At 45.4% G+C, this 60,948-nt stretch overlaps 7 protein-coding genes, 1 long non-coding RNA gene, 3 other non-coding genes and 1 pseudogene across 12 annotated transcripts; 7 read left to right on the plus strand and 5 right to left on the minus strand.

Annotated features, from left to right (window-relative positions):
* Positions 1 to 10,265: 10,265 nt before the first annotated feature.
* LOC113839551 (uncharacterized) lies at positions 10,266 to 12,685 on the minus strand. Its single transcript, NM_001367827.1, has one exon. It carries the CDS (start codon positions 12,240 to 12,242, stop codon positions 10,557 to 10,559), a length of 1,686 nt encoding a protein of 561 aa, NP_001354756.1. The 5' UTR covers positions 12,243 to 12,685; the 3' UTR covers positions 10,266 to 10,556.
* LOC100275683 (uncharacterized) lies at positions 10,270 to 12,722 on the plus strand. The gene is made up of 2 exons (NM_001149711.3): positions 10,270 to 11,048; positions 11,205 to 12,722. Exon 2 carries the CDS (start codon positions 11,274 to 11,276, stop codon positions 12,324 to 12,326), a length of 1,053 nt encoding a protein of 350 aa, NP_001143183.1. The 5' UTR covers positions 10,270 to 11,048; positions 11,205 to 11,273; the 3' UTR covers positions 12,327 to 12,722.
* A 719-nt stretch (positions 12,723 to 13,441) lies between these two features.
* On the minus strand, positions 13,442 to 15,184 carry LOC100283310 (60S ribosomal protein L11-1). Its single transcript, NM_001156212.2, has 4 exons — positions 15,123 to 15,184; positions 14,866 to 15,016; positions 14,580 to 14,775; positions 13,442 to 13,911 (listed from the first exon to the last, which is right to left on the minus strand). The coding sequence occupies exons 1-4, from the start codon at positions 15,123 to 15,125 to the stop codon at positions 13,713 to 13,715; spliced, it is 549 nt and encodes a 182-aa protein (NP_001149684.1). The 5' UTR covers positions 15,126 to 15,184; the 3' UTR covers positions 13,442 to 13,712.
* A 6,263-nt stretch (positions 15,185 to 21,447) lies between these two features.
* MIR399h (microRNA MIR399h) lies at positions 21,448 to 21,541 on the plus strand. The gene has a single exon (NR_121169.1). It is a non-coding gene; the product is annotated as a microRNA MIR399h (primary transcript).
* Positions 21,542 to 27,849: 6,308 nt separating this feature from the next.
* LOC103627015 (glutathione S-transferase T2-like) lies at positions 27,850 to 28,924 on the plus strand. The gene is made up of 2 exons (XM_023300084.1): positions 27,850 to 28,224; positions 28,319 to 28,924. The coding sequence occupies exons 1-2, from the start codon at positions 27,850 to 27,852 to the stop codon at positions 28,871 to 28,873; spliced, it is 930 nt and encodes a 309-aa protein (XP_023155852.1). The 3' UTR covers positions 28,874 to 28,924.
* Positions 28,925 to 30,393: 1,469 nt separating this feature from the next.
* Positions 30,394 to 30,484, plus strand: MIR399i (microRNA MIR399i). Its single transcript, NR_121170.1, has one exon. It is a non-coding gene; the product is annotated as a microRNA MIR399i (primary transcript).
* An 838-nt stretch (positions 30,485 to 31,322) lies between these two features.
* LOC103628538 (60S ribosomal protein L10-like) lies at positions 31,323 to 33,185 on the plus strand (annotated as a pseudogene).
* Positions 33,186 to 40,027: 6,842 nt separating this feature from the next.
* Positions 40,028 to 40,582, plus strand: LOC109939948 (uncharacterized). Its single transcript, XR_002262371.1, has 3 exons — positions 40,028 to 40,181; positions 40,264 to 40,417; positions 40,509 to 40,582. It is a non-coding gene; the product is annotated as an uncharacterized lncRNA (long non-coding RNA).
* Positions 40,583 to 41,483: 901 nt separating this feature from the next.
* On the plus strand, positions 41,484 to 41,551 carry LOC111589377 (small nucleolar RNA Z105). Its single transcript, XR_004849805.1, has one exon. It is a non-coding gene; the product is annotated as a small nucleolar RNA Z105 (small nucleolar RNA).
* Positions 41,552 to 44,379: 2,828 nt separating this feature from the next.
* LOC100216873 (actin protein 2/3 complex subunit 3) lies at positions 44,380 to 47,643 on the minus strand. Of its 2 annotated transcripts, none has more exons than XM_008683070.2 (4): positions 47,089 to 47,643; positions 45,396 to 45,504; positions 45,043 to 45,312; positions 44,380 to 44,929 (listed from the first exon to the last, which is right to left on the minus strand). In XM_008683070.2, exons 1-4 carry the CDS (start codon positions 47,089 to 47,091, stop codon positions 44,874 to 44,876), a joined length of 438 nt encoding a protein of 145 aa, XP_008681292.1. In that variant the 5' UTR covers positions 47,092 to 47,643; the 3' UTR covers positions 44,380 to 44,873. The 2 variants fall into 2 exon arrangements, with proteins under 2 accessions (XP_008681292.1, NP_001136734.1); NM_001143262.1 differs by having other exon boundaries at positions 44,387 to 44,845; positions 47,089 to 47,615.
* A 75-nt stretch (positions 47,644 to 47,718) lies between these two features.
* Positions 47,719 to 49,043, minus strand: LOC103628539 (L-ascorbate oxidase homolog). The gene is made up of 3 exons (XM_020538122.1): positions 48,969 to 49,043; positions 48,342 to 48,508; positions 47,719 to 48,106 (listed from the first exon to the last, which is right to left on the minus strand). Exons 1-3 carry the CDS (start codon positions 49,041 to 49,043, stop codon positions 47,722 to 47,724), a joined length of 627 nt encoding a protein of 208 aa, XP_020393711.1. The 3' UTR covers positions 47,719 to 47,721.
* A 3,974-nt stretch (positions 49,044 to 53,017) lies between these two features.
* On the minus strand, positions 53,018 to 54,467 carry LOC103627018 (serine/threonine-protein phosphatase PP1-like). Its single transcript, XM_020538493.3, has 2 exons — positions 54,149 to 54,467; positions 53,018 to 53,131 (listed from the first exon to the last, which is right to left on the minus strand). Exons 1-2 carry the CDS (start codon positions 54,327 to 54,329, stop codon positions 53,067 to 53,069), a joined length of 246 nt encoding a protein of 81 aa, XP_020394082.1. The 5' UTR covers positions 54,330 to 54,467; the 3' UTR covers positions 53,018 to 53,066.
* Positions 54,468 to 60,948: the final 6,481 nt, after the last annotated feature.

Below are 60,948 nucleotides of genomic sequence, written 5' to 3' on the forward strand. Positions count from 1 at the left end.
TGCGCCACCGGACAGTCCGGTGCGCCAGACCAGGGAGGCTCCCAGGCAGCCTTTAGCTCTTCATTTTGAACCCAACTTTGGTCTTTTTATTAGCTTGTTGTGAACCTTTGACACCTGTACAACTTATACACTAGAGCAAACTAGTTAGTCCAAAGATTCGTGTTGGGCAATTCAACCACCAAAATTATATAGGAACTAGGTGTAAGCCTAATTCCCTTTCAGCCGCCCTCGGGCGTCTTGTCGCAGCCGAAGCACCAGGTCGCCCACCTAGAGGTCTCGGGACCGGACCCCTCGGGCGTGGTAGCGTCGTAGGGACTGCTGGTACCGCGCCGAGTGTAGTAAGGCCTTGTCCCGAGCCTCCTCCAGCTGGTCCAGCGAGTCTTCTCGGCTAGCTTGGTTGCTTTGGTCGCTGTAGACCCTCGTCCTCGGGGAGCCGTATTCCAGGTCTGTGGGCAAGACGGCTTCGGCCCCGTAGACTAGGAAGAACGGCGTGAAGCCCGTGGCTCGGCTCGGCGTTGTCCTCAGGCTCCAGACCACCGAGGGGAGTTCCTTCATCCATCGCTTGCTGAACTTGTTGAGGTCGTTGTAGATCCGAGGCTTGAGCCCTTGTAGAATCATGCCGTTGGCACGCTCCACTTACCCATTTGACATGGGGTGAGCTACGGCGGCCCAGTCCACCCGGATGTGGTGATCCTCGCAGAAGTCCAGGAACTTTCTGCCGGTGAATTGGGTGTCGTTGTCGGTGATGATGGAGTTCGGGACCCCAAAACGATGGATGATGTTGGTGAAGAACGCCACCGCCTGCTCGGACCTGATGCTGTTCAGGGTTCGGACCTCGATCCACTTGGAGAATTTGTCGATGGCGACCAACCGGTGCGTGTAGCCCCCGGGTGCCTTCTGCAAAGGGCCGACGAGATCCAGACCCCACACAGCAAAAGGCCAGGTGATGGGTATCGTCTGTAGAGCCTGAGCGGGCAGGTGGGTCTGCCTTGCGTAGAATTGACACCCTTCGCAGGTGCGGACAATTCTGGTAGCATCGGCCACTACCATGGGCCAGTACAAGCCTTGTCGGAAAGCATTCCCGACAAGGGCTCGAGGTGCTGCGTGATGGCCGCAAGCCCCCGAGTGTATCTCTCGCAGGAGTTCCTGACCTTCGGTGATGGAGATGCATCGCTGGAGGATGCTAGAGGGGCTGCGGTGGTAGAGCTCCTTCTCATCACCCAGCAAGACGAACGACTTGGCGCGCTGCACCACCCGTCGAGCCTCGGCTCGGTCGAGGGGTAGCTCTCCTTGGTGGAGATATTGCAGGTACGGGGTCTGCCAGTTTTGATCAGGCGTGACCCCGCTTTGCTTCCCCTCGACGTGCAGCATCTCGCCCTCAGGGGCCGAGGGTACCTCGGGCTGAACCGAGGGCGCATCGGGCCGAGCCGAGGGTGCCTCGGGCTGTGCCGAGGGTACCTCGGGCTGGGCCGAGGGTACCTCGGGCTCGGGTGTGTCGTCGATCTTGACGGAGGGTTGATGCAGATCCCGGGAGAAGACGTCTGGGGGAACCGTTGTTCGCCCCGAGGCTATTTTAGCCAGCTCGTCCGCAGTCTCGTTGTAGCGCCGAGCGATGTGGTTGAGCTCGAGCCCGTAGAACTTGTCTTCCAGGCGCCGAACCTCATCGCAGTAGGCCTTCATCTTCGGGTCGCGGCAGTGGGAGTTCTTCATGACTTGGTCGATGACGAGCTGCGAGTCACCGCGAGCGTCGAGGCGTCGGACCCCTAGCTCAATGGCGATCCGCAATCCATTGACGAGAGCTTCGTATTCAGCCACATTGTTGGACGCCGGGAAATGGAGGCGTAGCACATAGCGTATGTGCTTCCCGAGGGGCGAGATGAAGAGTAGGCCTACGCCGGCTCCCGTCTTCATCAACGACCCGTCGAAAAACATGGTCCAGAGCTCCGGTTGGATCGGAGTCGTCGGTAGCTGGGTGTCGACCCATTCGGCCACGAAGTCCGCCAAGACCTGGGACTTGATGGCCTTCCGAGGAGCGAACGAGATCGCCTCGCCCATGATTTCCACTGCCCACTTTGCAATCCTACTCGAGGCCTCCCGGCACTGGATGATCTCCCCCAGGGGGAAGGATGACACCACAGTTATCGGATGAGACTCAAAGTAGTGTCGCAACTTCCGCCGTGTCAGGATCACCGCATATAGCAGCTTCTGAACTTGTGGGTAGCGGATCTTGGTTTCGGACAGTACCTCGCTGACGAAGTAAACTGGTCTCTGAATGGGCAATGCATGCCCCTCTTCTTGCCTCTCGACCACAATCGCGGTGCTAACCACCTGAGTGGTCGCGGCGACGTAGACCAAGAGGGCTTCTCCGGCAGCTGGGGGCACCAAGATAGGCGCCTTTGTGAGGAGCGCCTTCAGGTTCCCGAGGGCTTCCTCGGTCTCAGGGGTCCAAGTGAAGCACTCGGCCTTCCTCAAGAGGCGGTACAGAGGTAGACCTCTTTCGCCGAGACGTGAGATGAAGCGGCTCAGAGCCGCGAGACATCCCATGACCCTCTGTACGCCTTTCAAGTCTTTGATGGGCCCCATGCTGGTGATGGCTGTGATCTTCTCCGGGTTGGCTTCGATGCCTCGCTCGGAGAAGATGAACCCCAGAGCATGCCTCGGGGCACCCCGAAGACATACTTCTCGGGATTGAGTTTGACGCCTTTCGCCTTGAGACATCGGAATGTCACTTCAAGGTCGGAAAGGGGGTCAGAGGCTTTCCTCGTCTTGACTACGATGTCATCGACATAGGCCTCGACCGTGTGGCCGATGTGTTCGCCGAACACATGGTTCATGCACCGCTAGTACGTCGCACCCGCATTCCTCAAACCGAACGGCATGGTGACATAACAGTACATGCCGAAGGGGGTGATGAAAGAAGTCGCGAGCTGGTCGGACTCTTTCATCCTGATTTGGTGATACCCTGAGTAGGCATCGAGGAAAGACAGGGTTTCGCACCCAGCAGTGGAATCCACAATTTGATCGATGGGAGGCAGAGGGTAGGGAACCTTCGGACATGCCTTGTTTAGACCAGTGTAGTCTACACACATCCGCCATTTCCCCCCTTTCTTTCTCACAAGCACAGGGTTGGCAAGCCATTCGGGATGGAATACCTCTTTGATGAACCCTGCCGCCATTAGCTTGTGGATCTCCTCGCCTATGGCTCTGCGCTTCTCCTCGTTGAATTGGCGCAGAGGCTGCTTGACGGGTCGGGCTCCGGCTCGGATGTCCAGCGAGTGCTCGGCGACATCCCTCGGTATGTCGGGCATGTCTGAGGGACTCCACGCGAAGACGTCGGCGTTCGCGCGGAGAAAGTCGACGAGCACTGCTTCCTATTTGGGCTCGAGCCCGGAGCCGATCCGGATCTGCCTGGAGGCGTCGCCGCTGAGGTCGAGGGGGACAGACTTAACCGTCTCCGCTGGCTCGAAGTTGCCGGCATGACGTTTCACGTCTGGGACCTCCTTAGAGAGGCTCTCTAGGTCGTCGATGAGGGCCTCGTACTCGGCGAGGGCCTCGGCGTACTCCACGCACTCCACGTCGCATTCGAACGCGTGTTTGTACGTGGGGCCGACGGTGATGACCCCGTTGGGGCCCGACATCTTGAGATTCAGGTAGGTGTAGTTGGGGACGACCATGAACTTCGTGTAGCATGGTCTTCCCAGCACCGCGTGGTAGGTTCCTCGGAACCCGACCACCTCGAACGTCAGGGTCTCCCTTCGGAAGTTGGAGGGTGTTCCGAAGCAGACGGGAAGGTCGAGTTGTTCGAGGGGCTGGACGCGCTTCCCGGGAATGATCCCATGGAAGGGCGCAGCGCCTGCCCGGATGGAGGACAGATCGACACGCAGGAGCCCGAGGGTCTCGGCGTAGATGATGTTGAGGCTGCTGCCTCCGTCCATGAGGACCTTGGTGAGCCTGACGTCGCCGATGACGGGGTCGACGACGAGCGGGTATTTCCCCGGGCTTGGCACATGGTCGGGGTGGTCGACTTGGTCGAAGGTGATGGGCTTGTCGGACCAGTCTAGGTAGACTGGCGCCGCCACCTTCACCAAGCAGACCTCCCGGCGCTCTTGCTTGCGGTGCCGAGCCGAGGCATTCGCCGCTTGCCCACCGTAGATCATGAAGCAGTTGCGGACCTCGGGGAACTCTCCTGCCTGGTGATCTCCCTTCTTGTCATCATCGCGGGCCATGCCACCCTCCGCGGGTGGCCCGACCCTGTGGAAGTGGCGCCGAAGCATGACGCACTCCTCAAGGGTGTGCTTGACGGGCCCCTGGTGATAGGGGCACGACTCCTTGAGCATCTTGTCGAAGAGGTTGGCACCTCCGGGGGGTTTCCGAGGGTTCTTGTACTCGGCGGCGACGACAAGGTCCGCGTCGGCGGCGTCGCGTTTCGCTTGCGACTTCTTCTTGCCCTTCTTCTTGGCGCCGCGCTGAGTTGACGCCTCGGGGGCATCCTCCGATGGGCGGCCCTGGGGCTGCTTGTCCTTTCGGAAGATAGCCTCGACCGCCTCCTGGCCGGAGGCGAACTTGGTGACGATGTCCATCAGCTCGCTCGCCCTGGTGGGGGTCTTGCGACCCAGCTTGCTCACCAGGTCGCGGCAGGTGGTGCCAGCGAGGAACGCGCCGATGACATCCGAGTCAGTGATGTTGGGCAGCTCGGTGCGCTGCTTCGAGAATCGCCGGATGTAGTCCCGGAGGGACTCTCCCGGCTGCTGTCGGCAGCTTCGAAGGTCCCAGGAATTCCCGGGGCGCATGTACGTGCCCTGGAAATTGCCGGCGAAAGCTTGGACTAGGTCGTCCCAGTTGGAGATCTGCCCCGGAAGCAGGTGCTCCAACCAGGCGCGAGCGGTGTCGGAGAGGAACAAGGGGAGGTTGCGGATGATGAGGTTGTCATCGTCCGTTCCACCTAGTTGGCAGGCCAGACGGTAGTCCACGAGCCACAGTTCCGGTCTCGTCTCCCCCGAGTACTTTGTGATAGTAGTCGGGGGTCGGAACCAGGTCGGGAACGGCGCCCGTCGGATGGCCCGGCTGAAGGCCTGTGGACCGGGTGGTTCGGACGAGGGACTCCGATCCTCCCCGCTGTCGTAGCGTCCCCCACGCCTGGGGTGGTAGCCTCGGCGCACCCTCTCGTTGAGGTGGGCCCGACGATCGCGGTGATGGTGCTCGTTGCCGAGGCGACCTGGGGCCGCAGGCGCGGTGTTGCGCGTGCGCCCGGTGTAGACCGAGGCTTCCCGCATGAATCAGGAAGTCGCGGCATGAGGTTCCGAGGGGTACCCCTGCCTTCGGGAGGCAGAGCTCTCGGCCCGTCGGACCGCGGCGCCTTCCAGGAGATTCTTGAGCTCTCCCTGGATTCGCCGCCCCTCGGTGGTTGACGGCTCCGGCATCGCGCGGAGGAGCATTGCTGCTGCAGCCAGGTTCTGGCCGACCCCACTAGATGCGGGTGGTGGCCTGACCCTGACGTCGTCGGCGATGCGGTGCTGGAAGCCCTGGGGTAGATGACGTATTTCTCCGGCCGGGGGTTGGCCCGCCCATGCCTGCCCGACGTCCCGGAGGATCGGCTCAAGCGCTCCTGCTCCCTCGTCGAGCCTGGCCTGCACCCCGCGGATTTGCTCGAGCTGTGGGTCATGGCCCCCCGCCTGAACGGGGACCACAACTAGCTCTCGTGGGATGTCAACGCGAGGCACCGGCCTAGGGAGATCACCGTCCTCCGGCATGCCGAGATGGTTGCCTTCAGAGGGACCCCCTAGATCGACGTGGAAGCATTCGCGACTTTGGCCGCAGTCCTCGTCGCCGAGGCTACGGCTACCGTCGGAACAGTCGGAGAGGCAGTAGTCACATGCGGTCATGAAGTCCCGCATGGCACTGGGGTTGCCAAGTCCAGAGAAATCCCAACAGAAGCTGGGCTCGTCGCCTTCCTCGGACCCGGAGGGCCCGTAGGTCGAGACGTCCGTCAGCCGGTCCCAAGGTGACCGCATACGAAACCCCAGAGGGTTTGGACTCGCCTCTACGAGAGCGCCCGCCAAAGCAAAGTCGCTAGGCGGGTTGAGGCTGAATCCAAATGACGTGGGATGAGAATCGGTCGGTACCTCTTGGTCGACGGGCGGTGATGAAGTCACGTCGGGGACTGAATGCACTGTCGTCTCAGGTACGAGGGTGACGTCCAGCAAGCTTTTTGCGAGCGTGCCGGCGTCGTCCGCTTGCTCGAGATTGGCGTGTCGCGAGGAGACGACGCTCATCTTCGTCTCAAGCACGAAGTCGATACCCGGTGCGCCCCCCGTTGGGGTGCCGGCGTTGTCGACTCGCTCGACAGCCGACGAGGCGCTGCCTCCTGCTTGGCTTTGGTTCCCCCGCCTTCCCCTCCGTCGGCGGGGAAGAGGGCGGGATGAGCTCGAAGGTTGTTCTTCCACCACGCGGGGAAGACATCGTCGATTCCGCCGCCAGCGGGCAGACTGTCGGCCGCCATTGCCGCTGTCGCCCGGCGGTGGAATGAGTATCATGTCGTAGCTGCCGTCGAGGGACATGAACTCAAGACTTCCGAAATGGAGCACCGTCCCGGGTTGGAGAGGTTGCTAGAGGCTGCCCACCTGGAGCTTGACGGGAAGCTGTTCGTCAACACGCAGCAGGCCCCTACCTGGCGCGCCAACTGTCGGCGTTTCGAGACGGGGGGGTCCCTAAGCCGACGAGTGAATGTCGCCGCGTGCCCCAGCCCAGATGGGTCGAGCGCGAAGGGGGGAAAGCGAGGTGGCCGGAGATGGGCGTGAGAGAGGTGGAAATCCCGCGACCTTCGTGTTCGTCCCGCGCCCTGGTCGGGTGCGCTTGCAGTAGGGGGTTACAAGCGTCCACGCGGGAGAGGGAGCGAGCGGCTTCAAGCGAGCGCCTGTCTCGTCCTCGTCCCCGCGCGGCCAACCCTCTCTAAGAGGGCCCTGGTCCTTCATTTTATAGGCGTAAGGAGAGGATCCAGGTGTACAATGGGGGGTGTAGCAGAGTGCTACGTGTCTAGCGGAGGAGAGCTAGCGCCCTAAGTACATGCCATTGTGGCAGCCGGAGAGATTTTGGCACCCAGCTGGTGTGATGTCGTGGCCGTCGGAGGAGCGATGGAGCCTGGCGGAGGGACAGCTGTCGGAGCGGTTGAGTCCTTGCTGACGTCCTCTTGCTTCCGTAAGGGGGCTGAGAGCCGCCGTCGTCACAGAGTATGCGGGGCGCCATCATTGTCTATCTGGCGGAGCGAGTCAGATGGGACGCCGGTCTTGTTCCCTGCGGCCCGAGTCAGCTCGGGGTAGGGTGATGATGGCGCCTCCTGTTGACGTGGCTGGTCTGCGCCCTAGGTTGGGCGATGTGGAAGCTCCTCCGAAGCCGAGGTCGAGTCCGAGCCCCTGGGTCGGGCGAGGCGGAGGCTGTTAGCTGAGGCCAGGGCGGAGTCCGAGCCCTAGGGTCGGACGGAGCGGAGTTCGTCGTCTTCCGGGACTTAGCCCGAGTCCGAGCCCTGGGTCGGGCGGAGCGGAGTTCGTCGTCTTCTGGGGCTGAGCCCGAGTCCGAGCCCTGGGTCGGGCGGAGCGGAGTTCGCCGTCTTCCGGGACTTAGCCCGTGTCCGAGCCTTGGGTCGGGCGGAGCGGAGTTCGTCGTCTTCCGGGACTTAGTCCGAGTCCGAGCCCTGGGTCGGGCGAAGCGGAGCTTCCTATGGTGCCTTCGGTAGGGCCTGACTGCCTGTCAGTCTCACTCTGTCAAGTGGCACCGCAGTCGGAGTGGCGCAGACGGCGCTGTCCTTCTGTCAGGCCGGTCAGTGGAGCGGCGAAGTGACGGTGGTCACTTCGGCTCTGCCGGCTGGGGGGCGCGCGTCAGGATAAAGGTGTCAGGCCACCTTTGCATTAAATGCTCCTGCGATTTGGTCGGTCGGTGTGGCGATTTGGTCAGGGTTGCTTCTTAGCGAAGGCAGGGCCTCGGGCGAGCCGGAAATATGTTCGCCGCTGGAGGGGGGCCTCGGGCGAGACGGAAATCCTCCGGGGTCGGCTGCCCTTGTCCGAGGCCAGGCTCGGTCGAGGCGTGATCGAGTCCCTGACTTAATCGCACCCATCAGGCCTTTGCAGCTTTATGCTGATGGGGGTTACCAGCTGAGAATTAGGAGCCTTGAGGGTACCCCTAATTATGGTCCCCGACAGCAGTCATCCAGTATAGCCTTTGATTCCCGCGCGGAACCTCACTGTCTAGTTTTGAGGACCAAACTCAGCGAAACCATTCGTCTTAGGCGTAGGGTGGTTTTGAGACTCAACCATTGGTGTGTGTCCCAACTATCAATCACCGTGGCTTGTCCCCTAACGTCTCTCGATCAAGGCTCATCGCTCGTCCTTCGCCGCTCCCAACCCATCAGCACGAGCCAGCATGATCTTCACATTCGGCGTCGACCATCATCCATGTACTGCACACACGCACACCACAAGCCAACAAACATGCTTGTACAATACAAGTTTGTACTCTGTGTTGTCCAAAGCTTACATCAAAGTAGTATCTATGTTGACAATCAATCATCATCAAACCGAACACAAGGGACAAGTTAATATTGTGTTCTCACAACTTGGCTAGTTGCAGACGGTTGGGGAGGCCGGGAGGACGTTGGAGAGCTGAAAAATAGAACGGTGTCGATGGAGGAGATGATCGGCGCCAGAGGGAGAAGACTAACGATCGGCGCCTGGTTGGAGAGCTGAAGGAGAGGATCGGAGCCCGCCTAGTTAGCCTTATCATACAATGTCGTCGTCCAGCTTTTGCTGAATAGGAGGGAGGAGCTCCGTAAGGCAGCGGCAATATCTAACCTATAGATGGCCAATAAGCATGAGGCCCGTGAGCCCGGCATGAAGCCCGCTTTTTGGGCCAGGTCCGAGCCCGGCACGGTACGAATAAACTGGCGGACTTGGACAGGAAACTAGGCACGGTGGGCTAGCCCGGCACGGCCCGTTTATCTCTAAGCCCGTTAAGCCCGTTTTTTTACACTAAAACGTGCTTACCGGCCCGTTTAGCCCGCTTTTCGGCTCGTTTTTTCGTGCTAAACGGGCCGAAGGCCCGATGCGGGCCGGACTTAGACAGAAAATTAAGCCCGCGGACTCAGCAGGCCCGGCCCGGTTTTTGGCCGGGCTTCACCGGAGCCGGGCCGGGCCGGGCGGCCCGTTTGGCCATCTCCGGAGCTGAGGCATGCAAGTATGCAGAAGGCATGGTTGATCGAGGTATCAAGTTGAGTCCATCGACACGTACTGTCCAAGCTGAAGCAGTGCGTGCACAAGGGAGTGTAGGGAAAGGAGACATCTATCATCAGCTGCTTAGAAAATGTGAGGCACATTGGTTTGTTAAGCTCTCCTGTATCGGTAACCTGATCAAAATGACTGGTGTGATCTCTTAGTATTGGCACTAAGGTTGAACTTAAACCTTTTTATCACTTTGGAACATTTCATTTCGAACAGCGGTCGGAGGTGTAAACTCAACTGTCATCCTTTAAGCATGGGCGATTTCGAACCCTTGATAGGCGCCCGTCTAAGTCTTATTTGATGGGCGCATGTCTAGGTTTTATTTGGATACTCTTGTATTCACTTCAATCCACCCTTATATATGGATTGAGGTGAATACGAGAATATCCAAAACAAGACCAATGGAGTTTTAGAATTCGCCATGAAGGAGCTACATTTCTAGTGTGTAGACAGGGCTCAATTCCTCGCCCTTGGGTTTAGCGTTAGTTAGATTGTTGGTGTTTGGTGCCTGCAGTCTTTGCAAAAGTTCCTTTTAATGTTTTTCCCTTTCTTTTTGTATATGTGATCTGTCTGCGTTGTGGGGTTGGGTGATGTTGTTTGGGGTTTATCCTCTTTTCTTCTTAATGCATTGACAGACAAATCTCCTGCTGAGTATTGGAGTTTTCCCCCTCAAGATCTGAGGTTTTCTTTGTCTCTGTATCTCCCATGCTGTAACAATAGACTTCCAGGAAGAATTGGATGCTGCACTCTGGATTTCATGTTAGCCGGAGACCTTTTAAAAAAAACAGAATTAAATTGAAGACAAAAGGCAATTTAATACATATTTGTTATTCATAATAGATACACACAAGCTATGTCTCCTAAAAGCGTGTCGGCAAGTTAAGCGAAATCTATGCCATGTTCTAGACCTTCTAAAAAGAAAAGAAAACCATTTGGTTGGGCGGAAAATAGAGATACACATTTGTTCTCGAGATACCAGCAAAGAAAAGCTTTGTCATAGAATAGAAACAACATTATCCCCTGTATTTATCAGTATTAATAATACAGCATGTCGTGAAAGGTAGAGAAGATAGAGAGAAAAGAATATCAGCAGAAACTGTAAAAAGCAGTCCGATTTCAGTAGCTCAGTTGACGCCCTGCAGTTTCAGTGTTGGTTCTGTACATAGCATGGGCGGCAATACTGCGATATCAGCAGTGCCGTGCCGCAATGAAATGCTGAATCTTATGAACAAAGATGTCGCGCAGAATTCAGAAATTACCCTTGCCTTTCGTAATAGGTACAAGCATCAATCAAGTGTCCGAAAGCATCCCATTCGTCTGAAGCAGGGGAGGGATGCTCTGCTCGCTCCAGAACACCTGGTCGGGATCCACCTCGGCCTTCACCATGGCCAGCCTCCTGAAGTTGCCCCTGAAGTACATCTCCCCCCACGCCCTGGCCGCCTCGTAGCTCGTCTCCCCCTCCAAGTTCTGCCCCAGGTCCAGGTCCCTGAAGTTGACGTACGCCGCCCGGGGCCTGGCGCTCGCGTACGGCGTCATGAACCGGTGCACGCCACGCACCCACGCCAGGTGCGCGTCCTCGTACGACACGTTGGCGTCGCCGCCCCACTTGACGAAGTACTGCACGTTGTACAGGTACCCTCGCCGGTGCGCGTACGGCGTGTCCGACTCCGGCGTCTCGCTCATCGCCCCGCCCTGCGGGTCCACGTCGACGGACCCGCCCCTGTCCTCCACGACCCTGGCGAGGAGCCCGCCCAGCCCGGCCGCGGGGATCGGGGACGTCAGGTAGTCCAGCTTCACCTTGTAGTAGTCCTTGGGCTGCAGGCTCCGGTCCAGGAGCACCTCGGCCGCCTGTTCGCCCGTGTACCCGTAGAAGTAGAGCGTCGACTGGATCCAGCTCATCTCTCTGCAGTCGCCCGCCCTCACGTCGAGCTCTGGCAGGTGGGCGCTCATCTCGGCGACCATCCCGCTGCAGTTCCCGAGGAACAGTGACTTGAAGGTCACCGATGGATGCCTCTCGCCGGCGTCGTCGACCTCCGGCTCCATGGCCACCTTCACGAACAGGTCCTCGGGAAGCGCGTGCGCCACGCGCTGCCATTTTGTCAGGAGGCGGACAGCCGCCTGGGTCTGCCGCTGGTCCCCGCGGCGCACGAGGCGGCGCACGGTGAAGGCGGAAACGACGGGCGGCACGGGAACCAGCCGCACCGTCCAGGAGACCACGACGCCGAAGCTCCCGCCGCCGCCGCCGCGGATCGCCCAGAAGAGGCCCTCGCCCATGGCGGCGCGGTCCAGGAGCCTCCCCTCGGCGTCCACCACCTCGGCGTCGACCACGTTGTCCGCGCCGAGGCCGTGCTTGCGCATCATGGGCCCGAACCCGCCGCCGCTGAGGTGGCCGCCGACGCAGACCGTGGGGCAGATCCCCGCGGGGAACCCGAGCGCCCCGCCGCTCTCGCGCGTCACGGCGTAGTAGAGCTCCCCGAGCGTGGCGCCCGGGCCGGCCCGCGCCACGCGGCGCCCGGCGTCCACGCGGACGTCGCGGAGCGCGGCGACGTCGACCACGGCGAAGGGCCGGGCGCCCGCCACGGATCGGTAGGAGAGGCCCTCGTAGTCGTGGCCGCCGCTGCGGGCCCGGACCGTGAGGCCGTGGCGCCTGCAGCAGGTGACGCAGGCCCGCGCCTCGGCGACGGTCGCCGGGGTCAGCAGCAGCGCCGGGCGCGGCGTCCGCGGGGACGCGAAGCGGAGGTTCTGGATCGTGGCGTTCAGAAGGGAAGGGTACGAAGCGGCCGACGGGGCGTGGACGAGCCTGGACGTGTCGGTGGTGGCCGGCGAGAGGCGCGCGACGCAGCGGACGAAGCTCCCGTGGAGGGCGCCGCCGCCGCCTTGCTCCTGCGGGGAACAAGTCTGGGCGAGGAGCAGCAGGAAGAGGAAAGGGAGGTGCCAGGATCTTGGTCGCACAGCCGCCTTCGTCTTGCTCATCATCTCTTGCACTTACACGGTTACACCTACTCTCTTGCCTTGCCTCGGGTGTGCTTTTGTGGATTAGTTAGTAACTTGAGACGCTGATGGCCTTTGAAAAATATGAAAACAGAGTGATAAAATAATATACTGGACACTAATTTTACAAAAATTCACTGGAACCCAGGCATAAGATAATTCGCGGCAGCAGCAGGTGGGAAAGAGAGCGGTCGCCGTTGCACCGTCGTTTTCAGGTGCCGCCAGCTTTCAACGTTAGCTCACCGTCACTGGTGGCGTTTCCTGTATGCGTAGGGAAGGGGTATCGAGGTGAGTGGCATTGTTGAGATGAAGACGATGGCAGCTGACGGGCGCTCTGCAGCCATGTATGATATGTATTGGCATGTTCTAGGCCAGAAAGGGGCAATCAAAGATACTTGATGTATGTGTTGTATGTGTTTTATATATGTATGTGTCTAGATTTATTATCGATCATTTAAATAGACAAAAAAAATCAACACCGAAAACAATTAATATAGTAGGACGGAGGGAGTATATGATAACAATAACACACAGCAGGAGCCAAACGCATTACGGATGAACTGACTTTTCGCTGTTCAGGAATGCCTCCCCTAGATTGAAAAAATATCGGCGTTTAATTTTTAAGAAAGAAATCACAAATCCTACCTTGCTTATCTAAGACAATCTTCAACCATGCTACCTAAAATAAGAGATGCATTCAGCAATCTCCAACGCCAGATGCAAAAGAGAACCCTTAGGCCCGGCTGTTTCACTCGCGCGCGCCTAGGACAGTTGGTTTGCCAAGGTTTGAGCCGTGGGTGGGGATGACTCAGTTTTAGGTGCCGAAGGGTCGACTAGATGTGTATTTAGTTTGCATCCATTGAAAGCATTTCCCAAGCGCTAGTGCTACAAAGCCAGGCAATTTGTGTATGTGTATTGTATTGGTTATTCCGTTGGAGATAGTCTAAGTCTAATGTTCCCATGCGATGCGACAGTAGATAGGAAAAGGATAGCTGAATTGTCAATCTGCCGTAGAGCATCTCCACTGCCCTTCTATAGTTTTGTTTTTCTCAATCTCCTATACCAATATTTCAGTAAAAGAGAATTCTCATTCTGGTGGAGATGCTTTAGGTCACCCTCTATTTTCCAGACCGGGAGATGGTAATCCATCAAGAACTAAAACGCAGGTGGCAGATAAAAGCATATAACCAAACAAAAAAGCCAGATCACAAGCTGCGCTAGGGAGATCAAACTAGCATGTTTTCAAGCAACAGCACACAGAGTGCGACAAGGGCACGGAAATAATTGACATGGTGGTGATCTTGCGACAACAGCACCCACAGAGTGCTAGCAGACTAAACATCAGGGCTGAGAACACAAATTAAACCCAAAAAAGCCTGGCGAGGTGGGTGGTGGTCTTGCGTTGACACGGAGGAGGAGAAGAGACCAGAGAGCTGTTTTGCCCACAGGTGAGGTTTACAACGTGTTGGCCTGAGCCTTGTTGAGGATGACGCCTTCGTACTTGACCTGGAACCACTTCATGGAGTCCTCCTTGGTCACCCTGTGCTGAATCCCGACGCGGGACTTGCACCTCCTGCGGCGTGCCACACGGTAGCCCGCACGCTCCAGCACGACGTAGAAGTCCATTCCGTAGATGCCTGTTGAAGGATCGTACCTGCACGATACGAGAGATGTCGCTCAAAATACTAGTAACATGGCTCATCAGACAAATTGGAACAGCAGGATAAGCCAACAATTAAATTATACTAATAGGAGCGTCATTTCAGTTTAAGCAGTAGGAATAAATATGAAATGTAAATATCCCCAAACCAGATAACGTGCGTGGATTACAAAATTCAAGAACTGGCACTGTAACAACAAGAAACGGACACAATTGTAAACTACCACTGAAATGGCATTGCATTGCGCTGACAGAAGAACCATTGCCCAATTGCAAGACAGACAATTAACTGTACAACAACTGCAGAACGGTTTGTGAGTTCTGGAAGATCTGTTTATAAAGTTGTGGATGCAAGCTGACAAATACCTAAAAGTTCTGATGCAAAAAAAAAACCCATGCTAATGTAGCTTCAGTAGATTAAGCATATGTAATGTTCAGAAACAGTTACCAGGCCCCTAGGCGTGGAACTAAATGAGCAAAGACCTGTTTGGATGTATTTTAGCAGCTAACTATTAGCTCTAGATTCTAGTGCATTCAAACACAACCTTAATAGCATCAGATTATCACCGAAAGCACGGGAATGTACTGGTACAACACATGTTGACGTGTCATGGATGCCTGAACCATAGCTAAGATTCTCGTAAAGTAAGACGGAGCCGTACTTGATACCAAGGTCGATGTGCTCCTGGATGCCGAAACCAAAGCACCCGGTGTCGCTGAAGTTCCTCCTGAGCAGCTCGTACTCCTTGACCTTGAGGCCGCTCTCAAGCAGCTGCATGGCCTTCTCGCCCCTCACCGTGACGTAGCAGGCGATCTTCTCGTTACGCCGGATGCCGAACGACCGCACCGTGTACCTCGCTGCAAGACGAACCAACACCGCCAGCAGGCAGAAGGAAGCACCCCGTCAGCGGAAGGCATGAAACGGAGCCGCGAGAACTCAGTACTCACCCTTGGAGAAGACGGGGGTCTGGCCGCTGAGCTGCTCGAGCACCTTTGCGGCGCGGGTGAGACGGTCGCCGCTCTCCCCGACGGAGATATTGAGGACGAGCTTCTGCACCTTGATCTCCCGCATCGGGTTGGACAGCTTCTTCTCGTGGGCCTGCGGGACGCCGGGCGAGTTGGCCTCACAAATCACAGGCCGGACGAGGAAGAGAAAGGAGACAAGATGGGAATGGTAGCACGGGGATGGGATGGAGGCGGCGTACCATGGGGGCGAGGAGACGGCCGTACCCTCTTCTCCTTCCGTCCTTCGGCGGCGGCGGACGACGGTGGAGATGTGCGTTGAGGTATAAGGGGGTGGCGGCGCGAGGTTAAAAGGGAGCAACCCTAGCTGGCTTGTTTGGGCTCTGGGGACAGTGAGAGGCTTTCCATGGGCCTGTTTATGCTTTTGGGGAACATGTGATGGCCTTTGAGCTTTGGTCAATTCAGGCCTAATATTGGGCTCCTGTCTGATGGGACAAAGGAAGGCCGAATGTAGCAGGCCGGCTGCAGCACCGTCGTGTACCTTGTGCTGGAGGTAGTAGAACCAACAAACTGTGTGCAGACGTACCTGTTAGTACTATAGTATTCTGCACCAAAAGATATATCGAAGATTATTAGAAAACAGAGCTTTCAATACCATGATTTTGGCAAACTGTGGTATTTTTTAGAATATTTGATATATAGGTCTGGATCCAAGTTTTCTTCTCCGCGTGTGCAGTGGCGCATAATTTCCCCCATCCGAACCATCTAACACTTGACTCGCGTTTTTCCATACTCGTGCAACCCGTCGTTGCTCCCAGACTTCTCCCCCGCCTCGCACTCGTTGTCGCCGCCCTAGCTCCCTTGCCTCGCACTCGCCGCAGCCGCCCCGAGGTGAGGCACTCACCACCGCCCCTAGCTCATCCCTCGCCTCGCTACCTCGCACTCACCATCATCGCCCCTCATGAGCTTCCCCCGTCCATGTCTCTCGCGTCCTCCATTACTCGTCTATCGTACTACCATGCGATGAACTGGTAAGGAAGACAAGGCCGATATGTTCTGTTCTCCCCTGTAATCCTCTCTGATCTACCTAGGGTTACTGCATATTTGCTAAACCAATATGCGATAATTTGTCCGTTGATTGATCCATGTAACTATGACCTGTGACATGAACTAGATGCTAGTTTTTCACTTGAATGGATGTTGTTGGGTAACAACAGTAGCTTCCAACTCATGAGAATGATTTGATGTAGTTGTGATATGTGACATGAACTAGAGGTTACTAGTAAGATGATATTGTAGCTATGATATGTGACATTAACTTTATTCACTCTTGTAGCTTCATCTTCATGTTCTTGATATGTGACATGAACCTTATTTACTCTTGTGACATGAATTTTGTTTGTTCCAGGAAAAATTGAGATGAGAACATATTAGAATGAAGGAAGAACGTGGTTTTTATGAGCATCCTCAAAGAGTACAACTCACCAAGATATCGCGCTCAAAATGGATGGACCAAAGAGGCATGGAATAACAGGACACATCACATTAATGAAAGGTTTACATCAACAAACTTTGTAGTGTCACAGTTGAAGGATAGAGAGCAAAGGCTAAAAAAGGACTACAATGTTGTGAAGATCATTGTGTCAGATAGTGGATTTGGTTGGGATAATGATTTGAAAATGGGTATCACTGTTGTTGGGGTATGGGCTGATCTACCAAAGAATTTGAAGAGATGGGATGGTAGGTCATTCCCTTTATACAATGATCTACATAAGATTTACAACGGTATGAGCCTTTACTTATGTGTTTTGACTTAACACATATTCTACCCATTGCTGAATTTTTTATGTGGTTATATAGGTAAAATAGCCGAAGGTAAGAATTGTAGGCGATCTTTAGAAAAAGGATGCATAGCTGGCAACAAAACTGCACAAGAAGATTATGTGTAGATAAGTACACCTAGTCCAACAATTAATGGTATACCGGGTTCATTTTTTGACTTATTAGAAGATAGTGCTGATTTGAGCAATAAAAATGGGCTCAAGCTTGACATGAACAGTAGTCAATATAGAACTTTGGAGGAAGAACAAGCTGGTAGAAGAGACACGGTGTTAAGGCGAGACACAAGTTGGTATTAGTGAAATGAATGAGAGCCAAAAAAATAAAATTTGGTGTTGCCACGTGTGACAGTAGAGAAAATATTGGTAATGAAGAAAAAGAAAAAAACTAAGATAAATGTCAATGCCATGTATAATTTGCTAGCTTTGATAAAATGAAAATTATAAGCTTATAAAGAGCTAATAAAAAGGTAGCTTAATTCAAAGAGTAAGCAAATAGAGCAGTCTAATCCAATCAACGATCCATTTAGCATGTCAAAATGTATGTTGAAATTGAAGAGTCTAGCCCTCACTCAAACAGAGCTACTCAAGGCAATCAGTTTTCTGAAAGGGGACAGAGAAGCTAAAGAGATATTCATTTGCTATGAAGAGCAGTCTCTTGCAGAAGCTTACATTAATGTGTCTATTTCTGACTATTGCAAGGTAATATATATAATGCAACTTTTTTATTCCTGTAGTGCAGAAAACTTGACAGTTTACTAATTTAGTTTGCTAGGAACATATTCCCTGCATACTGAACATTTTTATTCCCTGCATACTAATTCAGCTTGCTAGAGACGAATTTTGTGACATGAATTTTGTTTGTTCCAGGAAAAATTGAGATGAGAACATATTAGAATGAAGGAAGAATGTGGTTTTTATGAGCATCCTCAAAGAGTACAACTCACCAAGATATCACGCTCAAAATGGATGGACCAAAGAGACGTGGAATAACATGACACATCACATTAATGAAAGGTTTACATCAGCAAACTTTGTAGTGTCACCGTTGAAAGATAGAGAGCAAAGGCTAAAAAAGGACTACAATGTTGTGAAGATCATTGTGTCAAATAGTGGATTTGGTTGGGTAATGATTTGAAAATGGATACCACTGTTGTTGGGGTATGGGCTGATCTACCAAAGAATTTGAAGAGATGGTATTAGTGAAATGAATGAGAGCCAAAAAATAAAATTTGGTGTTGCCACGTGTGACAGTAGAGAAAATATTGTTAATGAAGAAAAAGGAAAAAACTAAGATAAATGTCAATGTCATGTGTAATTTGCTAGCTTTGCTAAAATAAGAACTAGAAGCTTACAAGGAGCTAACAAAAATGAAGCTTAATTCAAAGAGTAAACAAATAGAGCAGTCTAATCCAATCAACGATCCATTCAGCATGTCAAAATGTATGTTGAAATTGAAGAGTCTAGCCCTCACTCAAACAGAGCTACTCAAGGCAATCAGTTTTCTGAAAGGGGACAAAGAAGCTAGAGAGATATTCATTTGCTATGAAGAGCAGTCTCTTGCAGAAGCTTACATTAATGGGTCTATTTCTGACTATTGCAAGGTAATATATATAATGCAACTTTTTTTATTCCTGTAGTGCAGCAAATTGCACAGTTTACTAATTTAGTTTGCTAGAAACATATTCCCTGCATACTGAACATTTTTATTCCCTGTATACTAAACTTTTTATTCCACACTAATTCAGCTTGCTAGAGACATATTCAAGCTCGGAGTACTAGTTGTTAGCAACATGATCTAGACAATCAACCCACATAGCATGTGTAATTTGGTTTCTTTTCAAATCCCATCATCTGGGTCTAGAACAAATTGAGCACACCATCCAGATCCAGAATGTGTATACACAAATTTATTTGATGGTGCTAGTTGGAATCACTAACAATTGTACATAGTTGCTATGTACTCACCAGACCTATCAAGTGTGCTATCGTATGTGCCACCAGATAGGGCACTTAGTGAACATGTTTTTTTGCATATTTGATTACAAACTCACCGAACGTGGCATCGGACAAGGCACCCAGACATGATGTAATATGTGCACTTCCTAGTTATGAGCATCGGGCGTGTCTGGTGCGACACCGGTGGCACATCAGACCTCTTCACATTAGCGGCTACCACCGGACATGTCTGGTGCACACAGAAAAGCTGGGTGCTAGTATAACGACTAGTTTGGCCCTAGGATGTCAGGAAGAGTGGAGGAAAATGTTGGACCTACTGTCATGTGGATAGGTGGGCCCAAACACTGAGGGACAAACAATTTTCAGGTGCGCAATGAAACGTTAGGTGGGAACAATAGTGTCTCGATATGCGTGTCCCATCAGTCTACAGAACAGGGGTATTTTATAGGGCACCGAGGGGCTAGTAGACTTAAGTACAATTATGCCCTGGTTACCTGCTACATTCTCGGAATATTCTATACAATGGGATAATTACAATATAGTAACACCCGTCGACCTAGATACACCCGAGGGGCTTACAAGTGGGGCCACCACAACCGAGTGAAGCCTGGGCCCCACTAAGGTGGCCTAGGATCTTGCCTTCGCATGCCAAGCGGCCTTCGTCCATGGTGGCTTAATGGCGACGAACACCCTTCCTTGTGTGGGCCTCCACGTGGTCACCCTCAACGGGGACAACCGAGGGCCTTCTTGCTAATAGTGAAGTCCTCCGGTCGTGCGAGGTCCTGCACTCAAATGTGGTTAGCTCTGGCCAGCGTTGTTTGATCGAGTTCGGGTTCGGCCTGTTCAACAGAAACTGAGAAATGACTCGTGAGAGAATGGATAAGAGCAATTTAGTCCAAAATTATAGTTGTATGGAGCAATGTTGCAAAAAAGATACCTATTAACATGAAAGTGGTACAAAATCAAGGAAAAACTAGTGAGATGGTTTAGTATTAGAAGCCAACGAAAATGGTGCTAAAATGTTAAAGACCGTAGAATGGAGTGTTAAATAGTTAAAAAATCCCCTAAGCGCGGAGTGTGTGTATATTGGGTTGGAGTTGGGGCAGGGGACATAGCGAAATGCGTTGAAGCCCATCTGCAAGAGTGAAGTATTGTATGAAAGGTTAAGGGCCTGTTTGGTGTGGCATCAAAGCCGCCACACCGCGCCTAAGCCACGACGCTCAATTTGGCCGCCACAACTATGGCGCGCGAAGTGTGGCGTGGCGTGGCACCACCGGCGGTGATCCAAACACGCCCAACCATTCTTGGTATATGCATCTGAGCGTGCATATAGACATGCAAAACAATGTTTTGCACTCTACTACACTGATAGAGTGCTTAATGTGTGTGTTGTTCTTGGTACACGATCAGGATTTCAGGAGGTGGGCAGGTGGCCCTTGGGAGCCCCAACAGCTAGCCCCCCTGCTTCGCTTAGGGCTAGTTTGGAAACTCAAATTCCCTTCGGGATTGAAGGGGATTGGAGAGAAAATTAGTTCATTTCCATCTCAATCCACTTTAATTCCGAAGGGGATTTGAGGTTCCCAAAGTAGCCCTTAAATAGTTAAAAAAATCCCCTAAGCGCGGAGTGTGTGTATATTGGGTTGGAGTTGGGGCAGAGGACATAGCGAAATGCGTTGAAGCCCATCTGCAAGAGTGAAGTCTTGTATGAAAGGTTAATGGCATGTTTGGTGTGGCATCAAAGCCGCCACACCGCGCCTAAGCCACGACGCTCAATTTGGCCGCCACAACTGTGGCACGCGAAGTGTGGCGTGGCACCGCCGGCGGTGATCAAAACACGCCCAACCATTCTTGGTATATGCATCTAAGCGTGCATATAGACATGCAAAACACTGTTTTGCACTCTACTACACTGATAGAGTGCATAATGTGTGTGTTGTTCTTGGTACACGATCAGGATTTTAGGAGGTGGGCAGGTGGCCCTTGGGAGCCCCAACAGCTAGCCCCCCCCCCCCTGCTTCGCTTAACGGCATTGCACAATCTTACAAAATGGAGAGGGATTTCATGGCCGCACACCGGAGAAGATCCATGCGAATGTCCAACGGCAGGGCACGCTACTGTCCGTCTGTCACACACTTGTAGAAAGGCACACCACTCAACCATGTTCCTTTTTTTTTCCTTTGACGATCGAGATGCGATTATTCACCGCGATGCATGGTCCCACATGATTGGATTAAATTCCATGTGCGTGCATAGCCTCCATCCCTGCAGGTACAACCTGTACTGCTCTGCTCGCTGCGTCCGCCGCTCATATGGTAATGGTATCGCATCGAATCCCAAGCCTAGCTGGGCGATCAAACCACCATTGTACTACACCTTGTTGAACTGCAGTCGCAAATGCTATTAATTATTTAATTATATCTTCTAATCTGAGCAGACAAAGACCTATTAAACAAGGAAATTAATAACGAGCAAGAAGGGTAAGCTGAAAGAGAAGAGAGAAGCTTCCCTAGTAGAATATAATGGTTCCGAATTTCCGATTCTGCAGCACATGCCGAGCATATCCAGATCTCGTCTTCACGTCGTCTTTCCTCTGCTCTTTGCAGCGTGTATATATATAGGTAGCTGGCGGGCACCAGAGGTAAGGCCCGAGGGCATGGCGGGGAGGGAGAAGAAGAGAAGCAAGCATAGCAAAGAACAATAGCAAACAGAGCGGAGGATGGTGCCATGAGCATGAGCATGTCCATGAGTGAAGAGCTAGGGTGAGAATCACAGTGCAGTTCTCCTCTGGCACGAACCAAGGCTGAGCAGCTTGCCCCATGGCTAGCCCACGACGGCCCTTCCTTGCCAAAGGAGAATTGCCCTGCCATTCACAACCCTACAGAAAGAGAGAGAGAGAGAGAACGCCCAATAAGCGGATCGTGGACTTCGCTCGAGTTTTGAACTTTTTCACATAAAGGTTATTAGTTTTCCAGCAATTTTCAAAAAAAAGAATGCTGTAATTTGCTTCGATGATGGCCGAACCTGAATTTCATTACCATGATTACAAAATCATGAAATCTTAATGTTTCAGCCTACCTAATTGTTAGTAATTACCTAGGTGTCACCATCTATTATAATCATGGAACACAAGGGAGTGTAGTTGTTCAGAAAGCCCGAGGCGCATAACACTAAGCCGCTAGCATAACACTAAGCCGCTATTTTGGCTAGACACAACCGCAACATGAGTCAATGGCCTGGTGTTTCACAGGTTCGGGCTAGTCCGACCTGAGGGACGGAGAGAGGGCAAGGTAGGGCCGAAGACCATACCCTGTCCGCACCCAATTCCCCGAAAGCCTTAACGGGGATAACTACATCTCCATCCCCATCCCCATGGATCCATATTCTCCATTTCGGACCACAGAAAACACTACGACACAAAAACTCCTATCAAATACAAGGATAATAAGAAAATGTTATATTTAGGGTGATAGTTGTGTTGAACTTTGATTTCATGGGCTATTTGGGTCCCCAATGGAGCCCCGTGGGGGATACTTAATCCTTAGACCCAGTTCATTTATTTTTGCCCCCCTCCCCTCCAGCACTAAGGGGCGGGGGAGAAAATGTCATCGTTCCTGCCCCAAACAGAGCTGATCCTTGCAGGGCCCCGCCTCCATGAGGAATTTCGCCCTAGATCCACTGCACAAATCCATACCGCTCTCGAGACACGCCAGGCGACATGGCTCGACCTACCATTTAATGGTCGAGACGGTGTCGACCCATTGACTCTCACACCCTCCTAAAGGGATCACCCCCTACTCCCTATTTGCTATGCTAACACTAACTTCCTCTTACATAGGCTCCTCCTTGTGCCAGACTCTCAAAGTCGTAGACTTGCTAACCTCATTCCATCCCTCCCTTCTCTTGGCTTTGACTCTCAATGTGGGGTGTGCTGCCGCTGCTGGGCGCTCCTCACTATCCGTGCAATCATGCCCTAGATGTGGTCACCTGCCTCAGAATCCTCAACTTCATGTAGTCTAGAAGCGATGCCTCCTCGACCATCATGGCTTCTTTGAGAGGAGCATGTCAGCCTTAGGGATGCCAACCTCGAGCTCCCTTGTTTGCTTACCTTGATGATCCAGCATCAAGCACCCTAACAGCTCCTCACCTTTGCAACTTGCTGCCCCCTTCCCTCTTTCTTTACCTTTTCATGGCATTCATCTTTTTGGTCCAAGTTTTTGCTTATTATCGATTGGCACATTTATCTTGGCTAAACAATGTCATATTCATAGGTAAAAGAGACTTGATCTCTTGCTCTCTCATTCTTCAAATGGTATAATTTCTTTTTTCTTTGTGGACACTTTATTTTGGACATGACAAACTATTATAATTGTCTCACTCCATTTCTTATATATCCCCGTTGATCTAACATGGTTTTAATTTTAACTTAACGAGTACACATAGTAGAATCTAATACAATCATATATGAACATCATGAAGTATCTTTTTATCATCTTTGGTCAACTCACCATTTATTTCACACAAATCAAAATATATTAGTTCTAACAGTGCTAATCCCTTGTCGTAGTAGCCTTGTGAGGCTTGCGATGCTGCTTCAATTGCACGTACACATAGCATTTAGAACATTTGAACAAATCAAATTTCAGGATTAAATTCATACTAGCTAAACATGTCATATAACCAAAATCCATATAGTATAAGCATGGATGCCAAATATCTATATCACTATTATTGCTTACATGGTTCATACATTTAAAGCAAGCATCAGATAAAGATAATTTTTACCAATAAATGTTCCGTACTTCGATAATATACATTTATTAGACTCAAACACAACTTTATAACCATCTCGACACAATAGTGAACCATTAATTAAATTCTTCCTTATTGAGTGGACATGTTGTACGTTCTTTAGTTACATGGTCTTTCTCAAAGTAAGATTTAGATCGACCATATCAACACCAATAACAAACACACGTGCTTCATTCCTCATCATCTAGGAGGAACTTCTCCTGACTTAATAAAAAACAAAGAAATATTAACACACACATGAATATTAGCTCTTGTGTTAAAAGATCAGTATGAATAAAAGAACAATAGATAATAAATTATGATACTCCAAAGTTCCTCTATCAGCTCCAACCATATTTATAGATTTTCTATTTAACTTCTACTTTGTTTCTAGACACTCATAGCATAATGCCTAGGTTTGCCACAAGTTAAAAAGTTGTATTTTTCCTTGTTGTTCTTCTTCTTAAAAGAAGCTAGGTTATTTTGTTTGAGCTATTATTTGAATTTATTTTTGTAGGAGTTTTGAGGATTTTTCTGCACCACATAGTCACTAGAATTCCCCTCAATAACTCTCTTATCATAGATATCTTTGGCTCTCGCCTTCTCTTCAACATCTAAAGAGCAAATAAGATCGACAATGTTAAACTATTATATCTTATGATTCAAAGAAGCAACAAAATTTGTCTAATTCTATGGCAGTTTGGCAATGATGCAGCCCACAAAGTTATGTGATAGCACAAAACCAAGATCCTTGAGTTCTTTCACCAGTATATGTATTTCATAATTTTGTTGTACTACATAACGATCACCAGTCGTTCTATAGTAATAAAACTACTCTATGACATAAAGCTCACTACCACCGTTAGAAACTTCATATTTAGCCTTAGTACGTCCCATATTTTTTTGTCAGTAGATACCGTAATATATTCATCAACTATGAAATCTCCTAGCACACTAATTATTGTCCTCTTGACTATAGTATCAACATCCTAAAACACACTTTTCTCTTCAGATGAGTGTGGTCTTGACTTCCTAGAACATGGTTAACACACTCTAGTTTTGGCAATAAAATATCAATACATAGCAATTAACTACAATATGCATCTTTGATGCCACCCATTTGTAGTGAGTTCCCTAAAACATTCAGTTTCAATATACTTGCAAAGCCAACTATAAAAAAAGCTCCATCATGTTTTTGGATGTTACATAATTATGTATTTTTGGTTGTAGTTTAATCTAGAAAAATGAAACTAAGATGTTGGTGACAACAGAAAAGTGCATGTACGAACTTAGCATGATGAACATGAACATAAGAGAGAGAAACGGTCTATGTCGACCGCGACCATGCCACGTCTCGTCTCGGCGGTGGCACAAACTTGTGTGGCACATCTCGGTCCTTTTCTTAACCACTTGGGGTAATCAGATAGGTCCAACCATATAAATTATATTACCATCCCATTAACCACTCATATGATGCTCAACAATAACACCTAAAGCTTGTTTAATACGATCTTTTAGAATTATTAAATATTTATATGGCCCAAACCTTAAAATACTAACAAATAAGGGGAAAACATTGTGAATGAATGTGGAAGTTGCTTTTTTGCCAAAAAATGGTACTTCACAGTTTTCTTCGTCACTATGCCCAAATTATAATACTATATGACCTACTGATGTTACATGGGCTACTCACAGGCAAATGGCATCAAAGCATGTAAGCTTGGCCTTTTCAAGCAAATGAAAAGCATGACATGGTCATTTGATGAACAAAAAGGAATCGCGTCAATTAAAAATTCTGAGGTCGTTGTTGCTACTTGCTGCCCTCGAGGAGATGTTTGATCTTTTTATTCTGGTGAAAATTTAGACTGCATATCGGTTTGTACACGAAGGATATGTTTATATAATGATATTTAGGAAGTTCCAAAGACACATTGTCCATTCAAAACTGCTAGCACTACTTGGCTCTTTGCCGAGTGCCTAGCTCTTTGTCGAAAGCTATTTATCGGACACTCGGCAAACTATTCTTTGCCGAGTGTTACACTCGTCATAGAATGACTCTCGACGAAAAGAATCTCTTCCGAGAGCCAAACTCTCGACATAAAAAGGTTCTCGACAAAGACTTCTTTGATGAGAGCTCAGTACTCGGCAAAAGTGCTCTCGGTAAAGCGTCGTCAAAAACTTTGCCGAGTGACGGCGACTTTCCTTTGCCGAGAGCCCAATACTTCTTTGTCGAGTGACAGCGGCAGAGCTAAAGGGTGATTCGTGTGGGCCACAAACCACCCTAGCCCAAAACCAAGTAAACTATAAGTATTAGGTATAAGAAATATTATATATAAACATATTAGTTTTAAGCAGCAACTTTGTTTTATTTATTTGAGGTATCTATGAGGACAAGACAACACATCATAGAAAATATGTGAAATTGAGCTCTTAGACTTGCAATCGCACCAGATGGCTATCTGGTTCTAGACCAAGCGTGCACAATGACGCTTTCAAGAAGATCTAGCAGGACTATGCCTATAACCTGTTCTGGCTAGACTTAGCAAGACACATCATATGTTTTTCGTTCGCGTCAAGTCGTTTAATTAGAAGAAGGTCGTGCTCACCGTGCAGGTATCATAAATCTGATCGACAACACTCGATCGATCAATTCTCATACAATGCACAATATATACAACCATTTTTGGTTATTTTTTTAATATTTTTTAATGTCAAATGATTTTTATACTTTCTATTTTTAAAATGTAGATGATTGTACGACCTTTTTATTTGACCATATTATATTTAGTAATTTTTTATTACATGTCTATTTGTGGATTGTTGTATTTATATTGTGAAAAAACAAACTGGACCACCCATCACTAAAATCCTAGCTATACCATTGTCGAGTGATGGCGACTTTTCTTTACCGAATACCTACTGACACTCGACAAAGACCCGACAAAAAATACTCCGCAAATAATCCTTTGTCGATGTACAGTTCGTCGAGTCCTCTTTAACGAGAGTCACACTCGGCAACGAGTGTTTTCTAGATTTTGTCGCAAACCAGTCTAGTATGGGCTGCTTGGTTTGTGCCAAACTTGGTCACACATGCATGCTCATGAGCTGACCGGAATTTGGCAAGAAAAATGAACTCAAATGCGAATCTGGAAGGAAGCTTAAAAAAACCCCGTAAAACTTCATGCCGAATGTGGTCAGCAACACCATTTTTTCATTAATAAAAGATTGACAGACATACCTCTTTTTTGTCGGATAATCGGTCCAGCACACGTCCTGAATAGCTAATTCTTGGGTACCCGTTCACCAAGATAGCCTAAGAGCACCTCCAACAGACTCGCTAATCATCTTTGGCTCGTCAAAAAAAATGAAAAAGCACGTAAAAAACGGATCCAACAGTCTCGCCATCTTCCTCGCTTATCTATCTCCCTCGGTATCACGTTCAGTTCCCTGGCTATCTTTGCCGAGGTGCTCCAACTCGCCATTTTGTGCCAGCTCGATCTCCTGCCCTCCCGCTCTCGCGCTTTCCCAATCTCGCGCCATTCAGGTCGCGCAACTGTGCCTGTGCTTTTGTGCCCTCGCCACCATTTAGAGCCCGCCGCCTGCCGTATTCTTCTCGCCGCTGAAATCTTCCATCTCAATGTTCCATCCGCCGCGACCCCATCACACAGAGAGTGGAGAAACTGGGATTTGCACCGGATCTGCGAAGAGGACTTCACAGTTTCTCCTAGGAAGGGGGGAAGAAGACCAATGTTGCCTGGACAGAGAAATCCCGGAATCCACCGTCAGATCGATGCACCATCGGGTGATTCCTCTCACAATCGAAGATGGGATGCCAGAGGATGTGCGAAATGGAAGCCAATTCGATGGTGAGTTCTACTTTATTGCTAAATGCAAATTATTTCAGAAGCTGTTCAGTCTGTATTGCCATTGTGTTCATGTATTTAAAGGAACCTGATAATTTATAGCATTCCTTATTATAAATCTCTAGCTGGTAACTGCAACAGCGGCGCCATTTGTTTGTTAAAGTAAAGTAATCGGTCTGCACTTGCTTGCGCGTCAGGCAAGGAGTGGGCGGGGCACTTTTTTAGCTGGTGATGTGAGGTTTGCTGGTGGTGGCCTGAAGCGACAGGGAGACATTCCATGTCTTGAGATCTTCCCAAACAAATGCACCAATTACACTACTCCTTTGTGTTCTGTTTCCTAAAGAGAAATTAATGGCGACATGCAAACAATTGTATACATAATCTGAAACGTTCATGTATATAGAGTTGTCAGATGTGTATTACACTAATCTCATAATCATATAATTTTATTTATCACAGGTGCTTTGTATATAGAGTTGTCGAAACATGACATATAATTTTATTTATCACGTACAGGTGCTATGGATTCTGGGTATTACACTAATCTCCTAGTCAATGGTGTTCAAGAATCTCAAGCACCTCCTAGTGATGCAAGAGCAGCAGCCAAGAGTTGTCAGGGTAGAAGCAAAAATTTTAGAGATGATGAAGACATTCTTCTTGTGTCAGCTTGGCTAAATGTGGGCATGGATCCTATTCAAGGAGTTGATCAAAGACATGGCACACTGTGGACAAGGATACATGATTATTTCAATGCAAACAAGATGTTCGACTCAAATCGTTCTGAAGGATCTTTAATGAATCGTTGGTCTAGTATACAACATGATGTTAATCTGTTTTGTGGATGTCTGTCTAGGATTGAGGCTAGGAACCACAGTGGGTGGTCAATTGATGACAAGGTTTTTATTTAAGTTTGAACATTATAAGTATTTGTTCTGTATGAAAAGCTGAGATAACTTTATATTCATGTTTATTTTGGTTTGATATTTGTAGATCGCAAATGCATGTGCAATGTTCAAGGCCGAAGATCCGAAGGAAAGGAAATTTTCATTCCTTCATTGCTGGAAAATCTTGAAGGACAAGCCAAAGTGGATGGATAGACGGAAGGAAATTGGAAGTGCAAAAAAATCAAGCAATAAGAAACAGAAGACAACGGCAAATTCTTCTCCAGCATCAGTTGATGCTGCTATTGCCATAGATGCCCCTTTGGGAGGTGTTGATCATGAAGAACCGTCAGGAAGACCCGATGGTAAGAAGAAGGAGAAACAGAAACTCCGGCAACGTTCGACCATGGAAGCAGTAGACTATCTAATTGCAAAGAAGAAAGAATCTGACATTCAGAAAGAATTGAAGAAAGAGGAGAGGTGCAACAAAGCCTTTGCTCTACAGGAAGAAAGGCTCAAATTGGAGAAAGAAAAATTTGCGTTCCAAAGACAGTTAGAAGAGGATAGAATTATTGATTTAGACCTGAGCAACATGAACTACAAGCAACAACAATATTATGAAGATCGTCAGAACGAGATTCTTGCAAGACGTCTGAATGTCTAGAGTTGTCTAGTTATAGTTATAGTGTCCCTGATAATTTTTCTAGATTCTTGTCATTGTTTCCTTCCCATCGTTATATTATTTGTGTCGCCTGAGAGAATATGGTGCTGAAGCAATAATATATTTAGAGACTTATCTATCTTTTTTATAGCTCTCAATACTTCATATTTAACTAGTATTATACCTAATCTGTCCCATGCCAATCGAATCAACAGGGATGAATCCTACATTGGTGAGATGCTGGTAGAAATTGCTCATATTATTTGTTGGTAAATTTTCAAGACTAGACAGTTTTTTGAACCAAAGCGGATTTTGGAACTGGAAGGCATATGTGGACCAGAACACTTATGTGCAGATTGAAGTGGATTTTTGCTAGACAAATCTCTCTGCTTGCATGATTGAAGTGCATATGTGGCCCAATACACTTATATGCTTTTATTCCTCACTGCCATCTCATTTCTAAAGTTGGAAAGATTGAACTGTACCTTGCTCTGAACTTTTTTCCTTCTTTGTTTTCTTATTGTTGCAGGGAGGCAATCCTTTGGATTTCAAAATGTAGTCGATCCAATTCATGCATATGCTGCCAAAGCTGTTACTGAACAACTAGACCAAAATGAGAACCTTGTATCAGTGAATGCAGATGTCTGCAATTTCTGGGAAAAGGATGTCTGCAAGTTGGGTTCGTTGTAGGGATCAGCAGGGGTTGGGTTGGTTGCAAGATCAATTACCAGCCTACCACTGAGTCTAAATTTAGAGAGTCTGTTGGTTACCCACACTTCAGGAAGTTCTATATTTTATAAAGCCATCTCCAAAACTCTAAAATTAGCTAGGAATTATAGCTACGCTGTTGGAGTTGCTCTAACACACTAACTAAGCGAGTAGTAGTAGTTATCAACATGCATGCATTTATTCGTGGAAAAATCAATCTCACATGTAAAAACTTACACCTTACAAAGAGACAGTGTGTTGCTCTTCAGACACTTGTGTCTACACAATAGAACTAGTATGAATGACTTGCTGAGTGACAAGCTCTATTTTGGTTGGCTAATCAGCAAGATTATATTCTAAATCGGATGACGAACCGTCATTTAATCTGACTAAATGCGCGCTCCACACATGTCCTTTCAAGATCCCAGAGCCCTTGGACCTGCATGCAAAGCTGTTGCTGTCTCTTTTTCCTAAAAGAATCAGATCCATTCTAGATTTGTCAAGGGAAGATCCACGAGAATGATGTCCCACGACAAAGCATAGCACCGATAGGATCTTGAGAAGGACATGTCTCAGGCAAGAAGAACTAACTAACTATGGCAACGAGGGGAATTCTATCTGCATGAACCAAACCCAAACAGTGACAGCTAGCTTGCTTCTGGAACATGGTCCTGGTTCGGGCACATTCGGGGGGATATCCAGGTTTCGAATGGAGAGGTTTGTGGTATATATAGCATAGGCCATGGAAACATAGAAGTATATGAGGCAAGGAAACAGTGGGGGAGGAAAAGGAAGAAGCTCAGGGTGAGAATCACAGTGCGGCTCTCCTCTGGCATGAGGGCGCGACTGAGAGGCACGAACAGTTTCTGGCCTTCTCCTGCCAATGCCAAAGGAGAGTTGCCCTGCCATTCGTTAGCCCTGCAAACAGCACGCACATTTTCCAGATACTGGTGGTGTTTTCAGTGGATCATTGTCGAGTGCGCACTGAGCGAACGAAGGTATATATGTCCATGGATGTGGTTTTTATACATCTTTCTCTGCATCTTACATTTCACGCCTCCTCCATCTAGACAATGCCGTCTAACTATCCGCCCACTAAGAATAAGGTAAAAGTCTAACTACCTGCTCCAAACAAAAACAAGATTAAAAAAAAGTTTGGAGCAAGACAGCGTAGAGTGTAAGGGCCTGTTTAAGAACACTGTTTTTCAAAACCACGGTTTATAATACCACAGTTTACGAATGCTATGACACAATCATGGTATATTTTACATCAACGTAATCCAACACTTGTTTGGAGATACAGTATTTTGGTTGTCGTATAGGAGAGAAGGAGAAAAGGCAAGACTGTAGTCATGTGTCAGCGAAAAACTTTGGTCCAGACCAAAGTTTTTTAGACTTTTACTGCCATTCATTTGTGTGATTTTGTGGGTTCTGTCTATAGTGAACCGCTGAATGATGTGATAAACTTGTATGATTATGGACTAATTTTGCAATCTTTCAAAACCTGAGTGTTGATGTCACTTGATTGAGCACCTATGTCATATGGTTCGCCAGATTTCTTGATACAATAGCAATGATGACTATGTGACATTTGCACTGAATCATTAAAAAGTGTTTGCTTGAGCTCGAAGTTCTGGTTCTGATTGTTTGATGTTACACCTATGTAATGAAGTAAATGGTGTAGACGCTAAGGTGGCTGTGAGTGCTTTATTTTCCTTGTTTGCATTTTTGTATTTGTAATGACATGCTATGCTTCGATGTCATTTTCTTCACATTAGTTATAACCAGGTCCTTTTTTTGTGACAAGGACCATCAAGATGCTACCGTCAAGAACAAGCCATACCGAAAATCAAGGTACCGTCGTGGTGTCCCTGACCCCAAGATCAGGATCTATGATGTTGGGACGAAGAAGGGAGTGGATGAGTTCCTCTTCTGCGTTTACCTGGTGAGACCTTGTTAGATTATTGTCATCTCATATAGATTGGAAGAGATTGGAAATTTTAAGAAGAATATTGACTTATTATGGATTGAAACACATCTAATCCTGCTCAATTCATATAGATTGATACTGAAATGAACAAGCCATATGAGTTGAGAGAAGGAGAACGTTTACAATAAGGCTCTTGAGGCTGCGCGCATTGCTTGCAACAAGGATGCCTTCCACTTCAGATCTTGTTCGATTTGCTCTCAACCCATATGTATTTGGTGGGATTGAATGTGTTTAAATTCCAAACAAATTAAAATCTTTCATAATTTTTTCTAATCTCATCCAATCCATATGGGATATGAATAACCGAACAAGTCTTAGGGTCATCCATCCGTTCCATGTCCTTCGTATCAACAAGATGCTTTCATGTGCTGGGGCTGATACTCGTATGTATAGATGGCCAACACGAGGCCCGCGAGCCCGGCACGAAGCCCGCTGTTTGGGCCCGGTCCGAGCCCGGCACGACCCGACACGAATAAGCGGGCTGGGCTCGAACATGAAACTAGGCACGGTGGGCTAGCCCGGCACGACCCGTTTACCTCTAAGCCCGTTTTTTAACTAAAACGTGCTTATCGACCCGCATAGCCCGCTTTTTGGCTCGTTTTTTCGTGCTAAACGGACTGGCCTGACCCGTTTAATCTCGCTGCGGGCTGGGCTTGGACAGGAAATTGAGCCCGCGTGCTTAGACGGCCCAGCCCAGTTTTCTAACTGTGACTGGCGGGCTGGGCCGGGCCGGGCGGCCCGTTTGGCCATCTCTACTGGTATGAGTGCTTTGGGCAAGCCTCAGGGTACCTGTGCTCGCGTGGACAAGTTAGGTCCTCCTTTCTGTGCGATGCAAAGGAAAGCAATGCTAATCACGTTGAAGAAGCCCTCCGTCGTGCCAAGTTTAAGTTCCCTCGCCGATCGACAAAAGATCATCCGCAACAGGAAGTGGTATGTGGGAATGAAGATGCTTTGCTGTTGAACCAAAGTGTCAAGTCGCGGCATTGACGAAAGGTTTGAATTTGACTTGTTTGGTTCATTGTCTTGATTTTTCAGGGGTTTCACCAAGTTCGCGCGTGCTGAGTATCTTAAGTACAAGAGCGAGGGTAGGATTGCACCTGATGGTGTCAATGCTACGGTAAAAAATGTTATTCCAGCTATTTATTTATGTGTTTCCATCATATTCTTCACATGAAGAACCGATCTCAAATAATATTTTTCTGTTTTGATTCAATTCCAATGTACAGAATATGCCAATTTATTTAATATCGGTTCATCTTTTGGCCTTTGCGCTGGGAAGGCGTTCCTTGCAGAGAACATTCAAGCGTCTGCTTTGACTACATTTTTCTGCCGATTCAATTACGGGGTGTTTGGTTCGATCCTGCTAAAGACTAAAGTTTAGTCTCTACCGTATCAAATATTTGAATGATAATTACAGCTACTAAATATAATCTAATTATAAAACTAATTATATAGATAAAGGCTAAAAGACGAGATGAATTTATTAATTCTAATTAAGTCTATATTTATTTATTATAATTAATATTTAAATATTTGATGTAACATCAACTAAACTTTAGTCAAGAGAACTATGCTAGAGCTATATATGTTAATGGCTATTACTTGCAGCATGCATGATCTACTTGTGTAGCCCAGTTTCATATGGTAGTTAAATATTCATAATAGATTTTATGAACCCTACTATATATTCCTTGTTAACAAGGCTACATCTCACTTATCTGAGTGGGCACGATTGATTTTGTTTCAAAAACTACTTATTACTCCTTTTGTCCACTTGATGAGTCTGATCTCTAGCAGACTCTCTATTTTACTTCTCATATTACTTTGTATTTTAAACTTAAATTACAAAATAGTGTAATTTATAGTGTAAAATAATACTTTACACTACTGTTTACAGGCGAAGAGTGCGACGAGTAGAAAAAACTCATTTTCTAACAAAACGAAGGCTGGCATCGTACAATGTGCTCACTTTGCCTGTGTAAACAGTTGACAAATTTCTGTGCTAGGAGGAATTTCTCGCACCAGCACAACCTTTTAGAGTCACACCATCTTATAAAGATTTATCACATCAATAGATATATAATATAATTTTTGAAGAAACAAATAAGATTTAAATGATATCCTAAATACTACTATTTTATTATATAAACTAGGTGGGTGCCCGTGCGTTGCAACGGAAACATTTCGTCAGCATAGAGAACGCAGCTCCTACCAATCTAATATCGAAAGTCTCGACGATCATAAGCTCTGCCGCTGCCCCTAGGCAGCAGCCGCCACCAGCATCAGGCGGCCCCCAGCAACGTCCAGCACGCTCCCTATGCTGACGAAATGTTTCCGTTGCAACGCACGGGCACCCACCTAGTAAATAATAAAATGGATGGGGGAGGAGGAATGTTTTTAGTGACATTGCTTTAGCTTTACTGTTCTTGTGGCATTCCAGTCTGGTAGTTATTGATAGAATAAATAATTAATAATATATTGAACTTCTGGAACCAAGGATATCTGAACAGAGTCTTGTTACATTCCTTTGATTTTGGCTTCCACCCCTGAGAGGCCAACATCAATTCATACTAAAGGCTCAATATTATTTATGATGTCTAACAATAGCAAGACATTAGGTCTATTTTTTTGAATTTCCTCTCATTCATTGGGTGATTTTATTTGAATAATTCCAATGTCCATGGTTCCTTGAATCTGTTTTCTTTTGTGCATTTTTCTATCATAAATGCTAGGTTATCATTTCTTAATTAATAGACTCAATTGCTTTGTCAAGGTTTTCTTTAATATGGATTTCATTATCATGTGCAGATAGATGAGAATGTCCAACGCGAAATAATTAACCATAGATCATTTGACCTGTGGGCAGCAGAAATGAATAATAAAATCAAGTGGCTTAGATTATTAACACATAATAATTGAGGAAGATTAATAAGGACGAACTAAGAGTTGGTGGCCATGGAGGTGGGGTGATTAGTGACTGGTAGTGGAGATAGTAGGGCGGGTGACAGGAAATTGAGGTTGTGCTGGCACAATCAAGCTCATAATTGCCAAAATCGAGCCCCCTAATGTCTTACGGTTACAGACGATAGGCTCTACTGCTGTACCAGGCCCGCCCTTCCCCAGACCCCACACAGTGCGGGAAGCCTACAACATTGGGTACGCCCTTTAATAAAAATATGTTATGTAGGATTAGAAATATTGACTTAGTTAATCCTGGAACATCTTTCCCCATTTTGCATTGCATAAAAATTTTAAAAGAAAAAAATCCTTAATTTGAAGTACCTCCTGGGCTCCTAATGTCCTACTCATTTTTTTTCAATCCAAACATAGCAGCAAATAATGGTTACTAATAACACAGGTAGCTAGCTTATTGGGACTATGCTTCTGTTCCAGCTGATTTTAGCCTAGACTTCACTCTTACTGCTTGGTGTTGGCCATCAGGCATGATCCATTGATCCTATATAAAAGATTCAGATTGTGAATGGGATTATAATAATCTGGATTATTGGTTAAAATAATCTGGGTTGTTTGGAGCCTTGGATTATAGGTGCTAGATTATAGGAGTTGGTCTTTTGAGCACCTACCACCTATAATCTCGTATTAGCAGGTTTGAGATGTCTTTTGAAACCTTACACTGAAGACTGCTGCAATATCTGAATCTTTTATAACCTTTCAAGTAATCTTTGACAAATAATTAGAACTAATTACCAACTTTTGTTTCTCTTGCACTTATGTAACCAGTCAAAGTATTGTATTTGTTTTTACTTATTTTGCAACAGCAAGGTTTTTTCTTTATTTCCTGTTTTCATTCTGTTATACTATTTTTAACATCAACGCCTTTCTGACATATCTATTTTTTCTGGCAACTTAGGGATTGAAATACTGGTATCTGGGATGAGGTATCAATTTGAGTCCATGAATCCTTGTCCCCTTCTAATACTACTTTATCCATCTTTTGTCATTGCGGCATCACCACTGATACACGAAGAGGAGGTGCACAGAGAAGAAATAACTCATTGACTTTAATCCTTTTAATCCCTGGGTGCTGACATGCAAACCTTGTTGTTCCGTGGTATTAGAACCTACTCTAGATTCACACCAATTTCCCACAACCTCTGAACTACTCTAGATTCACACTAATTTCCGTCACCAGAGAATCTAAGTCCATGAATGTATTTAAATGCCTCCATCTATTATGAAATAAAATAGGACACAAAAATATATTGAATGTACATGTAAACAGATCTTAGTGAAAGCTTAATGAGCTCACCTATCGGCTGCCCTTAGCAGCTGTAGCAGAGACAGACATCATCACCCGCCTTGTGATGAAGCTCCAGGAGGAGCTCCGCGTTCAAAGGTGCATATAGCTCACTAAAAAAATATTGGGCATGCAACTAAGGCAAATTCGTTATGGGAAAATTCAAAATTATTCTAAATAACTTTGGACATTTGTTTTCACACCGTTGGAGTACTATACCACACATCGCAGTCATGGATGTGTGATGTATACAACTATGCACACTGGCCATATATGTCATTTTAATTCTCTTTTGATTTGCCTTAAACAATGGTTGTGATATAATGTTAGGTCATGTCATCGCCGTGCATCTTCCCTCCATTCACTGAACAATTGACTAAAATAAGGCCTCATATCTCCAGCTCAAAGATTTGGTCATGATTATTGTCTTGAGCACATGCTTGCCTCCATGACAATGATCTGGCCATGATACTACTACCCAAACAAGTGAACAAATAGTCTACGCAAAGTTATTCCATAAATCCTACTACCTATGAAATCCACTACAGTTCGTTGCTATTTTTAACAAGTAGTTGAGATTACTATGTTTCTTCTACTATACAATATGCGAAACTGGTTGTGCCATCCCTAATTCCTGCAAGTTACAATACAATTTTCAGAACACTCACCACACAGAGCGCTCCGATGACCTTGTCATTATATGTCTCAGGGTCATATGCCTGCATCTCTAGCAAATCGTTGCCATCGTCTTCCCTTGCTCCCTCCTAGATATTTGTCACAGTCGTCTGGTGCCCATCGATAAGCCACTGTGCCCACCTGTTCTGCACGTTGGACAGCCTTATCACGCGCTTGTTCACACCGCTAATGTCCACCTTGATAAATTCATCTGCAAGCTAATAGTGGTAAAGTTCATACAAGGGTTTCAATGACGAAGTCAGCACGTCGATCGACAGCCTCGGGTCGTCCCCTGCGAGACGTGGAGATCGGGAGAGCATCACAGCGAGGCGGCGTCCGGGCATCGCGTAGTACCTCTACAAAACTGCAGTGAAAAAATACATACACCAAAAAATTAAATCAATGATAATATATCGTCCACCACACCAAGCCCCACCCCACGTCCCAACCTCAACCCAAAAAACTTGGTAAATTGTACAACAGAATCGTGATCTCTCTTCCAGCCCGCAGAAATAAGTACAAGCATGGAACACTACCAGCACAAAACGGAAAAATGGACTAACCTACCATCTGTGGTGTCCCGGGAGCCATCCAATGAAGAATTTCCTGAAATTACCAAACCAAAGGCCAACCAATCAGACCGATTAATCCAGATCCAGTCATAAATTAAAGAGAGAGGGGCGCTAGAAATTTATACCTCGGTTTGCAGCTGCCACCGCCGCCACCCGAGGTCCCAGATGGCGCGGAGATGGCCGGTGTCGCGGATGGCATGGAGACATCTCGCTACGCGAGGATACACAACAATGCTGGAGCGGCTGACGCGTGGAAGATGCAATCCGCTCGCGGCGCGGAGGCGAGCGTACGTGCGGAGGATGGAAAGGCGACAGGCATGGAGGCGGCTGACCTGGACACCACAGTGCATGATGGCGTACTTATCGGCGTCCAACACCCGCTCCTCCCAGGCGCAGGCAGGTTTTTTAGGGTGAAGCGTCGAGCGAGTGTGCGTCGGCCACCGGCTCGCTCGATGGGCGCGACACGACAGCACTGCGCCGGCGGTCGGGAGAGAGGCCACGGAGACGCGGGTCGGGGACGGCATGGGGCCGCACATCGACGCCGACAACGGAGCTCCTCCGCCGTCGTCCCTCCGCTCAGACCCAGGCGTCGTGACCGGGAGGTGGGGGTTGAGAAGGACGGCGGCGACGCTGGTCTGGGCCGTACGGAACCGCGCTTCGACGTCGAGAACGACACTCTTCCGCCATGGTCCCTCTCGCTCGGACCCAAGCATCGTTGAAGGGGCGGCAGTTGTGGCATCGAATACAGTTCTGAGATGCGAGGATGGGGCGGTTGCGACTGCGAGATACGGGGATGGGGCAGGCGCGGATCGGTCGCGAGATTAGCGGGGGGGGGCAGATGCGTGGATCACGCGGCTCCGATGTCCCCGCTGGTGACGGTTGCTGCGGGGATGCGGAGACGGGGCGGGCGCGGATCGACGGGGGCGCGACTGCGAGACGCGGGGACGGGGCGGGCGTGGATCGGCCGCGAGATTAGCGGTGTGTGGGGGGGGGAGGGCGGAGCCACGGTGGTGTGGACGCCCTCCTTACCCTCTTATGGAGTAGTAGAGATTTAGTTTAATTTATGATGTTTTGACTGCTGAATGTGCATTCTCCGTTCGAAAAGGGGAAAAGGTGAACAACGTACAAATTCTTGTTTCAAGAATTTTTAATGCCAAACAAGCTCATCTCCCGTTTTTTTTCCAAATATCCCTACCTTCTCTTCCAATATAATCGAATAAACCGCCTATTATGAATAATCATCCAGCTCCCCCACGCTCTTGTTTACATTGCAAATAAGGGACGGGAAAATTACCGTGAATAATAACAATCATTACAAGTTTACAATATATATATATATATATATATATATATATATATATATATATATGCCAGATTTGATAATCAAAATTTTCGTGCAATCGTCGTGTAATTAAACTACTAAAAGTTATACAAAATTCTAAAAAAACTACAGACGTACTTTATTTTACTCTACCATTATATTAAATTTCAAATTCTAACTCATATATTGATAGATAAAAATAAAAAAGATTCTGTCACTATAAAGGATTAAAAATGGTAGACTTTTTATCTATTAATATATGATGAATTAAAATTTAAAATTTGATATATTACTAAAGGAGCTGTTTGGGACCGTTTTACAAGTGAAACATTAAATCTATATCTATTTTTGCTTTTTAAATCAGTGGCATAATTTTTATCAACTCTACTAAACTGAAGTCAGCAAAGTACCTTTTAAGGAGCTCAAGCTTATTAAAACGATAAAACGTTGGAACGCTCATTGGTGAAATTTTGACTTTTAAACGTTTAAACTTTGTTTAAACGTAGTTTTAAACAAATAGGAAAATATCAATATATCATAATTTCAGACAATAATCTCTACTAACTATTAAGAGCACAGTGTAGACTGCCCCCGCTCTCGCGCGCCCGCGCGCCAGCGAAACCCCGCTCCCGCACGCCCCGCCATCCTCCGCTACCGAAACGCCGCAGCCGCCGCGATATCCGCACCCACGCATCCCGCGCGCCGCAATCCTTTGTCCAACGCGGATTCCGCCGCAGCCTGGCACCTAACCACCGCCGCGATTTTAGTGGGAAACCCCATGACCGCCGCGGATTCAGCACCCACGCTCGAGGTGCTGTCGCCCAACATACTGGACCTCTCGTCGCTGCCGCTCAAGAGCCTTATCATGCCACTGCCGGGCTTCGAGGAGGTCGCGGCCACCGAGGACCTCGCCATCACCAAGAAAGGGGTTCTACCTCCACTCGTCGCCGCGCAACAATGCCGGCGTCGACGGTGACCTACAGCCGCCTCCCAGGCTGCTCCCACTCTTCCCCGTGCAGTTGCCGACCGGCCGGCCGTGAGTGCGTGAGTGCTTCTTGGCTTCCCCTCCCTTTCCTCTAGGCTGGCTCACTTCCGCGTGGTATGCTCTGCTGCTCGCTGCTAATCGCGATGCTCCTCAAGTTGGAGGTCGACCAAATCTGTGAGCTAGGTTCGGTCAACATTTTAGGGTATATGATCCTTGATTTATTAGTTCCAAGAAAAGAAAAAGGAAGTTCTTGGACGACTCTGTTGCCAATATTCCCATTTAAATTGAATGTTGTGCTAACAAGATAAAAACTTCATCCCAAATGGAATGTTCATTCTATTTTTTGTCCTAAGTCAATCCACCTTAAATTTGGCAAAGTTTATACAAGAAAATACCAATTAAATAATTAATCATGTTTATATCAGTATCTCACCATCTAAGCACCATTAGATTCATCATGAAATAAGAAGTTAAATCTTCACATCATTACTCTGGTTAACGTGGGAGAATCAGCTCCATTAAAGCAAACATGGAAGCCGCCTTTTGGTGTGAACATTAAGTTTTATTATACAATATATGAAGTAGACTTTCCTGCTCTCCTATGGGAGGGCGCATGATTCAGCACATTTATTTCCAGTTATGTGTGCTTGCCAATCAACTACTTCACCTTTGTTCTATTGCAAATATTTGGTATGGACATTTGATGTTTTTGTTATATTGCAGTATTGAATTTGATCGTGATGATGAACTATTTGCTACCGATGGAGTCTCGAAACGTATTAAAGTCTTCGAATTTTCTACTGTAAGTTTGCTTTGTCAGGACATGTCCATTTCATAGTTCATTGTAATTGAGAATAGTAAGGTTGATTTGCATCATTACTTAGGTTGTTAATGAACCATCAGATGTGCATTGCCCAGTTGTTGAAATGGCTACCAGATCTAAACTTAGTTGCCTGAGCTGGAACAAGTACTCAAAAAATATTATTGCAAGCAGTGACTGAGGGTATAGTAACTGTGTGGGATGTTCAGACCCGTCAGGTATCCACTCTCTATTCGACAGTTCATTCTGCAATGGCTGTATTGTAATTCAAACTGAGGCATATGGTTTCTGTGTATTATGCCATGCTAGAGTGTGATGGAATATGAAGAGCATGAGAAGAGAGCATGGAGTGTTGATTTTTCTCGCACAGACTCTTCAATGCATCTAATGGTTAGGTCATAGACTCATAGCTACACCTAATTCCATGCTAGAATATAGTATGTCCTTATTTTTTTTGTGTAAATCTAATATTTTTTGCATCACACTGTTTATGCATTAACGAGAGAAACTATTGACGCGATGAAGGAATCGCGAGTTCAAGATGTCCTTGTTTCGATACATTTGGTTTGTATCATATGACACCATTTTGTTCATGCAAAAACTATACCAATGTACTCTATAACTGTATATTATTTTTAGTTAAGTGCACATAAGAATGGAATTCCAAGAGTTCTGTGCAGAAGCAGTTAGTGTGCACCAGCTTGAAGCATTGGATAGATGGGAGCAACATGTGTGATCTGCTTATCAATCAATGCCAGTTCATCTGGTGGTCAGAATGTTGTCGGTGAGAGTTCCCATCCCAGCGTCGAGGATTAATAATTTATCTGTTGGTGGGTGATGAGCATCGGGTAGTAGAATAAAGGAGAACATGTTGGCATAAAATAGAAGCAGCAATTTGGGTTCCTTACTGTCCTATTGGCAAGGCCGTATTGGATTTGGAGGAGGGCACATGGGCCTCTAAGTGCCCGTTTGGATATTTTCTACTATCACTGAACTAATACTATAGTAGATTTCCGTAGGTTTTTTTTATATGATGTGTCACATATGCTCAACCTATGCACTGGCCAAAGTGAGACCGGCGCGAAAACATGGATATGAGCTGAAGCAATAGTGGTAGTTGAGCATATGATGGTTGTTGGTTGTCTTCACCATCTCTTCGATGGCTGAACCATGGGGATAGTCGAGGCATTTATCTGAGAGAACTCTAAGCAACTGATTTTCCCTGCTTTCGTTGTTGTTCTGATACACGTTTTAGTTTATTTTTTGGCGGAAGTTTCTATAGTGCGGGCATAATGAGGAAGACCTTGATGTGTCTGATCTAATTGATGAGAAATACCTTCTACTCATTCTGAATGCCCGTTTACTGTATGTTACACTTGTTTCTTTGTATAGACCCAACTATTTATTTGTTTGTTTCTTCGTATAAATCAGCCGAATGATTAGGTGGGAAAGGGAGGATTCCAAGTTGTACGTGTAGTGGCGACAACGAGTGGAGCTACAAAGAAAAGATTGAGTTCACGACCTACTTCGCATCGGAGATCTCTGAAGGGCTGCTCTTTGAGATGGAGGACCAGATCCCTTCGCTCGCTGAGCTTGTTAAGTTCGGCAGTTTGCTGGATTTCCATCAACAATGCTCAGAAAGATACAGGTACAAGGATTTAGGCTAAATTTTTTCCATTTTTTATCGTTATTGGTATGTAAAAGAACTTGTTTTTATGTGTCCCATGTGGTGTGTGCCGAGAGATGCATACGGTTGTACTTGACGAAGTGATTTACTGAAGCATATTCTCATGAAGCTCGTTATTCAGTTTAGAATCAAGTTTGAAGAACTTGGGTGTTCAAAAACTGAACAAAGATAAGTGCAGAAAAATGCCATGGAAATATTGGAGTCTAAAATAGGGAATTGGATTCATTTCATGTGAATTGATGTAAGTAATTTACCTCAGAGGTATGTTGCTATGGTATAATACTGCTTTGGTGACATTTGGCTCTTCTTGAGACAGGTCAAACTTCTTTTTGCTGGGGAGTGGCAGCTTTGCGACCAAGTTTTTGAATGTTGTCAATCTGGCTGCTCTACTTAGTTGCAGAGAGGCAATTGGTATGAGTAAACAATAGTATGATCACTAGGCATGTAGGGAAAAATAACTCAAACATGACTGACTCTTTGGTGCTATGGCATTATAGCTGATGTTGATGTCAATTATTGCAATACTCTGTTCTTTCGTATGAAGATGAAGCATGACACGTTGAATGTCGGGGGTCCTTATATGGGTGCACTCTTCTTTGGTGGGCTTATGATCATGTTCAATGGCTTATCTGAGCTGACGCTAATTGTCTTCAAGCTGTCTGTATTCTTTAAGTAGAGGGATCTCCTTTTCTTTCTGGCATGGTCCTACATTATACCTCATGGATCCTCAAGATACCCATATTGTTCCCGTTTCATCCTTGTTTTTATTTACTGTTTATTGGAAATATGATCTAATATGTGCTTTCATGTAAGTATAACTTTTTTTGTCTTATTGACTGTACAAATGTCACTTTAGTCTAGAAAACGTGGAGAAGTGCTTCATTTGTACACTTGAGCTTTTTTGTTGTCTATTGCCATATTCTTCTGGATGATCAACCTCTTTCGGGTAGGTTGTTCTCAACATAGTATTTTCTTTTCTCAATGGTCCATCTCGTTCATTTGGGCCTACGCATTCAAATTTGTAGATAGAAATCTACATTCCATAGAGAAAACCTAGGGATTTAGAATTTTGTCTATCATATATGCACATCATATTTACAATAGGTTTTAGAGAAATCTACAAAAGAAGGATGAAGATAAGGATTTAATAAATGCAAGCTACAAGTCCACGGAGATAGTTGATATACAGATTTTTGCACACTTTGGTTGGCGCTTCACGAATAGAATTTCGTTTTGATGGCGTCTTTTAGTTGTTTCAGTTGTTAGGTGGTGATTTGAAATCAGTATCATGTAATAGCCGTTATATTGGCTTTCCTGTTGCGTGAGTCTATTTGTAGATGGGAGAGTCATGGTTGTGACCCTAACTTCTCCTGAAGGGAAGACCAAAATTGTTTCCATTATCTAAAAAGTGTATTTTTATTAGAAAAATCCACCACCAGATATGCACCTGCAATTTTGCAGCCAACAAGACAAGTCAACAAGTGAGTCTCCAACGCGGCACACACGGGAGAGGCTGGAGTCTGGCAAGAGAGTCAAGCCCTCGCCATGAGGGCACCGGAAGCTGACCTCATTGTTGTTCAACTTAGCTCCTTGGGGAGGACCTCGATTCGCTCATCTCCATCTCAGACCTGAAGGACTACAATAACATGATGAAGCAGTACGGGAAGCTAACTGTCGCCACACCTATTTTCTTTCTTGCGATGAGTGTTGAGCAATCATATGATTCATATAATTTACATGCAACTAGAACACATCGTTGTTGAATGATCAGATTTTAATGTATACGACTATGATTTATCCCTTCTCGTCAAATAATATGAGATATTGAGGTGGCTAATAAATTATCTATTGTTCATCTCCATGTAATCGTTATGCACTAATCTTTAATAACGAGAGCATAAAACGATAAATAGTGCTTCCACGTCTCATTATATCTTATCATTAAATGTTGACTCCGTAGCAAAGCACAGACATATACCTAGTATGAAGTTAAATACCAAAACAGAGAGGTTAGTGACTTACCAAAACTTCACCCATGAGCTAGATTAAACCCCAAAAGTAACTAATAGACCGGGCCCAAAATAGCTAATTGTCTAAAATGCATAAAACACTGCGTTTTACAGTTTAGAACGCCAAAACGCTAAAACGTGGTTTCAACCTCTAATTAGAGTTTTGACGTTTAAACGTAGTTTAAACATCGTTTAAACATAGTTTTAATAACACTGAAGGAGCTACACCAAAATAATGAATCTGGTCCTAGATTCATCAATTTAGTAAATGAAAATTGTAAATTTAGACCGTCTGACTAACTTTTTATAGATTAGAGCTATTTTTACGAATCTAATGATGCTGCAAATAGACCACAAATAATGAAGTACATCTATTTTTTTAGAATTCTTTGTAACTCTTGTTAGTTTGATTGCACGATAATTGCATGAAAAAGTTAATAATACCATTGTCAATACTATGAAGTTTTTGCTAATACTAAACCAATAGTAAGAACATTTGAACTGTCTCGTTTTAGACATCATTGTAGAATATACTCATACAAATATACCCCCGTATGAGGTTTCGTCTCTCTGATATAGCAGGGTGAGAATTACAAAAGGCAATACAACATGATAATTATTGTTCCCACGGTTATACATCGCAAATTGGGAACAAATAATTTATCTTATGTCATTCATCTATCCTATCATCGAAGTCTTTGGCTTGTTACTTTGGGATGTAGGATAACTATCTTTGTTGTGTGTGGATACTTCACACGATCATGAGTGAAAAAACAGCTTGAACCAGTTGGTACAAAAAGCCCAAGTCTAAAGGATGACAATGTTCATGAACTTCCTCTTAGCAAAAGCCAACCACCACTTGTTTGGAAAGCCATTAGCTCTGTATGCACAGTTGAGCAATCTTCCACTTGTTTCCTCCCTTATCTGCTTCAAATAATTCCTCAACAATTCTGCATTCAGACACAGAATGCGCAATCGTCAATTTATCACTGGAATCCATGGGTACAGTCGTTTTGCAGACTTAATCAGTCCTACTATGACAACGAACATAATTAAGTGAAAATAATAATTAGCATATTACTTTTATACATAGAAAAGACTAGTCTTGAAAAAATATGTGCATACAATTGTAGACGAAAATGTATACCTGCTTCCTCCTGGGACTGGGGAAGAGTGAAAAGTCCAGGGAAAGGAAACCCTGGTTCCCCAGGTACAGGAACTTTCTCCAATCCCAGATTAATGATTGCTTTAGTCCCAACAGCTAGTGTCCGGCAACCTTCTAGTCTTTTTAAGGCAATATTGATATAAAACGTCAGATAGATCAATAACTTGTCTGCTGAGCATTTCACATGGAAATTTTTGAAGAAAACATTGGCTCGAAAGAAAGTTATGGCTTCATCAACAATGTCCGCTTTATCTGTATAGCATGGACACAAATAAGAATTTCAGTATGATCTTTATAGTGGCGGAAGTACATTGAAATCTGTGTAGCCACAATACCAGGGTCAGAGGCTGGTGCCGGGCCCTTGATATGAGTTTTCAGTGGAAGCAAAGGACAGCTGCAAGCTTTTGTGATCCCATCATCATCAGCGAAACTAGAGTGGTAAACCTGGCCATTCAATTCATGCATTTATTATTAGCGTCTAAAAAATACACCGCACGTAGATACCAATTAATCAGAACCAAAATGTAACTAAAATAACCAATATGGGAAAAACCAATGTAAAAGGTCCATCTAAAGTAAATAACCCATGGAAAGGTTTCATTAACAGTTTAACTCCATTCATTAACAGTTTAACTCCAAATGAAGAAGTATAATTCCACAGCATTTATGTTCTGATATTACTTTTCTTGTCAGACTACCTCAACTGCTGTAAGAAAAGTTCATCATACAATAACAAGAGTGCATCATACAATAACAAGAGAGCAATCCTGAAAGTTGATTAGTCTTGAAGGGCGTCAGAAATTTCATTCTTTGTTCCTATTTTAATTGTGTCAATTTTCTCCTTTAATCATAGTTCTGTACTCTTGCAGAATATCATATGCAGATAATCCATCTGGTTTTTATTTTGCAGATGTAGCAGCTAATAAGTATTGTACTCCCTCTGTCACAAATTATAGGTTGTTTTGGGTTTTATAGGTACATAGATTTTGCTATGCACCTAGATATACACTATGTGTAGAGTAAAACTACATATCTAGAAAAGCCAAAAACGACCTACAATTTAGAACAGAGCTAATACCTTGTAAGCTAAAAACTGAATATAGAAGACCATGTCATTAATTTGGATCAAGGCATCAAAACAAGTTGTCAGATTATAACTTAGGATATAGAGCAACACATTGAATTAATCAAAGACAGCACTATTTTTGTGGTAGTACTGTACCACAAATATTTCACAGAATTCTGCATTCTATTTGACAACGCTTAATGGTAAATTACACTAAATTTTTGTGCTCTACCTTAGAACACCAAAAGCATTTCAAGTTACTCAATTCTTTATAACTAGAGTAAATAGTCTCTCTTAGCTTATAAAAATGTGTCGGACATGCACTTGATCCCATTTGATTCTGCAACGAATGACTGGTAAAGTGCTACTCCCTTCCATTCCAAATTAAAAGAACGCTTTGACAACTTTTGCTATGCACTTAGATGTACACTAGGTCTAGACACATAGATAGAAAAGCCAAAACGTATAATAATTTAGAACGAAGGGAGTACTAAATAGGCTTGTGCACCTGTAGGATATCTGCACCTTATGATAGGCTTCCGTAGCTAGTTCTAGCATTCATCATTCTAGCCTTTTAGGGACTTCTAATATCGAATAAGCATATTTAAAGTGGCTACTCGCTAAGCTTCTGATCATGAATACAACTTTGCCACAGGTATAGATGCAAGATTGATTATTGATCAAATTGAAAATGGAATATACACCAGGACACAATATTTATGTAGACCACATTTCAATACCAATACTATCCATATGAAGACAGGGCATGTCAGCAGAGAATAACATCATCCATCCACACTAGGAAGGTACAAAATATTCAGATCCTATACGAGTAAAATGTGATTCTGGGAAGTCAAGGGGGGAAAAGAGATGGGTACACAATAGGAAGGTAGGAAATATTTTCAGATCCTATACGAGCAAAATTTAATTCTGAGTAGTCAAGAGCGAAAAGAGATGGGTACCATGTTGCGTGTCCGAATCAGGATGAGCCAAGGTCGTAGCCGGAGAGGAGAGCAGGTGGTGAATCTGGGGAGGCCAAGATCGGGAGAGAGATGATTTTGGGGAAGGAGGGGCAGAGATCGTGTTTGCCCCCTGTAGGATCGTCGCTGCCGGATGACTAAATGCTCCTTTACTCGCGAAGAAGAACGGTCACGGGCGCTTCGGATCTTGGCGGCTTGGTCGGTTCCTGGCTTCGGTCGGCTTGAGGCGCGCGGGTTGCAGGGCGTCGTGCGCTGGGCGGCGGGTCGTCGCGCAGGGTCGCGCGCTTGGCGCGGTCGGGCAGGGGCGCTCGGGGTCGCGGCTGGGCAGCCTGGCTTGCTCGGCGTCCTGGTGTCCAGCGGCTTGGAATCGGCTGAAGCAGGGAGAAGAGAGGAGAGAGAGAGAGCCGGCTGGGAGAGAGAGATGGGTGGGGGGAAGAGAAGCAGAGGGCGGCGGCGGTAACAGGGAGCGGCGGCTGGCTGGGAGCAGGGTGGGCGCGCGCGGCGGCTAGTTAGGGTTAGGGGATGTTGGGCTCTGGTGGGCCGGTTTAGAATTAGGGTTTTGTTTGTTTGTTTTTTCTTTTCTTTTCTTTTCTTAATTTCGAAATATTCATATATTCAAACTAGGAAGACGCACCCGACGACCCAGAACGCGTAGCCGTCGATGTGCCACGACTGCACCAAGTTCTCCGCGTTTTTAAAGACGACCTCAACATAGTCCCGCATGTTGGCCGCCATCACAGACGTCTGGAGGTACGCGCCGCCGCCCGTCGGGTTGTCGGGCATGCTGCCCAGCGTGAAAACTCCCGGGATGCTGTAGAAATCAGCAACCTTGAGAGGAGTGTCGGCCGGGACGAAGGAGATGCCGTTCACTGCATATCTCAGCTGGCCGTTGATGGTTGCCCGCGAGTTGGCGAGCCTGATGGTTCTTGTGGTGTTGACGAGACCGTAGTGGTAGGAACCCTGAGGGTTTGGCCTTGGTCCACTCGCTGTCAGGTTCCATCTGCTCAGGGCTTGTTCGGTTAGCTCTCAATCCATGTGGATTGAGTGAGATTGGATGAGTTTCAATCCCAAACAAGTTAAAGTCTTTCTAAATTTTTTCCAATCCCAACCAATCCATGTATAATAGGAATAACCGAACAAAGCCTCAAAAGGTAGGGAACAGAACGACTCAATGCGTCAGTAGCTGATGCTGTTAGGTAGTCTGATGATGATAGCCAAAACAAAGTAGTCTTTACCGGATGGATCTAGCCTGGTTGAGAGAGAAATCGATCTCAACGGTAGGCGCCGGGGGAGGCAGCACACTTGCAGCACCATTTGAGCTGCTGTAGTGGAGGATGGCAGCGGTGGTGAGGACAGGGGTGGTAAAGCGTGTGGAGACAACTATGGAGTAGTCTGCAGGTGGCTGATCAGCAGTAACAAGGAACGAGTATGATTGGCCTAGATGGACGTCGATGGACGTGTAAGGGGGTGTTTGGTTTCTAGGGACTAATGTTTAGTCCCTCCATTTTATTCCATTTTAGTCCCTAAATTACTAAATATAGAAACTAAAACTCTATTTTAGTTTCCCTATTTAACAATTTATGAATTAAAATGGAATAAAGTGGAGGGACTAAAGTTTAGTCTCTATAAACCAAACACCCCCTAAGTGCTCTGCATGGTGTGAGACCCTTCCACCTCGACCAGCAGCATGGAATGGCCTTGGATCCTTATGTTCATCGGTGTTGCGATTCCCACGTTCGACACCCGGAACCGATACGTTTTCCCTGGCAAGATCGAGCGAACAAAGCTCAACACAGCTCTGTCTACATGAAGAATTACCAAGCATGTCGTCAGATGCGCTCTTATGTTCATATATAGTTTACCTTGATCCACCGTGAATCTATTGCCGTTCCAGCCTTGGCCATTGATAAGAAGGCCGTCAGGGAATGGCAGGTCATTGCCACTGTCCAGAATGCCTTTCAGGTCCTGCGGGGATTCTTAGTTAGTTGTAGTGTTACCGGTGCACCAAAAAGATGCAGTGCAGTATACTTCATTTAGGACAGGTGGATGCCCGTGCGTTGCAACGGGAAGATACAATATCACGATAACTCATGTACAAATGTGTTATAATATTATAGAAAAATGTTACAAATGTGTTATAATGTTTAGGAAAGAAAACAAACCCACAACCTGTGCATTCACTGGGACCTGAAAACATTAGGTGGACTAACCTCTCCACAGGACGAAAAGGCAATAGAGTTGCAATTGCAAGCACACAAAAAAGTGGCCTGCACAAGAAAGTGTATATCATGGCAGATGTTCTTCGGACTTGGAAAATAATACACGAGAAAAAGAGGACATGGAAAATATGTAGTTCTACACGCCTATTGTTGATGCACCATCGGTATTGCACGAATCAACTTGTCTTACAATTTCTAATAATAGTCAAATATGTCGACAACCGTACATTAATCTAATCTTCTTTAGCGATACTGATAAGTCATTGTTGTATGTTTGGAGGGATAGCATAGCGGCATGAATTCTCCTCATAACTTAATATATTAATTACAAAGTTCCTTCGAAGAATCTTTGTATCCTACACACAAAGACATAAGAGAACAAAACGTCAAATTTATATTATGTAACTGAAATGTATGTTTGAACATGAACCAAACGTACTCCACTCACCCTATTAAATTCCATTCGTCTACCACTCCCCCACATGACCATAGCTTGTAGAACGAAGTAGCTTGTATTAACCCTACAGAATAATGTTTGGCCAACTATATTATATACAATGGTTATCATAGAAAAAATTTAAACTGTTGAGAACATGGTATTGAGAAAATACTCTTTTAAGTCCAATGGAAGACCAGACCGAATTGTATGTTCCCACTTAAAAATATCATCTGCCCATCCAGAACGTTTCTTATTGTAGGCAATCTTATATTTCTTGGAGGCCATGATAATTGCTTCTGCAAACCTCTTGTATGGCATGTGTTTACACCAATCTTGAGTGGGTGTAAAGTCTATAAAAGTTACGTGCTTTTTACCATGATCGATTATGAAAAGTGCGTAGCATCCGTTGAATTTCCATGGCATAAGAACCTACAAAATACCAGTCATTAGGATTGCAACGAAGTGCCTTTTATAAATACATTCGAAATGAACACATACTTACATATTTACAACCAGTGATATAATAGTTCAATGAAGGCCAACAGTCGAGTGTTTTGGCTAACTCTTCTACTGTAGGATCCTGATGGTACTTTGGAAGTTTACCAAAACCAACCATTCTCTAGATAAATATATATACATGTCCACATGAGGATTATATGTATAGATACAATATATTACTACATTATTGATTGGAAACAAACTTACCCAGAAGCGCATGTCCATATAATGTTTTTTATCCTTTATCATTTCATCTTTCGACATATGTGACTCTTTAATGGCCAACAATCGAACAACCATGTCAAAACATTTGAGAGTCATATCTAGATTTACCCTTAATACGTTTTGCAGGTCTTTGACAGATATTTCTATCTTAAAAGGGTTGAAACTTCGCACCCATGTCATCCTGTAATACAACATGACAAAAGTATATATCAAAACTTTACGTAGTTGGTACATATAAAATAGATAAAACAATGAGCACTTACTCTAATGTCGTATCATCTTGGATTGTCATGATGTAATCACATAGAACATCTATTAAATCGGCTTTGGTCACTGGCATGTCCTTTGTGGAAAGGTCACTCAGTAAAAACTCATTAGTGCACTCATCGGTCGGGATTTTTATAGGAGTTCTTTTATCCCAATCATGAACAAACCACCTTTCTAAGTCTGCTTGAGTGATGGGGCCATCATCATCTTCCATCAATACTTCGTTTTCTTCAGATACACAAAGTAGTTTCCTCTTCTTAGGATTTGTGGGACTATCTAATATCTGAACATAAGAGGAGCATCCAGCATCGACTTCTTTGTCATACTTGTATAACGGACACCCCTTTCTCTTGTTTATATCTAAAGATAGTAATATAGCAGCCAATTTTTTCCTAAAGTGTAACATGTCGTCCTGCAAATAAGAAACAATTTATTTAGCAATTATATGTATCAATTGGATTGACATAATAATAACAGAAGACAACAAACAAATATTCATGTTATAGCCACATGTAATGTATTGTTAAAAAAGAGACCCATCAGAAAGTGCAAACTGCCAACAAGAAAATCTGTGCATGTGATAAATATGCAGATTGCAGTTATGTTCACAGTGTATGCAAAGCAAAACGACTGAACCAATCATAAAAAATCGTCGGTCGTACAACAAACAACAAAAGCGAGCACGACTTGGAACAGTAGGGATGCAAACAAGTCTGTAGCCTGAAAGAAAGCTCTACCACAATTCACGGCGTCCATGATGCACGCATAATGTCATAGTAGTAATAATATACCTGGGTAAAATTATCAGATAGTTCATCCCCTGTCCAGTATTCGATATAGTTTAATAGAAAGAGGCCACACGAGGAGCTACATCAACCAGATGATAAAATGTCAAGATTAACAGCAATGAATATTAATAGCAACACATAAGAATATATGGTGTACCTATCTGTTTGCTTTGCATATTCCATTTCTATTTCTCTAAGTGGCCAAGAAACAACTCGGAGGTCTGACCACCTATGATCTTTTAACTCCTTACGCTGAGATACCATATCAATTTGTCTTTGGAGTCCTTTTATCTTTATTATTATTATAAAAACATAGAATTAGAAGTTGAGATTTTAAGTTAATAAGGGATTCGTAATTGTTGAGTTTGTATAAACTCACAGTGTCAATGAGGTCATTGCGACCGGATGATGTACCAAGTGAGTCGAGCACTTGTATCTCCATATTTCTTGCATTGATCACAGCAAGATACGAGTGCATTTCTCGGATATTTATTGGAATAAACACCTACAAGTCAATTATAAATGTTGCATAATAATACATGTAAACACTAACCGTGTAGATTGCAATCTCGTATTTACCATGTCATGGTCTAGATAAAGTAAAACCCTTCTTTCAACGCTAGATATTTGTGCCATGTCTTTACTTGGATATAACTCATCTGTTTTAGTTTCAACATCACCGTCTCGCTTTAGAAAGTTGAACTGAAAAGCATTTTCTATGTGTACACGACCTCCAGATCGGCATTTTAGATGCTCTTGAGCTTTTATTAAATTTATGTAACAGTCTATCACCTGCAAGTATGTAAGTTATGGTTTAAAATTCTAGGGTGAGTATCTTGGAAGTGTGGTGCTCCTAGCTAGTTGAATTATCGTGAATCACCTCATCACCTAGATATGCGTCCGGTTGAAATAGGCATTCCATCCACTTCCTTTTCACAAAAGCATCATCAATAAGCACGACTTCTACCCTTGGTTCACAAGGGATTTCTTTAATCCAATTGATGAGTGCAAGATCACCCTGCATGCAAATATAATCTACGAACGAAACAGTCATGAGATCAAACATAATTCACTTACAATAAAAACAATACAAATTGATGCATACGGTAGTATGGAAGTTATCATACTTTCGGAACTATTGTAGTAGTCACCAATTTTTTTGGCTTGTTATGAGACAAGGACATTAGTAGAGATTCATCTATAGATAATGTATTATCTCTTTGGATGATTGTAAGTGCAACATTATCCTCTTTAGATTCCATCCACAGGAGACAAAAACCTATAATCATTGTTACTATGTATTATTTGATACACGATTCAAATGTTTCTACTATAACCAGCTAAACAATTTTACATGCATTAGTGATAACATAATAATGAAAAATTAATATTGCAAATAAAATGATATAAAATATGATGTTCTATATGGCAAGAGGGTACCAAAAAGGCCAAGTTTTATAGGACAACGATTAAACCTGCTATGTTGTATGGTATAAGAGGTTGGCCTACAAAAAGCTGACTTGTTCAATTGATAGGTGTTCCAGACTCGAATAGCCTCAGGAGATCAGAGTACTGGCCATGGACATCACCTGTTCAGAAGAAAATATGTGAGATTGATATTCATCAGGAAGCTCCGCTAAAGGAATTTCAGGGTAACTCATACTCAGATTAACCAGAATCACTGCATATATCATTACAGGTACTCAAATACTGTTGATATTCTTTTTAATTGACAATTTATTAATTGAATGATTTACTTTTATGTAGCATGAAAGAAAGTATTATCATTTTTTGTATGACTGACACAATAGTGGAGCACGAGTTCATCAAATACAATAATGCCACAGCATGAAAACCTGTCAACACGACGATCAAATTATGCCCTGTCAATAGATATTAGTAACAATCAAGTTCAGCCTTATTATAGGACTTAAAAACACACGGTTTAGGTTTTAAATGAAAACCACAGACAAAAAGGTCGTCACATTGGAAGGTTTGCCAGCCAGGCTGGAGATGATCTGGGGGCCTGGTCGGCCTGGTGTCTCCGACCAGGCCATTGCATTGGCAAGCAATGCAGCTCTGGGAAGAGGAAGAGAAGACGAACAAAAGATGGGGTGACCCAGCCCAGCGTGTGACGTCTTCAAGATCTACAGACTACAGGACAGCCTGGGAGGAGTTCACTTCAACATTCTGACAAAATGTGATCTTGATATTGCATCTCATCATACAAGTGCAGTGATCATTTAGCATTGATACCTCAAAGAGTTAGCATCAGTAGTTGAGGGAGGATACACGCAAAATATATAATAGGACCATCCGATCGATGATTAAAAAATAGTGGCTTCCTTTCGGCAAATACAATCAGAGGGTCTCTATTCCAAGTATGCCTGATAATCACTACAAACGGGAAACAGCAACCAACATATGCACACCCATATTTCAGCCCTCAACCGGTTCTTGAAGATCGGGTTTAGGACATGAGCAAGACCCCCAAAAGGCAAAAGACCAAACGGCGCGATACCTCGTTGACCTCCCCAAGACGTCGTCTTGGGTGCTAGCGGCACGAAGAAACTGCTCAGGAGCCACAGGAGAAGGGGGGCAAATACCACAGATTTTGATGGGCGCCTCGAGCTCCAGCAGGTTGGGCTGGTGCAGGAAGATCTCCTTGGCGGCAGCGCATAGCTGCTTGATCTCCGACTCCGACAACTGCGCGTTCTTCCCAGGCTTGATATTCTTCACCTCCAGCAGCCGGCGTATGACGTCGTCAAGCAAGGCCGGATCCATCATGTTGAGGAGCTCTTCAACACTCACACCACTCTTGTCGAAACTTCTCGACAACAGTTAAAAGGGAGGGAAACGAAATCTTTACAAAGAAAAAAAAGCGCAAGCACGGATCGAAGAAATACCGACTGCTCTACGTGTGGGATGGACCAGAGGGGGGGAGGGATTTGGTCTGTGATCGGCGGTGCCTTGGTGATATAGAGATGCTACCTTTTTTGCCTAGTCCTAGTTCAGTTAGCTTCAGTTCAGTTATCTTCAGTTATTCCCTAGTCCTAGTTCAGTTAGCTTCAGTTAGTCCCTGGTCAGTAATTTCTGAAGTAGCAAGTTTCTGAAAATGCAGTTCCTGTATGTTTCTGAAAACCGAGCAGACAGAACCGAGCAGTCCAATTCTGAAAATGCAGTTCCTGTATTCCTCTTTCCTACATTTCAAACACACCCTGAGAGTAGGGTCCATGTTCTACATGGTAGCATTTCTTCTCTTTTTGAAGATAGATTACATGTTTAACACTTTCCTGAATACCTCATAACTTAATTCAGGTAAATTACTGCTATGTAGTAATTATTTGATTTTGTCTTTACTCTTCAAGGACCGAGCAACTGAAATCTTCAAGAAAAGTATTCAGTTGCTAGCTTATAAACTGCAGAGTGACGGCATGCCGTGCATTTACTCAGTTGCTAGCTTATAAAATTATTCAGTTGCTAGCTTATAAACTGCAGAGTGACGGCATGCCATGCAACTGAAATCTTCAAGAAAATTATTCAGTTGCTAGCTTATAAAATTATTCAAGAAAAATTGCAGAGGCGTTTCTTTGCATTTGAAGTTCTTGCCCACTGTAGAGTGACGACATGCCATGCATTTACTGAAATATGAATTAAATGGTCTATACGCTCGTTCAGGGATATCCTGGTGATATGCATGCGTTGCAGTTTGTGGAGCCAACCGCCCAGATTGACCATCAGAATGGCGATGAGGGTCAGTCGTCAATACCAGTGTGGGATTTTCTTTGAGCTGCCTGCCTCTAGCACTTTGGCACTTTGCCATCCTCCCCTCCACGCGAGAGGCCGCGTTTCACCATAGAGGCGGAAGCAGTGGTCGATCGTCGGTGCAAGGCTCCCTGCCTTCTTCCTCCAACGGTAGATGTGGATGCGAGCGAAACCCATGCTGACGACCGATTGGATCAGAGGGAGCGATCATCCGCCTGCTCCTCATTCAGCCAAAACAGTTTGACCTCATTCAGAAGACAAAACCAAGTTCCGAGACTTGTACAAAACCTTTTGAGCCAAAACAGTTTGTCCCCCTGATCCTGGTTGAGTTCTCATTAAAGAATGAGAAAGATGAGTACATAATGGATTTTGATTGTACTGAAAGTTGTGAAAGGGGAGAAGAACAGCCTAGACTTAAAGGTATTTGTAAACCTCAATACTTCCTGGTGATCATGCATGTTTGCTTAGAGAAAAAAACAGACTTGAAGAGCATCTGTTATAACCATTTCTGCCCATATAAATTTTGTAGCGGATAGACAACCATATGTGGAGCAAAACCAGGTCGACAAGCAACGCTATGCAGAAGAGTATGCAGCCTACCGTGGTGCAGCCGCTCAACAGTGATTACTAAGCAATACTCAACAAGTTACATGTTAGAGTGCTCCAAAGTTGGCTACAGAACACTGAAAGAAAGTTTTAGTTTGCTGCATAAGCGCCATTGAGCAGTACCTAGGCAAAAAGAATGTAGGTAGTGACTAAGAAATCATGCAAATTTCATCTAGAAACCATGGTTTGGTGAGACCCCACACAGATGTCGCGCTCTCTGTGCATGGCTGTTGCAAATGATCACGTTTACTTATGAAACCGAGCAGTCCATGAAAAATAAAAAAAGATAAATACACCATTTATACAGGTGGCCACGTACTACGACAAGCCTCTTAGGCGACCGATGACCAGGAGCAAAGGGTTGCAGCTAGTATCGAGATCAGACTCCGTGTGGCCTCCCTCCTGGAACTATTCCATTCATGTACATACGATCATCATACAAACAAAGAAGATTTTGTTCATCTCTTATTCAATCTGACTGTTCCAACACAATTAGGCAAAATCTTATTCAATCTGAGAGCAAGTTAAATTGAACAGCTAGCTGCTGGGACAATGGCCTGTTACTTCCCTTTGTTGCAATGCGGTGGGCTAGGGATGCAGTTTGGCTCCAAAACAATATCCACTACTCAATGCAACTATCCTGGCATAGTAGCATCATTGACATTGGAAAGCAAAACTGTGTCATTGTGTTATGTTCATAATGTTTATGAGCTGATGGTTATGTTTACAGGTGTCCATTGTCGAGTCAAATCATATTCTTAATGAAGTGAAGTGAATACCCACATCCTTCCTTCCCACAATGATCTCACCCCAATAACTACAATAGTTGGTTGCAGAGGTAGCAATTGGAATTGGTCAGACTATTATTGCACAAATAGTCTTCTGAGGATTATATATGGGTGGCATGATATATTTTGTGAATAGCATAACTTGGGCTTGCAATTTGACTGCTGAGTAATTACCTTCAAGTTACCAAGCTGTGGGGATTCGATTGTTGCTCTGTTATCAGCTCACAGGGGTGACTATGCTGAAATCATTAAAGTTCCTATGACATTCACTACCTAATGGCATTTGTAAAATGTGTTTTACCGTGTCTACATAATCCGAAAATGCAATCCACATGAGACTTAAGTGCTCAGAATCAAGCAAAACAATACACAGTCTACAATTAAAATCAAAACCCCGTAGCGAACTGAGTATAAACAAACATAATAATACCAGACTTCATTGGAGAGTGGATCATACCTTCGTCGAGCCCTGCGCGGTTGAGCAATAGCAGATATCGTTCCTATCCGGTGGCGGGGCAAGCTCCTTCTCCTTTGTCCTTCCTTTCGGGCGGTGCGGGCAACAAACTGGGCGGGGCGGGGATTGATCAGGGGAACAAAGGTGCTCAGAGCCGCGATTTGACGGTGGATTGACGATGGCGGTGTTTTGCGGCTAGGTCGAGGTCGGGACGCGCGGGGTTTTGAGCTTGGGGCGAAGCGAGGGTGGGCGTGCGGGTGTTGGTGGCGGTTGCTGAGAGGTGGCGGCATGCCGTGGGGTGTGCGGGCGGGATTCGCGGCGGGGGATTGTTTCGTGCGGGCGCTTGGCGTGCGGATGGTTGCGGGATTTGCGGTTTCAGAGTGCTGCGCGCGCGATTCACGGATGGGGAGGAGTACGACGGGGGATTGCTTGGCGCGGGCGTGCATCGCGGCTGGAGAAGCGGCGGCAGGCGAGCAGGAGATGCCGCGGGCGTGGGGGAGATGCAGCGGAGTTCGGCGGGGAAGCATCGTGCGGCGGGGAAGCGGAGTTGCGGCTGGTCGTGCGGCCGTTGCGGGCGCGGGCGCGCGATTGTTTCGCGGCGGCGGGTGAGGGCTCGTGGGCGCGCGGTGGACGGCGGCTGTTGCGGGGGCGCGGTTGTTTCGCGGCGGCGGTTGGGGTAGCGTGGGCGCGCGGCGGACGCGAGGCGGTTGGGAGCGCGTGGGCGCGCGACGGGCGTTGCGGGCGTGCGCGTGCTGGTACGAGCGGGGGCAGTCTACACTGCCCCCTTAATGGTTAGTAGAGATAATCATAAAATTCATAATAATCAAACTAAAATTATTTATAAATATAATATTTATTTTTGACTAATAATTATATTATTTTTGTGAATTTTCATTAAGAAGGAATGTTATTAAATATTCAAAAACCAATCTTGCGCAATCAAAATTATTCCAAATGCAAATAAATGACACATAATTAAATGAAAAACTTATTACCCTGTTTACCACTAAAATTATTAATATACATATTTTCCGAAAACCTTATTTTAGCAATTCATTATTGTTTTGTAAAATGAGATTTTCTTTACAAGATCAAATCCATAAATTGGATTTGCAAAAATCAATTCAAACAAAACATATGCTTTGGCACGAGTGCAACAAACACTTGGTAAAATTTTATCTATTCAAGAATTGATCAAATTATTTATATTACCCTTTTACTATTAGAAATCATAAGTATTTTTCCTTTCTATTGAAAAATAATAATATAAACTAAGTTATCTTCAATTGATGGATTTAGGGTGTTACATTCTCCGATGCACGGAGACTCAAAAGCCCTTATTTGCGGCACAGTAGTTGCGAGGCCCTGCCAGCACCTAGTGGGGAAATTATGTGGCTATTCAGCCGGCTGGCCATCAAATTACCTGGGACGAATTCAAACTAGCATTTCGGGAGCACTATATTCCTGAAGGAGTGCTCTATATGAAACAGGAAGAATTTATGAAGCTTAAACAAGGTGGAGATACTGTCACACAGTATCTCAACAAATTCAACCACTTGTCCCAGTATGCCATCGATCAGGTCAACACTGATCTGAAGAAGAGAAATTGTTTTATGAGAGGCCTCAATGACCGGTTGCAGCGGAAAATGGCCACCTGCCTCGACCTCACTTACACAAGGGCTGTCAGCACGGCGCTGGCAGTTGAAGCCAAATATGCAGGCCCAGGAAAATCAAAGGGCTATGGAGGTGATAGGCCCAACCAGGGGCCTGAGAAAAGACAAAGGTTGGTGATCCAACCTTTTAATCAAAATCGTTCTTCCCCACGTCCACCCTCCTACCCCTTTAAACAACCTGTCTTTATCCGTCCTGACACTGCCCCCACCTCAACAAATCAGCCGAGTGCCCCTGGTACTTGTTTCCCTGCCCTCCCAAGCTCTTCAACAGGCTGCTTTAATTGTGGAAAGTCTGGACATTTTATCATGGACTGCCCATATCTGAAGCAGAACAGATCAAATAATCAGCAGAGTTCAGGGAGTTCCACTCAAGGCAGGGGAAATGCGGCAAACAATACAACGGGCAAAAATATGAAGAAAACTGGGTGGATTTATTATACGTAAGTGGCCACGACACCGGAAGGAGAACCGGTCATGATGGGTACGTTTCTCGTGGCCAATCACCCTGCAGTTATTCTTTTTGATTCTGGTGCTTCACATACACTAGTTAAATGCCCGTGCGTTGCAACAGCACACAAGAATATATATTACATTTTATCTTAGCCAAAAGGTCTAGAAAGTTGAGTTAAAAAAGACTAACCCCGGTTACAATTTTGCCGGCCAATATAATGAGGGGGTTTTGTGGTCCATACAAAAAATTGAGGATCACTCATAAATAGAGAACTCCATTCGAAGATTCTTTCAAGATTGTCCAGCTCTTCTTTTTTGAAACTATCATAATCCTAGTGAGTTATAATCATCAGGTAATTTATATTTTCTAAATGGAAGCAGTGAGAACACAGTGAAACTATCCTAGCAAATTCACCTATTTTATTCTACTCAAATGATGGACACATAATCTAAAAAAACTTTCCAGGAGACAAGCAAGTCACGACATGACCTCTAGCGTCATGAGATACTCATTTACAACAAGAACACATATAAAAGAATCCAGATAATGTGCTGAACATGTACCGAGTTTCCTATATACAACAAAAATACAATTCATGATTCAGACAGACTAAAAGAGGAGTTAGGAACTAAATTAACTGCACATTTTTATAAAATAATATGTTGTTAAGTTATGTGAAGGTACCAATTCTTCTTTACATTGATGAGAAAAAAGTGTTTGAGGCCGATCTCTTTCAAGTATCTGGTCATGAATTCATGATTCAGACAGACCCAAAGAGGAGTTAGGCAATTAGCTTCTTTCAGTTAAAAACGTCTAGCATTTGAGCCAGAGCCAGTAAAAATGGTTGGTCAAGGATGTCCTTGTCCACTCTAGCACTGAAAATATGCCCCCTTGGTTAGATTTACAAATTGCATTTGGACTGGTCACATATGTCTGTACTCTGTACTGATGGTACAACCAGTGTCACGTACTCACATACTTAGTATTCAAGTGCTGATTTTATACCCATGAAGAGAGCACACAAGGAGATTTTCTTCTTTAGGTATAAATATTGCAAACACAAATCAAAAGGTATATATGTGTATGTGTATGCAGTTCAACTACATGTTTGCTAGTGTATAGTTTCACATGGTTGCCACTATCAGACCATTGGTGCAAACAATACTGATACCCATATAAATTTTTTCCGCTATCATTTAGTCAATAAGTGAGGCCATTTTGGACATTGGAGAAAAATAATTATATTGAACAAATTATACTCATTTAGCTATGTCCTACTTTCATACATAATCGATGAACACCTAATACCAATAATGAAGCAGGAATAGGTGGAGTAACCATAGCTCATCTCACTACAAAATAGAGAAGTAGAGTACAGGGGCGGAGCTAGAAAATTTTATCAACGTGTTCGCTCATGAATATACACATAACTATAAATAATAACAAGACTATATCACACTAAAGTATTTTTTTCAATCACTCATATTAGTTACATATGTTACATTAAAGTAAAGGATGAACACAAACCAGCTTAATAAAATAATCGTGTGTTTGCATGTTTAAAAAACACTTTGATGCTTTGTAATATATAGGTACTTTTCTCATTCCTAGTATAATTAAACAAAAAATATGTTACTTTCACAAGCTTTGAACAAGTACAATTAATTGA

This window comes from Zea mays, chromosome 5 (genome assembly GCF_902167145.1).
Source record: "Zea mays cultivar B73 chromosome 5, Zm-B73-REFERENCE-NAM-5.0, whole genome shotgun sequence".
NCBI classification, from domain to species: Eukaryota; Viridiplantae; Streptophyta; class Magnoliopsida; order Poales; family Poaceae; genus Zea; species Zea mays.

Coding starts and splice junctions, on each gene's coding strand:
- LOC100275683 (NM_001149711.3), top strand. CDS start 11,274: ATGCCTCTCGCCGGCGTCGTCGACCTCCGGCTCCATGGCCACCTTCAC.
- LOC113839551 (NM_001367827.1), bottom strand. CDS start 12,242: ATGATGAGCAAGACGAAGGCGGCTGTGCGACCAAGATCCTGGCACCTC.
- LOC100283310 (NM_001156212.2), bottom strand. Junction 14,776..14,865: donor GACCCCCGTCTTCTCCAAGG/GTGAGTACTGAG, acceptor TTCGTCTTGCAG/CGAGGTACACGGTGCGGTCG. Junction 13,912..14,579: donor CACATCGACCTTGGTATCAA/GTACGGCTCCGT, acceptor CGTATCGTGCAG/GTACGATCCTTCAACAGGCA.
- LOC103627015 (XM_023300084.1), top strand. CDS start 27,850: ATGGATTCTGGGTATTACACTAATCTCCTAGTCAATGGTGTTCAAGAA. Junction 28,225..28,318: donor GGTGGTCAATTGATGACAAG/GTTTTTATTTAA, acceptor TGATATTTGTAG/ATCGCAAATGCATGTGCAAT.
- LOC100216873 (NM_001143262.1), bottom strand. Junction 45,313..45,395: donor GGCACCAGCCTCTGACCCTG/GTATTGTGGCTA, acceptor CATGCTATACAG/ATAAAGCGGACATTGTTGAT. Junction 44,846..45,042: donor CCAGTCCCAGGAGGAAGCAG/GTATACATTTTC, acceptor GTCTGAATGCAG/AATTGTTGAGGAATTATTTG.
- LOC103628539 (XM_020538122.1), bottom strand. CDS start 49,043: ATGACCTGCCATTCCCTGACGGCCTTCTTATCAATGGCCAAGGCTGGA. Junction 48,509..48,968: donor TAGATTCACGGTGGATCAAG/GTAAACTATATA, acceptor ACTGCTGATCAG/CCACCTGCAGACTACTCCAT. Junction 48,107..48,341: donor AACCAGGCTAGATCCATCCG/GTAAAGACTACT, acceptor AGCCCTGAGCAG/ATGGAACCTGACAGCGAGTG.
- LOC103627018 (XM_020538493.3), bottom strand. CDS start 54,329: ATGATGGATCCGGCCTTGCTTGACGACGTCATACGCCGGCTGCTGGAG. Junction 53,132..54,148: donor GGCGCCCATCAAAATCTGTG/GTATTTGCCCCC, acceptor TCTTCTGAACAG/GTGATGTCCATGGCCAGTAC.